Raw genomic sequence first — 72089 nt, 5'->3', positions numbered from 1 at the left:
GTAAACTCAGGTAAGTACATCCAGGCATCACTTCCCGGCTACAGCGTAAGTATTTATAACGACCCCCTCAACTGAGGCCCAAAGAACACCCTGAAGTTCCTAAAAACCAGGCCCGCCAGCAAGGCAACATCTTGTCCCCTCGCTGCGGCGACTCGTCGGTACACTTCTCCGATGTGCCCGGGGCCCATCGGCGCTTCAACTCCACAAGGAAACTCAGGACTATCCGACTCGACTAGCAGTCGGTCGGTAGGAATAGCTCCGACTCCCGACAACTGAGTCGCGGACATATCCGCGATCTGACCTCCGATTCCAAAGAATACGGGCCTGCCAGACTCCACCCAGAGCTTCACCTGCTCTGGTCCTCCAGTGAAACCACGGATAAAGATGGGTACTAGGATAGGAACAAACATCCCGTCCATAAGGGTAAGGCAATCTTGGGTAGGGACGCGGCCCAAAGGGTCGTCCGCTGTCCCCCTCACAACCAATATCATCCCGGTACTGAACGTGGCCTGGCGGAAGAACTCCGCCAGCACAAACCTCTGGCACCTCTGAGTGGCTGGACTGGAGTAATCCAGTCCAATCTCCCCTATCACAAAGTTCCTGCTCCTACACTGTCCCACAACACGGGCTACATCTGACTGCAGAACGAAGTCCGCAGACCCAGGGGAAATCCCCTGAGCTACCACCCACTGCGGATTGCCTGAGTCCGAGAGGGGCTCCTCTCGGAAACCATACGCTACGCAACCACCCACCAGCTCCACTCGTACATCGAAGGGGCGGTGGTCTGCGCACAACAACTCCCCCACCGACTGTCCCTCACCACCCGGGATCCTCCGGGGGAACCACAAACAGTCAACAACCTGTATCAGAGGGATCTGGGGGTCCGCTGACCAAGAAGGCCGCGGCGCTCCGCCGCTGGCGCCTTCCTCCGGCGGAACCACAACAACAACTGGTGGTTGCGGGCTCTCCGCTACCACAGTCGTGGTCACCAAGCTCTCCCTGGAGCTCGGAAGACTGTCCGGTACAAGGACCACCTCGCTGCTGACCATGGCCTCCGGCAAGAGTTCGTCTTCCCAGGATTCCGCTATATTAGAGCGGGATCGTTCCATACAGTTCCAAGTCCCCATAATATCAGCACCGTTTAACATAATAGCTATCACTCGAGGGTGTATGAGCATAGCAACGTGGGGTAACTCCCCCATCCGCGCCCTGCGGATCTCCGACTCTAGGGGCGGCACAATACCTAGATGAGCAGAGAAACGGATCATCAGATCTCTGACACTACCGGAAAACCCCCATTCGACTTTTCCCATTCGCCGAACCGCCCACTGGCGGAGATGACCCAGCATCCCAAAGTCGCTGGTACCCTCAGGGGACACCCTGAGCAAACGAGCTAACTGCAGGAGAAAATCCATGAACACCTGGGGGTCATCCACCCCCCTAGTGTGGTACTCCCAAATATGAGCCAACATCGGGGTTGCCCCCGAAAACTTCATTCCGCAAGCGTGGACCGCACACCTGCGGGTACCTCTGGCTCTGATACGGCGGGCTCCCGCCCCCTCCGCACCTGCGGGTAATAACCTTAACCTGGCATAACTGGTCAACCCCGCACGCCCAACTCCCAGGGGTCGGGGTGCGCTGGGTTCCTGCTCTCCTGCAGGCTCCTGATTCCCAAGACTCATCTCAACCATTTCCGACCAAGAGGACTCTGGTCGGACAGGCGCTCCGCGTCCAGCCGGCGGCAAGGTGGGCGGCACATCCGGAATTCCAGTGATAATTCCTCGACCTCTGGGCATCCCGAGGTCTCCCTCCGGCGTCTCTGCGTCGCTCGCCGGTGCGGCCACTTCGGAATCCGCGTCACTGCGGTCCCGCATCTCTTCCTCGGCGGAGCTTCCGCCCTCGAAGACAAGCTCATCAACTTCCTTAGACATCACTTACGAACCTACAAAGACATGTAAGTTTATCAATCCTATGTCTACTTACTAACTAATTCGTATACAAGTCTACCTAAACCTGATGTTAACCTACTAAAACTTGCACACGCTTCCGCACCCCTGCGGAAACCTAACCACTCTAACTAACCAGTGTCGACTCCGACGGGACTACATTCTGGGCAGATATATTGAGGTACAGATTTGGCATAATCCTCACTTATACCCACACACCCTGGGTGAAACCAGTCCCGACAGTTGTCGCACTGCACCATCATTCCCTTGGGATTAGACTGTAGGCAAACACAATACTTTTTAGTCTTAGTTCCCCTAGTGGCTCTAGGTCTCTTGGGCGATTGGGATTGTTTATTCTGGTCTAATCTTTCCCTAACCCGCTTACGAGTACCCATATATGGACCTAATGACTCCGCTGGTTTGGGGCTAACTGTTGATTGACCCCCACTCCCCGGGCTCTCAGGACTAATTCCTGAGTCTGCGGTCCCCAGCGGTGCTACCACATCATGTGTAGGAGAACTATCCCCATCTCGGGCTACTGACTGTCCGGGCAACTTATTTTTATAGTTTACTAACCATTTGGGGAGTTGCCTGGACTCGCACCTTTTAAGTTTGTCATGGTGCATAACCTTGACCTCGCGCCGAGATTTAACAACAAATATTGTGTCCGATTTGGCTTCTATTATTATCCCAGGACCCCTCCATACTGACTCTACCTTTTTCCCCGCATTGCGGCGCCAGTAGACCAAGTCTCCGACCTTGAACTTACTGGTACGGACCTTAATGTCATGAGACCTTTTCATTGCCTTTTGCGCGACTTTAAGTTTTCCGCGGGCAATGTCGTGCGCTCTCTGAACATTATCTTCTAGATCACGTACATACTTGTCTACCTCACCCTCCTCCCCATTTTGAAAAGACGTGGAAGGCGGTGGGGCGAACATCAAGGTTGCTGGTATATTTACTTCTCTACCCAGCATGAGACGATTTGGAGTGTATCCAGTATGGCGGTTTACCGCGGACCGCAACGCTCCAGCCAATGGGCCTAAGTACTTATCCCATGACTTGGGCTGGCCATCTACGTAGCAACGAACCGCGTCCATGAGAGTGCGGTTGTAGCGCTCTACCTGGCCATTCCCTGACGGACGGTAGGGTGTGGTCCTGGCTTTATGGATCCCTAACATGGCGCAAATCTTACAGAACAGCTCGCTCTCGAAGTTACGGCCCTGATCTGTAAAGATTTCGTAAGGATAGCCAAATCGAGAAAAGAAGTCATTGATAGCGGAACGGGCGGTAACTTCCGCTGTCTGAGACGGAAGCGGAATACACTCTACCCACTTGGTAAAGTTATCTACCATCATGAGTATGTATTCGTTCCCGCTATCAGTTCGGGGAAGCGGCCCGAGAAAGTCTAAATGTACCCTCTCCATCGGGCTTCCCGCTTGGTAGCTCTTGAGCTCTGACCTGTTTGGCAACGAACCACGCTTACTCCTGGCACATACGTCGCAGGTCTTGACATATAATTTAATGTCTTTTGTCATCCGCCACCAGTAGAACTGTTGTTTAAGGCGTTCTTTAGTTCTCTGGATTCCCTGGTGACCAGAGGACGGTATGTCATGACATAAGTGCATGATCTCGGATCTGAGACTCCGCGGCACTAGGAGCCGACGGGGCGCATCCGAGTCATCCGGTTCTCGCCAAACAACCCCTGTCTCGTCGAGATAAAAACAGTCTCTCTCCAGAAGATAGCACTTTTCTTCCGGACTGCAGATAATTAAGTCACTTTCGGTAGGTAGGTCCCCAGACTCTAAGTACTGTCTTAGGTAAACTATAGCTTTGTCATTCTTCTGTTTCTGGGCTAGGTCTGCGGGACTGTATGAAGATAAGGAAATTCCCGCAGTGTCACCTGTTACCTGACAGACTTGAGGACTAACTGTCTCAATCTTGGGATCTAAACTCGACACCCCACTGACATTAATCTGGAAACTGGGGAGTGCAGACGCACTCACAGTCGAGGGAGTGTCTTCCCAAGGACTGGAAACAATGGCCTGACGAAGGGTAGGATCTAATGAACCACAACTACCCCCCTCAGCGGACGGACATTCCGCTGGCACAGGCGTCTCGTCAAAGAGTTGGGACAAAGGAATTACATCGTCTATTTCGGTGTTAAAGTCATGCCAGCGCTCGTGGGCTCGGCGGCAATAACGGCATCCGCCGCAGGGCAAGTCTTCGACCCTAATTCTCGTCGAGTACCCCTGGCATGAATCAGGTATGTCCCGGGACAGAGCGTCAGCATTTACATGCTTCTTTCCCGGGCGGTGTACGATCCGCATGTTGTACTGGCTCAGTTCCTCGAGCCATCGAGCAATCTGGTTCTGCGGATGCTTGAAGTTCATCAGCCAGACCAGGCTATGATGATCGGTCCTGACTGTGAACTCTCGACCCAGCAGGTAATGGCGGAATTGTCTGGTGAACTTAATCACCGCCAATAGCTCTTTACGAGTTGTACAATATCTGCGCTGTTCTGCGGATAGCACAGCACTCCCATACCCAATGGTTCTTTCTTTGCCATCCTGGACTTGGCTTAATTCTCCGCCTACGGCATAGTCCGAGGCGTCAGTGTCCAGGATGAAATGACCTGTACTGTTCGGTATGGCTAGAACTGGAGGATTGGTCATTAACTGAATGAGTTCCTCGAAAGCACTCTGCTGCTCTTCACTCCACCGGAAACCACTTTTTCCGGTAACCGCATACAGCGGAGCCGCAATTCCGGAGAAGTGAGGGATGAAACTACGGTGGTAATTGGCGAAGCCAAGAAAGCGCTCTACGCCCTTAACATCACGTGGAACTGGCCAGTCACGCACTGACTCGAGGTACTGGTCCCCCATCTCAACTCCGTGCTCGCTCACGGTTCTACCAAGGAACTCAACCTTAGTCTTAAATAGCTCGCATTTCCGAGGCTTAAATTTAAGGCCATATGCTCGGAACCGCTCAAACACTTGTCTTAGGTTATCAAGGTGAGCGTGTGCGGTAGATCCTAGGACTAAAACATCATCTAGGAAGGCTAAGGCTATCTTCCAGTTGAGTCTGTGTAACACCAAATTTATGGCCCTGGCGAAGGTGGCAGGGGCGTTACACAAACCAAACCCCATTCTAGTAAATTCAAATAACCCATATTTTGTGATAAAGTCTTTTTCCGGTCTTCCGGAGCTATCTTAACCTGCCAGTAAGCCGCATTAGCGTCCAACTTGGAAAACCAGCGGTTTCCCGCTAGCGTATCCATGCACTCCTCGATGAGTGGCAGAGGGTACGTGTCCTTGACTGTCACCTTATTCAGGGCTCTGTAGTCCACGCACCAGCGGACGCTGCCATCCTTCTTCCGGACCAGCACTGGGGCAGACGCCCAGTCTGAGGAAGATGGCTGGATGACTCCGGCTTTCAACATCTTATCGAGATGACCCTCTTCCTCCCCTTGAAAAACAGCGGGGGTGCGTCGCATCCGCTGCTTAACAGGAGACGCATTTCCGGTGTCTATTCGGTGTTCGATCTCGGAAAAACTTCCGAGATCAAGGTCATCAGTGGCAAAGACGTCGGCAAACTTTTTGACTAGCTCCGCTGCCTCGGATCTGACTTCCACAGGCGCGGTCTTATTTAACTGCTCTAAGAGTGGGGCAATATGGTCATAAGTCTTATCCCCCTCAAAGCTTACACGACGCACTGTGGGCTTAGTGTCATTGACTAGATCGGCAGGGACTGCTTTCCCCACCTTAGTACCTGTCTTAACAATATGACTTCGGTCTGTCATGTTTAAAATACACAGCTTGGCTCTGTTTCCTGCGGTGTTGTATGTCCGCGAAGCTACTACACCAGGCGGAAATATACTGGCTGGCTCCAGCATAAACTCTGGCATATCGGAACTAAGGGTACTCTCGATGATCTGAGCAGTGTGCGGGGGGATCCGCACCCTGCGGACTGAAACCGCATCGAGTACTGGTACTGACTCATCAACACTCATAGCAAATATAGTGTCGATGCCCTTAACCCTTAAAGTACCGGCTTCACATGAAATCTCTACACCATGCTTACGCAGGAAATCTATGCCTAAGAGCATCTCGTCCTGCAGAGAACCAACATAGATCGGGTGTACAAAGTCATAATCCCCGATGCGTATATTAAGACAACCGAGGTACTGAGCGGTCATACCAGCTCCCTCGCCAGCCAACCTAACATTAGTGTCACTTAAAACTTCGGGCTGCGGCCTCAAAGACTTATAAACGTCACTAGATATTATTGATATGTCAGCTGCGGTATCGATTGTCGCTCGCACCTGTTGGCCTCCAAGCTGTATCGGAATCCGCCAAGCCCCTGAACCAATGACTTGACTACCAGATCTGACAGACGGAATAACATAAGTCGCTTTGACATTCGGTTCAGTGAACTTAACTTTAGTCTCATGTTTCGATGCGCGACGTCTGTCCTCGTCCTCGCTATTTACTGACTTAAGGCAAGGCTTAGGGGACCCCGATCTACGCCGTCGCTGGCGGATCGGGCAATCGCGTAAGAAGTGTCCTGGCTCCTGACACTCAAAGCACACAATGGGCTTCGTCGCGCTAGAGCGGCCCCTACTCGGTGACGGATCCCTCGAGGATCCTCGCTCGGGACTGGATCTTCGGGTGCGGTCCTCCGAGTCACTGGAGTAATGACCCTTACCTTCATCCCAATCCGGTGACTCGGAGCGGTCCCTATTAACGCGGCGATGAGAACGGTCTCTGCTGGCACGGCGAGGACGGTCCTCGCTGGCACGATGAAGACGGGCCCTGCTGGCACGATCTGGGGAACGGTCCTCGCTGGCACGATAAGGACGGTCCCTGCTGGCACGATCTGGGGAACGGTCCTCGCTGGCACGATAAGGACGGTCCCTGCTGGCACGATTGGTGCGGTCCCGCGATTCTGAGCGCTCTCTGCGTGCCACGTAAAAGTCTTCACACTCAGAGTCTGACCTGGCGCGATAAAAGCCTGAACTTGGCGACTGACTCCGGTCTCTAGAAAGCGATCTTACTGCCCTCGGACGGCGGGCTAAAGCCCTACGGCTAAGTTGATACGTCTTTACCCTCTTAATTGCCTCCTCGAGAGTCCCGGGGGATTATTGATCAACTGTTGCCCCGCCTCGCCGTCATTACATCCAAGAGCAAAACGAACGATGATCTGCTCCTGGAATACCTCTGGCGAAGTACCGCCACCGAACGCTTTCTGGGCAGTGTCCATCACTCTGTCCCCCCATTGCTCGATAGCTTCGTCCGCTCGCTGGCAGATCGAATTAAATTCCAGCTGTGAGGCGGCTCTAAGGGAAGTCTTACCGAATCGCTCTTCCATCCGGAGAACGACCTCACGGAAACTTAACAGCGCGCCTCGTCGCCTGAGGATGTCAACGTACTTAAGGGCTGCCCCCTCTAACGTAAGACTGAGGGCAAACAGAGAGTCGGGATCGCTCCACTGATGGTACTCGGCAATGGTAGAAAACTTCGAGTAAAACGGACCCCATTCTACGTCCCCGTTATATCTAACCCCTTTGACCTCTGCTGGAATATTTCGACTAATGCAGCTACGGGTACCCGCGGGAAGTAAGCTAGGCAATAGGCTCTGGTACGCGGTGGTCATCAGGGAATGTCCCTGTCCTGCATTATGCAGACCCCCTGACTGGGCATAAACGACGGACTACCCCCTAATGCTACTGACTCCCCAACCAACCTACCATAGTGGCCAGCGCCCTGACCACTCGAGTTAGCAACACTAGGATGCGCGGACGCTAAGGGCAATGTCGCGGAAATACCCGCTCGGGTGCACCATGCAGCCTGACCCGGAACCGGTGGGCCCGTGCTAGGAGGCACTGGGCAATCGGTCTCCCCTGACGCGAATGAACCCAAAGTAATAGTGCTCGGCAATCCCGAGACTAAACTGTCATTGCCAAGTGAGGATAGGGACTGGCCTTGATACATGTGTACACTAGGGCCCCCCACAGAGACAGGCATATACCCCCCGCTATGTGCGGTCACTACAGGATTACTAATAGGCACCTGCTGTCCGGGTAGTGCGCTAGGGACCCAAGGACTCCCCTGGCTACTAGTCACTACAGGGCTGCTAACAGGTATCTGATGTCCGGGTAGTGCGCTAGGGACCCAAGGACTCCCCTGGCTACTAGTCACTACTGGCTGACTGACCCTATTATCCTGCGTGGGTGGGGGTGACTGGGGCTGACTGGTCTTCATTAACCCAGCCAACATCTGAGTAATGTTACCTAACTGGCCCCCCATACTTGTCTCCAAAGACCCCACCTGTTTCGACATACTGGACCCCAGGGCATCTATCTCGGACCCCATAGTCCCCAGTTGTTTTGACACACTGTTCCCCAGGGTATCTATGTCCCCTCTCAGGGCCCCTACATCCTGACCCAGGGTATCCACCCTCTTATTAACATTGTCAATGTCACCGTGGATCTGACCCATTTCCCCCTGTATCCTGTCAACCGCTCCCTCTAATATCTGTTGACGCTCCTGGATAAGGGAATAGAAAGCGGACCATCCGGGTGTTTCCCCTGGACCCTCCGAAATAGCTCCCTGTGTGAGTGACATGTCCCCCTCCCCATACTGAGTGACATTATCCGGGGCACTCCCCCCCTGGGGCAAAGGTGTACTCGCCACACCCGGGACAAACTTCACACTCTTAGTAGGCGGGACTTTCCCTGGGCTGCACTCTAACGGGGCACCTAATAGACCACTCCGGTCTCCCCCCAGCGAACGAGCGTACCAACCCCCCTCGGGTCTCAAAGCCCCCCTACCAAGACCGAACGAGCTAACCTCCCGGTCCATAACACCGGTCCTCAGATCACACAAAAATACAGTAAACTTTATTCAAAATACATAAAAACCTCTCGCGGCTAATCCGCTAAGAGTATACTAAACAATAGACTAAAAACACAAAGACTCTTATAAGGTTTAAGCCTATAAACTTACATGATAAAATACAAAGTCACAAAAATTCAAGATGGCGACGGCACTAACAACACGTGGTTAGGCCGGCACCCCGCTGCCCAGACAAAGAACCCTGGAACGCAGCGTCAATATAGCATTTCACCTGCAGCTACATAACTAAACTGTGATGGCGGATAAAGCAGAGAAATACTATGGATAAATTCCGCACGTTTATTAGTGGTCGCCAAATAATATGTGACAATAATACAATGACTTACAGAGGATTGGTAAACACGTCTGAACGGGTCGACAATCAGCAATCAGAGAGAGTGACGATTACGTCACAGCCCGCATCACTGCCGGGCACGTGGTCTGGAGGTTACTAGAGAAATCGTTCCCAGCCCCTCCGAGACCACTACACCCCCAAACGCTTTTCCCTAATTATATTCTACCTGTATTAAACGACCACCTGTCTAACGCGACCAACGACCGTGATTTTTCTGACCATTTTATGAAATGTCAAGCAATTTTACCTGGATTTAACGACTACATAATTTGCGATTCCTACTTTCAATTTCGGTCGAGCATGCTACGTTTTTGGTTCAAACAACTACATACACGCTTTTATTTCATTTAATAACTATATAATGCACGTTTTATGAATAAAACAACATTAACAAATAAATATTTTTACTTACGCTTTGATATTTATTGAATAAACATTAAAATCTAAAACACAAACATCACGTTTTTCTGTCCAGTGATCGAGCGCCATTTTGAAGATAGACGTTCGAGGTCGAACCCGATGTCATTTCATGCTAAGTTTTAAGGTTCACTTGTTGTGTGGACATACACTGCAGTTAAATCAAACTCTTTTTTTCTGTTTACGTTATCAATTAAAGATGGACCCCTGCGAGACGATTATGAATAATTCATGAATTTCCTTGAATTTTTCATGAATTTTGTTCATGAAATGTTCATGAAATATTCATGTAGATCCTATGAACTTATTATTGGACATTTTCAAATCATGAATTTTTATTCATGAAAGAAAATTGATGAATATTCATGAATATTTTTTTTTCATGAATAATTCATAAAGAGTCATATTCATGAAGATTCATCATTTCAAGAATGTCCAATAATAAGTTCATTGGATCTTCATGAACTGTTCATGAACAATTTGATGAATTTTTTCAGGAATGTTCATGAATGAATAAAATTCATGAGCCATTAGAATTCATGAATATTCTTGCTTATTTGTAAACAAAAAATGCAATATTATTATTCATGTTTATTCATGAAAATGCATTAAGTCATGCTAAAAAAGTAACAGTATGTTTTATAATACAGCATCTTGAAAGATTTCACAGAAATGTTGTTTGTTTTCCAACCATGGCAACAAAATCTTTGTTAAAAAACTTAAAATAATTTTTACAGTTCTGACATATTAAACCATAGTAAATGAGTAATGTAGTTCATTCCTGGTAAAAGTATAAAAAATTTCAATTCAAACGCAACTCTTTGCAGAATGTTTAACCTTACTTGGAGAGAGTCAAGAGGAGAGGGGGGTCCTTCCTCAGCATGTTTCAAAGTGTGTTTTAATGCCAGAAATTGAACAGTTTTTAATTCCAGTCTAGGAGAAAAGTTTGTTCAGCACCAGGGTAACAGTTTTAAGTGCTTTCAAGCAGTTCGAGCAGAGACGGTCAATTCAAAAATCCTTATTGTCTCTCCATGTGGATTTTCCAGAATTTATTCATTTGGATCCTTTGATTGAATATCATTCATATTTTCAATTCTTTTTTTCTTTCTTTTTCAAGAGCTCAGATTTTTTTTGCAGCCAGAGTTTCTTGTCTTCTGCTCATCAACATTTGTGAACTGCTTCTCTTTTTCCTTCAAAAAGAAAGATTTTCTGAAATTACCCATGATTGTAAAACATAAGTTAGACTTTTTTGTGTATTTTCTTGCATTTTAGTTTCATTTAATTTTGCATCAGAGGCACTTCCAAATTAAAAAATTCTGAATGGAATGTATTTAAGCCTATTTTCATGGACCGCCATTTTGTAGATCAATCAGGCCTATGAATGTTTTGAGTCTCAGTCTATAATTAATGTATGTTATATGGTTGGATCCAAACTCAAAGCAAAGTTAGACAAAACTTTCATTTAAAAAAAAGACATATTAATTTATTTTACAAATAGACAGTTACATTTACAGACATTTTTCTGACTCAGTGATTGCCTCCATTTTTGTCACTCACCAGTTATGAAGTAGATCAATCCTATATATAGTCATCCTTCTTCATATTCTGTTATTTTCTTTAAAAGTTGACAAAGATCAGTTACTATGCAAATTATAGATCACAAAAACCGATCCTTCCACTCTCCAAATTCCCACTTCCAACGTCTCGCGCGTTTTCAAGTTTGTGTTTTTTCAAAAATGTACGGTAGAGCTAAGAAATACGTTAGTTTCGAATTCCAAGATTTCTGTTTTAAAAAAATAAAAAATACTATCTGAATAATTTTTCACTGAAAATACAATTTTTTTTATATCAAAATAAGTTTCATCAATGAAGAATTCGAACTTTTTACGTCATCAATGAAATTGAACTTAGATTACAATAACATCGGGATCGAAGTCGGGCTCGATGAACAATTAATTTTACCACAGGAGTTCGAAATTTTATCAATAAAGTCAATAGAAACCACTCGATTGACCAAGCCATGAGCTATGCGTAAGCATAGCGAACAGGAATGCAACGTGTTTTTGGAGAAATCGAGTATTTCGCGTTTACCCACCGCTTTTTCAGCACCGCTCGTCAGCATTCATAATAAACAACAATTCTATACTATAATTTGCTTTCTATCCCTTCTCGAATGCTGTCAATACACACTTTCTTCGAGTTCAAGTAAACATTCGTTTTTCCGAGAAGCCATTGCGTGACGTCACATCAACTGCGGACCTGACAGAATATTATAAAAGACGTGTCGTAGCGGATTGAAAATTCCGGAAAAGAAGAAAATGGAAGACGCCAGAGCAGACGCATTTTTTAGAGCAGTTCAGGGCCACAGCTTTTTATTGACTGGCCAATGTGGCACAGGAAAAACACATTTGCTTAGGTATATACTATTCAAAGGTCTTTGGGTGAGAATGAAGTCCATAAATGTCAAAGCAACAATTAAATTCTGTAATGATGAAACTATATATTTTTGACATTTCCCGCGAAAATGCGTCTCTGTAATTTGACATGTTAAATGGTGCATGTAATTGAAAGCCATGTATAATTAGCCGTTTAGCATTTAAAAGTATAACTATAGCAATAGATAATGAAAAATTCATACAGACAGATAAATAAATATCGGGAAAAAAAAGACAAAACTGTGTTTTTCAGATGACACCTTCAGTAATTTGAATTCTATGGACGGTACCCTATTAAATTAAATTCACTGAAATCATTCTAATGAATTGAATATTTAGGTTGGAAAATCAATATAAAGAAGATAAATTAAGGGCTAAATATAAACATATAACTACCAAAAAAATGGATCAGAACCCATGCTCCATGACTTTAAAGAAAATATGCTTTGATAATAAACTTATGAGTCCATTAAAAGATTTTGTCAAAAGTGTATTTTTTTTAAAGCTTGATCTAGAATAATAGAATGAATGGCTTAGATGTTAAATTTTTATGTAATGTAGAAATCAGTTAATGGTCATGGAGTCAGGTCTGAAAAAATATATTTAATCAACACATACTGAATAGATACATGGCTGCTCACAATCGAATCCCCCTCCTCAGTGCCCGCTGGGATTTATTTCTAGTTGTATTCAGTGGACAGGGTGTAGTAGCAGTAAAAAAGGATGCTTTGTTGGTGGAATTTGATTTATTTGACACAGTACACTGTCCCAAAATAATGGCAGTATTAGATGGTCCATACTGTGCCAAAGTAGGATTATTATTCAATCCATTCCTTACACCACGCTGCTGTCCAAATAAATTTTCCACTATGTCCGAATTTAGATACCCAGGGTTTATGCTGTTTTTTCCATTGAGCACATTCTTGCAGAGGGATATAAATCCCATGAGTGAGGAGTTGAGGTCTGTTCGAGTCTCCAAAGTCATTAGGTTTTTGGATGGAACAAGCATAACAGACTTCTCCACAGCATCCTCCCAGGAACTGAAATAAGTCACAACTTTTCGCAGCATTTCGAATCTTGTATCTTCCTGTGATGAAATAGGTCTGTTTCTGCAACAGAAAATGTCCACCAGCTCTGAGGTCTGTTCCAAAATCTCAATACTACTAGCAAGGTTCTCAGGGTTTTCAAGGGTAGCTTGATACGACCTCATCAAATAAAGCATGTCCTTATTCAGAACCTCAATTGCTAGATTGTTCCTCATTTTTGTCGCTGGAGTTAGGTTAATATGCTCCTCCGTCAGTTTCCTATGAATGGAGAATCCGCTTTGGAAATTGAAGCGGTAGCAAGCTTCCCAGTGGTCCCATGTGATGCATTTTCCACTGTGTACCAAATATCGTCCAGTACTAGTCTTATTTTCGATCTTGCTGGATTCTAGATTGTTGCGGATTTTCTTTAAGACGTGCATGATATCTTGTATGAAGCATATCCCATGTTCCCTAAAGTAGATGTCTCTGAATATCCAGTTAGTTTGTTGTGGATTCTGTGGGAATAGCATGGTAGCAAATGATCGATTTGTGGAAGCGCCGTCGGTCATGACATAGTCAACTGTGATATTCATGTCATCTAGTACCTCAACGCATTTCCAAAATGTTGTGTAGAGTTGATGGGCTGTGGCTGGATTTGCACCAAAGTACACAACTGGCCACCTATGATAAAGAATAAATATTTTACATTTTACATTTTAAATATTGTTTATTTAAACACATTTTCATCTAAAATAAAGGATTAAGACTTACAGAAAGTGAAAGAAATTGAAATTTCTCTTTTAATCAGTTCTCTACATTACGGGTAGTTTTCATACTTCATGAATTCATTTCTATAATTCTGCCAAATTTATATTTAAATCAGATACCAGTATAGTGTTTAATTTCAGAACTACAAACGATTAATTTGAAATAATCAATAGAACAGTTAACTTATTCTTTCAAGGCATATAAATGGTTTTTGTGAATTAATTAATGGCAAATTTAAAATATCTTTCAATTTCAAAGTACATTTACCTGAATCCAGTAAATCCATGAAAAATGAACTGGAGAGCATGAGTTGCAAGTTCGACTTTCTTCTGACCATTCGAAATGATGCTGATATTATTGTTGGTGGTGTCCATATCAACGTATCCAACCAACTTCCATGTATCGCCAGACTTTGTAATTATCAGGTCGTCTTGAATTGTCATCTCATCAATCACTATGCCCCCATGACAACCGAATTCTGGGATGTTTTGTTTCTCCATTTCTTTCTTCATCCAGGTCAGGTTAGCTTCATTGAATCCTGGAATCTGCCTCACAGAGTTTTTATAGTATTGCAGTAATCTTCTGGAGGGAAGTTGAAGAAAGTTTGACTTTTTTAGATCTTCGTATGCTTGAGGAGAGCGTACGTAAAGGGTTAGACACAGGCTGATGATTTTAGGGTCCCAGCGCCTTTGATGAATATCTAAGTCCTTCTTGCAGTTTTGTAGCTGTGACTTCAATAAGACGACAAATTCTTCAGGAAGGTCAAACTTGGACACACAATGTAAGATTTTCTCCATGTCGTCATGGTCCTCTTCGTCAAGGGTAATACTGGTACTTGTAACAGTGTCCTGTTCACCTTGTTTCACAACTTCCACTGTGGTTGAGTTTTGCTCTGTGTCCCTCACTGGCTCGGTGTTAAAACAGGGTTGTTTATTCTCCTTATTGTCTTCCTCACCGCTCTCTTCAAGTTTCCTCTTTTTTTGCCTCTTCTTCCTAGTATGAATTACATCATGACAAGTTGCACAATCATCGTTCCTTGCTAGCCAGTCCAGTATTTGTTTGCAGGACTTGGACCTCATCACTACCTTATAGGTTCTGTCATATGTAGTGGACACTTTTTCCTGGTGATAAGACTTCGGGAAGTATTGTTCATCTGCAGGAACCCCCCCACACAATTTGATATTGGAAACAAGGTATAGGATCCCTTCAACATTGGACTGTACTATGGGGATGGGAAAACCTGATGACAGTTTCACACTATTAATTTCAATTGTCACATCATTCTTTTCAAATGCCACCAAACAATACTGCTGAACATTGTCAATTATAACAGGTATGGGACACTTAAATTTGAGGTGAGGTTCTATAGACTGAATCTGGCACACAGATGGTAAATTGATTGTAGTGTCACAGATCTTTGATTGTGCACGAGGACCAAGATTTTTGAATAGAATTTTCTTTTCTCCTCCAGTGCTAATAAGGGTTGCTTGTATGTCGAATAGTCGAGTTATCATTTTACTGAGAACATCCATACTTAAAGGATTTACGCCATTTGCTTTCCTCATAAACTCGGTGCAGGCTTTATAAACATCGTGCAATGTAACAAATAATTTCCCATCAGATTTCGATTCTAGATTAAGTGATAACCTGTAAGATTTAAAGACAGAATATTCAGATATAGATACTAAAAAGATGAATTTTTTCCCCATAAGGGATTAGACACAATGAAAATGAAGTCATATTTTACTTTTATTTCTTATAATAATTTTAGGATATATCAGTAAAGCATAATTTTTATGCATTTAATTTTTATAGAGTTATATGCACCATAACATTATACATGTACCTAAATATCTAAAACTAGTTATGCCAAAAAAATCAAACCATTTTAAACAACATTCAAACTTAATATATAATTTTGGTAAAATGGCTACCTGAGAAGTGTAAATTATTTTTAAAAGTACTGAAATTATTCATCAGTTTTAATACTTGTATTTTTTCTTGCAGAAAAATTATTCAAGAGATCAGGCAGAGGAAGATCACGGCAGTTACGGCAAGCACAGGCATGGCTAGCCTGCAGCTAGGAGTGGGAGCCATGTTACAACGCACTTTGAAAAATTACGCACTTTGAAAAAATTTTTCAAAGTGCGTTAATTTTTGGGACCAGGTTAACGCACTTTGAAAAAATTTTTCATAGTGCGTTGAATTTGGGACCAAATCAACGCACTTTGAAAAATTTTTTCAAAGTGCGTTAAGACTGTACATCATAATTTTACACCATGTAAACATTTAACGCACTTTGAAAAAAATTTCATGAAACAAAAGGAATTGGACATATATTTTAGAAATAGACAACAGTATTATCCCCTCGCAACGTATGATGGGATATAGTGATGAACTTTCAAGAATCGCCATATTTTGAAATAATCATAAATATGATAACATGTATCTAATATCTTTTCTCATGTCTTACGCAAATTAATAAAGCATATATAAATTAATAAAATACAATTATTTAGTTTTAAATAGCTTTAAAATTGGTGAAAAATAAGCAATTTTTTTCGTGTTTTGTCTATAAACATATGCCCCCCCCCCCCCCCCCCCCGTTGAAACACAAAAAGCTTTGGCATAAATTTGTAAAATGACAGTCCATATTACCTGTAAATAAGGAATTTTTGTTTCACGGGGGGGGGGGGGGGGAGATGTTTTAAAAATATTTTCAGTTTTCCGTTGATTTCTATATTGAAAAAAACAAGTTTTGCCAAAATTATAGAGTTATCTCTCTTTGGTATCCCAAATAAGTAAAGTTTTATGAAAATTCGTATGAATATCTATAAAAATTTTGAGAATCATTCCAATATGTTACCTTTTGAGAATTGACTTAGAGATAGGCGGAAGAATAATACTATCCTTCGTAGTTCTTTACGCCCTTGAATCTTGACCTTTTGACCCCAAATTCAAAAGGGGTCTTCCTTAGGCCACAAAGATTCTGTTATGTTAAATTTCATTGCAAAAGCTCAAAGGGTTTTAGAGATATCGTGTGGAAACGAAAGCGTTACAGAAAGACGGATGGACGGACAGCTAGACGGACGGACGGACAGATAGACCCAAATTAATGTCCCCCACTTTTCAAGCGGGGGGCAAAAAGTATCAAATCAGGTTCAAATGATAATTTATCATACCTGAGATTTGTAGGAATATTGACTAAGCCATGCAGAATTTTTTTTCAAAGTGCGTTAATATGGTCGATATTAACGCACTTTGAAAAAAAATTTTTTTTTTCAAAGTGCGTTAACATGGTCCCAAAAATTAACGCACTTTGAAAAAATTTTTCAAAGTGCGTAATTTTTTCAAAGTGCGTTGCCACAGAGCCACCACCATACACCACTGGGCTGGAATTATAGACGGTAGACATTCTCACCAAACCCTGGCAGAGCTATTCCAAGGAGATGACAGGTTTGCAGAGGCGAAGAAAAGAATAAGAGAAGCACAGTGCCTAATCATAGACGAAATAAGCATGCTGTCCTCCCGGACATTTGACATGGTAGAGTTTGTGTGTCGCCATGTCCGGGAGTGTGATCAAGTGTTTGGAGGAATGCAGGTTTGTTCATTATCTATGAAAAGTTATACTAATTATTACTAGAGTAATATTTTTAATTGTAAAGATTTAAACTCTCTAGAGTTTGCTTGCTAACAATTAGTAAATGGTTGTGTAAGTTTGTAAATCATATAATATTACATATTATTACCTAACCTACTATATAAATTATAATTAGGCATTTTCAACTGTTTCACGGTTTACTTTATGTTTTTGGGTGATCATGAAACTGTGAACTGTTGACCGGGCCACAAAATGAACTGTTGCCTGTTTATAGCGTCATCGTGATATTCAAGCATTTTGATGATCACGACATCACTATTTACCTGCTCTATAATTAATCAAATTTAAATAAAACACACAAACAATCCATTTATTAAGTATTACTTTAAATTAAAAATATTAATTTAATCTTTATATTATGTGTTCAGCTAATTAATAGACAAGTATGTGAATAAACAGTTGTGAAAACGTTTTATTGAATGTTTGTGTGTTTTTACTCCAATTTAATCAATTATATAGTAGGTTAGGTAATAAAACACTTATTTAATGATACTCAGTGAAACAGTCAAACTATTGTCCCTCGGTAGTGGGGAAGACCTGGGAAACTGTTACCCTCGGTCTTTGGCCTCGGGCAACAGTTATCCAGGTCTTCCCCACTACCTCGGGACAACATTTTGACTGTTTACCTAGTAGTCATTAAATAAGTGTATACTGTAATCTAATACAGAAAATTACAAATAAGGTTAGCATGTACTGTTTTACATTGACAGGTCATAGGCTGTGGGGATTTTAAGCAGCTACCTCCGGTCCCAAACTTACGATACGATGATGATGGAAGTCACTGTTTCCAGAGCAACAAATTCAATTTGACATTTCCTCATCATATAAATTTGTTGGAGGTAAGAAGAAGAACCAGTAATGTATGATGAACGTTATGCTTTATGCAACTGAGGCGCAATCTTGCATCATGCACTGTGCTTATATAGATATGAATGAGAAACTTAATTTTTGTCTATCAAGTTCCCTAAAACTATTGGTAAAATAAAAGAATTACTGTACATGTATTTTTATGAAATGGACTAACATTAAGATCATTAGCAGAGTTATAAATTGTATTTCAGGTTCTCCGTCAGAGTGAATTCCCCCTCATAAAAGCCGTAAACGAATTATGTGATGGAAGACCATCTGAGGAGACGGTCCAATTCTTAAGAAGCTTGGACAGGCCATTAGATGCACCACCTGAAGACATCACTAGATTGTTTGGGACCAATTTTGATGCTTGTGTGGTTAATCAGGATATGCTCGAACAAATGGAGGGAGAAATGTTTTCTTTCAAGGCCAAAGATAAAGGTATATATCTTGTATTGTCTGTCATAGACTCACATATCTCACAGTTTTGAATTCTTCAAATAAATTATAGTTTTTCAGTATTTTTGGGTCATTTACAATTTCTCTCAAGAACAGCTAGTATAACAGCATTTATTCATTATGAACATGAAAGCATCAATTCCTTGGTTAATGCAAATTCACATTTGTTCAGTGTTATGCCCCATGCCGTGTTTAGGACAGCTTCGCAATGTGTTCAAATAGTTTAAGGATAAGAATATAATCAATCAAAGTATTTCATTTGCATTTGTTATTGTATTATGACTAGGATTGACCGAACAATTACATTTTTTTCAATTTTCATGATTCATATAAATGTGTTAATTTTTTACCAAGTTAACACCCATTGATATCTATACACAATATAACACTAACTTGTATAATTTCAGGGGATGTCAGGAAATTACTGGGATGTGTTGCTCCTAAAACTCTACTGCTGAAGGAAGGAGCAAAAGTCATTCTGATAAAGAACTTAGCAGCAGGGTTGTTCAATGGGATGACGGGAACCGTTCATCATTTGGAGAGGGGGAGTCCTCCTGTAATTAACTTTAGCGGTAACCTAGTCACAGTATCTGAGACTACGTTTGATGTTTATGACAGTAGAGAAAGAAAAAATCTAGCAAGTCGTACTCAGATTCCTCTTATTCTTGCATTTGCCTTGACCGTTCATCGTGCACAAGGACAGACATTACACAATGTTGAAGTGGACTCGTATTCATTCTTCGCTCCTGGACAAATGGGCGTTGCTATTGGACGAGCTGTGTCAACAAGTGGATTACGTGTTGTGAATTTTAATCCAAAAGCGGCAAGTGCTAAACATCCAGATTTTGTGTACGAGTTTTATGAGAGAGACTTTTGTGTTTTCAGAGACGACTTACTTTGCTGCAAACAAAGGTCATTGGAAATGGAAGACCAAAATATTGAAGAGGATATTTATCCATCTAACATGCAGTCTGACACACGTAAAGACCGAAATATTGAAGAGGATTTACCGGGTCCTTCAAAGCAGAGTAATACTGTAACAGTTGAATTTCCCCAACTTGAAGCCCCTTGGAGCATTGATGACTTTGTAAGTGAATTGGGCCATGCTCCTTACATTGTTAACTTACCCAAAGAGTTGTTTACTTCTACTTTAATGTCAGAGCATATCAACTTCTTATATTTCAAGATCAAGGGAATCATGAATGATCAACCGAAATCACCTCAGCAATGGACTCAATCATTCACCAAGTTAAATAATTTTGTGGTAAGTGATCAGCATATTATGTCTGTTGAGAAACTTTTCCAACATGAACATGTCAGTAAAATGGAAAATAAACTGTCTACCAAACTAGCTTTTTGGCTAATGGAGAAAGAGATTGAAAAGAGAGCAAGTGTTACAGTACAGAAACAAGCAGAAGAAGCAGAGAAATTAGAAATAAGTTCTACATTATCCTCTGTTGCCAAGGGAAAAATTCGATATCTTGCTGGTGCGTGCATTCAGAGAGTCAACAAGCGGATTAAAGAATCAGTGCTTAGAGCAGTGGGCAAATGTAGCAAAAAGAGTAGAACACTTCGTAAACTGGAGTACAGGAAACAGGCCATGTTAAAGAACTTTCGTGTAAAAGAGGAAGACATTGATACAAGCAAAGACACTATGACTGAAATTGAGTTCAAACAGGGCCCTACGCATGGACTTACCATTGTGAGTGAGCCAGTGTACAATTTTTTTGTAATGTTAAACCAGGTCACCCAAAAAAGTCTGAGTGCAAAACATTTCCTTAGTGATGATTCAGAAATAGAGGATGAACTCTTTTTAACACTTATCATGCAACTTTTTAGAGATGTCACAGAACATTTTATACGAATTGCATTTGTTGATGCACTGCATCATTTTAAAACATCTGTGCCTCGGAAAAAGAAACAAGCTTTACGAACAAAAGTTCAAGCTCTGGGTGATAGAGAGGAATCCTCCTCAAAAGGAAAGAAAGCAAAAGTTGATGAAGCAGGGCAAGAAGACGTCTACATATGCAAGACGTGTAAGTCTGAATGTGAATGGGAACCAGCAGAGACTAAGAACGAAAGCATTGCATGTGACAAATGTAACGGCTGGTTCCATTACAAGTGTGTAAATCTAAAAGGAACTGAGGCATTTCTTAAAAAATCTGCATCATCGTGGTTTTGCACTGGCTGCAGTAAAAAAGGGAAAGGGAGAGGCAAAGGCAAATCAAAATCATCAAAGTAAAACGGGTAAGGACTGATAATAAATATTTGAACATTTTCATTGTCACAAAGTCCTTACAGTGAAAGTTGTTTACTGACAGAACACATTTGAATGCATATATACATATTTAGTTCCAAAAAAAATAATAATCTTGTTTCCTGCTACCAGTCAGAAAAAAATAGGGTAGGTAGGGAATTTATTTATTTTTTTTTATTTTATTTTTTAACAGTATTTTTTGGATATATGAACTACTACAAAACCAATTGAACATGTCATAGCTTAGATAGCTAAGGTCAATATCATCATTCCAAGTGAAAATCCATGTCTCAAATGGAATTTTATGAAAGTTCATATTTTAAACATACATGTATATTTCATGAAATACAACTTGAGTATAATTTTTTTCACTTTTGAAACATGAAATTTCTAAAATTTACAATTTTTTCCCCATAAGATAAAAAAAAACATAAGGGTTGGTGCACAAAATAGGGTAGGTCGGGTAGCAGGAAACAAGACTATTTTTTATTTTGGCCTTACTCTGACAACTCAAGCTCAGCAGTCATAAAGGGGGGGGGGTTGTTGTGATTAATATTTGTTGTTTTCAAGGTATGAAAAGAGTCATGAATTCTTGTCCACCATGAAATGTTAATTTTAATATGCACATTCAACTACTAAACATTTGGATTTATTTATCCACGAAATCAAATCCCCACGAACCAACGTTTTTCCTCAAACCACACAAATTTGACCCCATGAAAATGTGATTTTACAGTAAAGCTAACTAAAGATAATTTTTGATTTCACAGTACTTTACTTTTGAAGATACATGTATATGGAGCCAGAATCAAGTGATTTTTTTTTTCATTGTGTTTGTTTTCATTTAGATATTATGTGAAATTTGAATTTATCCCTGTCTATATCACTATGGCTATACCCTTTTCCATTTTTGACATGCATTTTATACAGCTACAAACTGCCTAAATTAGATCTCCTTACCTGCTATAAATTCACATTATACCTATATTCATCAATGTAGTTAGGCTATCCATTACATTTCTGTATTTTAAATGCTAACATTGTGTGATAATTTATAACTGTCATGGTGCACATAATTACTATATATATAAATCTAGAGAATTTTTAAATTATTTCCTGTTGCTTTACACTATCACCAACTTACCAAAGTGCAACAGAAAAGTTGCTAGACATCGTGAATTTCTTCACAGGATTTCTTTTACTTTCTCAACTTTCAAATTTCGCGCACATGCAACTAGAGTTATCGCCCTTTAATTTTCAAAAAAAATCTCGACATGGTTTTTCGCCATTAAAAATATTAGAAGGTTTAAAGTAGTATAATTTATTCCATTAATATATAAAATGTATGTATATACAACAATTAAGAACCACTTATTTTTTTTTATTAGAAACGATCGAAATAATAATCTGTCAGGTCCGCAGTTGATGTGACGTCACGCAATGGCTTCTCGGAAAAACGAATGTTTACTTGAACTCGAAGAAAGTGTGTATATTGACAGCATTCGAGAAGGGATAGAAAGCAAATTTTAGTATAGAATTGTTGTTTATTATGAATGCTGACGAGCGGTGCTGAAAAAGCGGTGGGTAAACGCGAAATACTCGATTTCTCCAAAAACACGTTGCATTCCTGTTCGCTATGCTTACGCATAGCTCATGGCTTGGTCAATCGAGTGGTTTCTATTGACTTTATTGATAAAATTTCGAACTCCTGTGATTTTACCGAACTTCAAAAATATCGAATGCCATGTTGTTGATCATGATGTTCCACAGAAGAAAAGTTGGAACGAGTGCCACGAACAGGGGGATCATGGTCAGCTTGAGATGGAAGAAGATGACGACATTTTTAAGACCGGTAGGTACAATATTGTACAGAATTTTATGTGTCCTCGAACGAAGAATGTCTCTGCTACATTTGATTAATCCGTAGACATCCGGGCACCATACATAAATGCCCGACGGTGAAATCGTTAGGACAAGCACTATTTCTGTAATAATTATTTAACAAATCTATACATATCATTAAGATCATTGATTTTAACCCGAATTTCCTTGCTTGGAATCGAACTGATGTCAAGAATTTTACCTGTACCTTTATCGAGTATGATGTACATGTAATTAATTATATATTTTGTAATGCATGTTCATGACCATTTTCAGCTCTTATCTTGCATGTTTCGATTGTTTTAATAGTTGCTGCATTGCCTGAGATGATTTTCACAGCCCTGGCCTTTGATAAAGTGCATATACATGTAGATGCTTAACCAATCAGTCACTAGGCTTGTGAATATATGGTGAGAATCAGCTCAAATTATCATTCAAAACAAAGAAACTAACTTTGATTTTATTAATCTATGTCTTTTAGCATAAGATTAAAAAAAATATTGCAACTATGCCAAGTAAACAACATTTAAAGATTTATATTCTTAACATGCCTAATTTCCATTTCCTTATTATTTTTAACAATGAATTCTGAAAGGTAATCTAAACATGCTAACTGCATGGGTATGTATAATTATTTTAGATCAAATATTAATATAATCAAAGATATCATCTTCTATGAAGTATACATGCATTTTACAGGAATCTGGATGCTTACAAGATTTAGGACAAGAACTGTATAAAAAAAATGGTAAGATTTCTTCATTATTTTCTTAATCAATAAAATCACATGAATTAAAATTAATTTTTTTCAATGTTAGTCAAGCATTGAGCTTCAGCTCTAGCCTTTTCATTTAAGCTCACCTGAGCCATTTTAAGGCCTAAGTCAGTTTTTTGATCAGAGTCACAGTCTTGTGTTTGTCTGTTGTCTATAAACTTTTCACATTTTTACATTTATCAGAATTAATCCTAATTTGAACAAAAAATTGCAAGATAGTGAATTCATATTCTACAGTATTTAACTGATCTGCCAGGTAGAAAAGAACAATTGTTTTGTAGAGCTTTAGTTTATTATTTGTCATACATTTATACAGATATCAATAATGATACATCTTAAATGGTCATCTCCTCTTTCAGAAATTGTGCAAAGAAAGTTTGAAGTGTCTGTTGGAATGATCAACATCGAACTTGCTGAGCTTTCGTACTAAAAGAGAATCCATTGGTGACACCAATTATCTGTCAACCCTCTATTGCAAATTTCATGGGATATTTGAGGATGTGATTCTAGCAACATGTCAGAAATGTTGTATCTTCCATAATTGGGATCTTTGGCACGAACATTCTGTTCATTTTATGGGATCTTTGTATCAATGTAGTTGTGTACTACATATATTTTTGCATTTAATACATGTGTTTGTCACTCTAGTCACTAACTTTGTACAGTAAATGTACAAGGGCCACTAGCACTTTATTGTAATTGTATATCCTGTTGAGGTTTCAATGACCTCTCCCAATCCTTGGCCAATGTCATTTAATGAATCTAACCTCTTATTTAAAAAAAATGCATACTTTAGTTTACTACATACATGTATATCATAACTTGGTTATCATTAATTTAACCAAGGCGATCCCCCAGTAATCTTATATTTTCTTGGATATTTCTGTTAATAACCTTTGATGTAAAATGCTTTGCAGTTTCATTTAGAATACACACATTTAAAAAAAGTGTGCTTATATTGTACATCTGAGTGGTATATGCTATTATATTTGTCTCAAAAAACATTGTAAAAGAAACTGTGAATTTTTTATTTTGCAACTTGTTTAAAGTTTGATGTTAGAGAAAATTCGGTCGAACAAAGTTGTGTGATGAAAAACGACATTATTTAAAGCACATTATGATGAATATAACCGTTTAATTTAAATTATGAAGAAACACAAATAATCAATTTGAAAAAAAAATGCTGTCAAGGGTGATGCAGTGTTTGTTTGATTAAAATCAAATAAAAACACAAAATGTTTAGAGATTTCATGATTTATTTTTTCAGATAGTTGGTGAAAGAATGTTATTAAATATAAATTATGCCAGGGGCTTGTTCAACAATTGCATCTGCATGCAAAAGTTGCATTATGAGAGTAATGAGTGTTTTCTGTAATTCATTTTTGTCAATTATTTTAGTCTTCATGAAAATTCATGAACATTCATAATACCTTGAACTCTACATTTTTTCTGTCTTTAAAATGTCAAAATTGCCAATATTCATATAAATTCATCATTTGTTCATGAACTACATTTTATGAATATATTCATGAATAAAGTTCATGAACCATCTTTATGAACCAATCATGAACCGTTCATGAACACATCATGAATGTTCATGAACGATTCATAAAAGTTCCTGAAATTATGAATTTCACCTCGCAGGGGTACACACAAGGCACTGCATTACAGTTTTTCACTGACTGTGATATGATGTGAAATGAACATGAGCACACTTGGTTTTTTTATGTTAACAAAAGCATGTCTACATATTGTAGATCTACACATGTACCTACATATGCGTATACATCTGAACATACCTGGCCTTGAATTTCAGTGCAGTGATCGATCTACGGAGCTGGTGCATATCGTCTCAGTTTTCTGCTATTTTCCGAAATAATGTCCTCATATTCTCGTAAAAGGAAGAAGCAATGCCATGTCTCTTATTTTATCCCTATTTTCTTTTAAGATTGTGTGGTTATTGCATTTAAATCCACTGCAAATCTCAGCTGATGTCGTCACGTTTTTAGATCTATGTAAACAACATTCCGTGTCACCGAGTGCAAGCGCTTGGCTGAAGCCGAATGCAGACAAACGACACATTAAAAAGAGAATTTTTTTACAGACATGATATTATACATACGAGAAAATCACTAAGTATTTTCTATTTCAACATGAAGATATTGCTGTTTATTAAAAATTTTTGAAAATATCGGTAAATTGTTATTTTGAGCACCATTTCCTTATATGGATCAATCAGGGCGGAGCAACTGTCATGACGTCAGACCTCATTATGTCTTCATTACCATATTTTTTTCATGTGTTGCCTTAACTGTACTGCGAACGGCGAGCCTGTTTAACCCTTGGATGGGTGACCGCTTCACGTTACAACTGTTTATTAATGTAATTTTTTTTTCAATTTTAATTAAGTTATGAAAACAATTTTTATTGATACCCAGAGATGATCTCTTTTCAAAAACGTTAAAAACTTATTATACATATATGCAAATTTAGATAAGACCAAATGCACATATCTCAAATATACTTTCAAATATCTTCATTTTTTTTCGTGAAGAAAAAAATCAGACGTGTATTTAAACTTTTTTCAAAATTTTTTCTTGTTATCTATGCTTCCACTTAGTAAAAAAAGATGAATTAATGCAGCAGTAAGTAAAATGTATTAAAAAATGTATCAAATATAACAGTTACCACTGAGAGCAGATGATTGCGTCGACTGTTTGAAAAATTAAGGAAGCTCTACACACTAACAAAACTTTTTGGGGACTTGGAAAAAGTAAATCTTAACAAGGTTTGCATATGAGACTATTTAGTTCATTTCAACATAGGCTACCTGAATTATTTACGCAGTAAAATGTTATTAGACTAACACTGGGTAATTTAATGGAAATAACTCAATTACATGTACTCATTCTTGGTCTAACATAAAGTTTTGAATATCTGTTAAAATCAGCTTAAATTATGTAATTAATTGTAAATACTAGTCATTTTTTCTATGCTACTTCTAAAGGAAGATAAGTCTAATGGCATAAAACTACCATACAAATATAGCTCTTTGGTGTGCTGTGTTTAGAGCTTCCTTAGATCTAAAGAAAAATACCTACCTTCATTATTAGCAATTTATATAAATGAGTGGTGAGTTTATGTCAGTTAAAGCCCCACAGGTACCGAAAGAATCCCCCATGTCAGTCCTAAAGTGAAATTTATTTTAATGTACGATTGTTGTGGATAAATTATAATACCTTCACAGTCTTCACCAACGTTTTGGTAGTTTTCACAGCATATCAAGGGTTCTCTTTTCAATAACAAGGTTTTATGTATCATTTAATTTCAATGTAAAAAAATCAAAAAATATAAATATTGCATGTCCCATAAAATCGTGGACAAGTTGTCTAGTTTGAAAAGAAATCGTAGATGTGTATTTTAACTATATAGTATCCCTGACAAAAATACTACATAATGATAGTTAACTTTAATGATAACGTTGACACTTTGATTTCCTATTACAATTCCTACATGTACATGTATGTCGATAGGACAAATCCGGCTTTGAATAAAATAAGCTTAAAATAGAAGATACCATAGACTCTGTCAAATCTTTTTCATATTTGGATATTTCACTTGAAAGAGGCCTTTATGGTAATCTAACAACGAAGCTTTATGATATTCTTGATGACAATAATCTTTCAATCGTTAACTTCTGTACTAAGACAGCGATAAACATTGCATAATGTGGTTTATATCGCTCAAATGATTCCATATGCAAGATATTGCTATAAATATTTACATATCTAAGATCATACTTTACATATTTACAATATCTAAAACGGGGTAAATCATTGACAACTAAGTTGGTGAAACGGGAATATCAGCAGCCATGTCTAAAGTCATCATTTCGTCAATACATTGACCTCATTTTGTCATCATTACAATTACATCATTTGTAAGTTTTATGGTCACTAAATTGGCCTTGTCAGCAAATACAATTTATCATGAAGTCTAATGGCCAATGACGTTTTTCATACTTATCGTAAGGCCATTTTTTACAAACTGAATTTTCGACGGACTTTTCCGGTAGTTTCTGATCATGACAAGACGCACACAGCGTACCTGTAAGTGACCGGTCGGCAGGGGATTCTCTCTCCTCCATTGCACCTGATCCTCCCGCTGATATTTTGTATGTGTTTGTGTGTCAGCTCTGCTCCAAATTTAAATATTGGTTAAGGGACTTTTGGGCTTGAATACTGTTTGTTATCTCCACATATTCAGGGAATAACTATCTTCTAATTTTTTATTTGCGACAGTTTATGCTGATTTATCGGTCGCAAACTGAGTTTTACCGGCGACGCGTAATCGGAGACGGTAAAACGGATGTTTGCGACCGTTAAATCAGCATTAACTGTCGCAAATAACAAATAAGTAGATCAGTTATTCCCATTCTTATGCATTTCATGCATTGTATTTGTTGTTTACGTCTTATTTTGTTGAGTTTCGTTATATAAAATACGTCACGGAGCATTGTGTTTTTGCATCGCTCTATTATGACGTCACAATGAAAAGCTTTCACTCATGTTAATGCTCGTTTTACTGCTTCAAACATCAGTGCATTAGCCAATCAAAAGGTGTTTTACAAAATAATTGCATTAGAATTCATATTCTTATACAATTGTTTTATTGAAGTTGAACATATTTAATTTTTGATCAAGATATTAACGTAACAAAATGCATTTCTTCACAATTTCTTACCCGAATTTTGAACAAATTCCACCACTCAAAATTTGTTGTATTGCATTTGGTAACAAAACCAGAATAAAGTTATATTTCATTATCAAATGAATTATTAGGGTGCTCGGTTTAAAATGCAAGTACCCTGTACATTGTGAACTCTTATTAAAAACAAGGAAATATTGCTTCTATTTCCTTGAACGCCTTAAAACCTTTTTCATGTGCTTGAATATATAATTAATATTGATGCAATGTTTGAAGAGAAAACGGCACAAACTTTTTACAGATATCCTGAGTCATTTCCCTATATATATATTTGTAAGGTATTTTAATTGAATCAATCCTAACATTTTATTAACGACAAATATATTTTATGTTCCTTAGTTCTCCTGCCAGACAACTGAGCTTGTTTTTTGGCTAAAGCAGGCAAAAACAAACAACATCATTGAAGTGAAAAATGTCATATTTTAAATGATACTCTCTTATGTGTAACCTTGATAAAGACTTTTGAACTTTGAATATCAGTTAGAATACAGTCCAATTAGACTGTTTACACACGGGAACTAATGATTAACAAATAAAGCAAATAATAAAAAAAATAAATAATTTTTGTAATTACACATGCCTTTAAAATGTGAACCAAATAAAATTTTTGGTAACTTTTCAGCAATTAAACAACATTATCAAAATATTATTGCACTGGTGTAGCTTTTGGATTTACAGACAAACTTTGACAGCCCTTGTTGCTCTCATAGCTTCTTCTAAAAACGTCCCTATTAAATATCATTTTAAGTACGTAGAATAATCTAAAGTTTATATACTCTATATGGTATAGAGTTGGCTACATAAAGTAATTTAGATATGAAGAAATAAGGATATAGATTCCTTAAAATTTTCACTTAAAGCAAACATTTTGTTAATAAAAATATAAAATATATGAAGATGATGTCTCTGAATCCATGGGACACAAGAAACACAGAGAGAATATAAATTGAAATAATTAAAGAAAAAATAAAGTGAATATCGAATGCAATTGATATTTTTTCATTTTAAAACGTATTTTGTCTTTCAAATGCTCATTTCGCCAACTGGATTTAATAATTCTTTCAAATAAATGTTATTTTTATTATTTGTAATTAATTAAGATAAAATAACCATTTTGAATAGTAAGAGACAAAAAAACGGAATATGGAAATGTACATCATTGCTAGATTAACATTAGATAAGCTAATGCTGCATGAGCTAACAAGTTGCTCTAAAGCCCTCTCTTATATCAGAAGAGTAAAAATGTCAATAAGACAAAATAAAAAAAACAAATAATTTATTGTCTTTTAATAAAAAAAAAAGGAGTAAACAACATATATATTTACAAGTTCTGTATATTAACAATTCACTCACTTCTAAATAATTTTAAAATGACTAGAAATTACATCATTGTGATCATAGAAAAGTTAAAAATATAATATGTTTTCTTGTGGTACATGTACATATATCAACCAGGCCAGTGATACCTCAGGTGCGCTTCAATCTCACTAAAAGTTTTTGAAGACGGGATGTTTATTTTTCTGAGGAAAACAAAATAGTTTAACTTATATACGCAAATTATAAATATGTATGATGTACCTGTACATATCATGTTTCCCTAAAGTTAACTAAATGTTTATTTTTGTTTTATAACTTTTAAGGACTATATCTTATTTGAGGAGGGTGTATTGGGGGTGGGGTTTACATTTAACACTGTCATCTTAAATACTTATATATTTCCATGTCTTTATCTAAATCAAAATTACAAAAACACTTGATTTTTACATAAATCTACTGATTCATCGATAGGGACAGTGTGAAACAAAATAACATTAGGGGTGAGACAAACAGAGACAGAAGCCGTGCTTGTAACATTTTGATTCGCGGAATGGAGAGCATGTAAGAAATGACTGTCAGATATTTTGGTTTCATGACGAAAAGTCAGAATTATTTTTTTTAAATAAAACTTCTCCATCGACTGAAAACCAATTTAAAATCTTTATGTCTCTTTTTTTTTCTTCGTATCACTTTATTGCACTTAATTTATAGTCTTATCTTTAATTACATCTAGCATTATTCAGAATCATTCTTAAATAAGTAAACGTTATTTTGCCTACTCTACTTTATAACTGTTCTTTTCATATACATGTATTACTCACGCTTCTGATTTATAGAGCTTTACACTAACCTGTTGAGGTCTTCTTATTCCCATGTCTGACAGCGGATCATGGTGGGAATCCTGAACATTCCTTAATGCTTGAAATGCCTAGAAATGCATTTATTTTAATATAACAGTTTCAAAGATATTTTACTTCCGTTGAATTGCATTGTATAAAAAGAAGAATGCTTCGAAAGGAGTAACACAAGAAACATTAGATACATTATATTTTTTTTTCAACTTCAGATTTCTTTATTTAAAGTCTAGTTTCTTTTTCTATTATGAAGATGATTCTGATTTCTTACCTCGCGTGTTACTTTTATTGGACATTTATGAACTATCCATTCACAGTTTCAAAACATGGGGGTGTGGTTAAAGATCCTTTATATGTATAAAATCTACGGTCGTAGGGAAGGACGTCTAGAGGTAAAATTCCACATACTGAGACTTCCCGATGTGAAGAACCATGTTTCATTATGCAGTGTTCTTTAATGAAACTTTGTTGAAGTTTTTCTGGATGACATGGCGGTTCTACAAAAGATTTTGGTTTTTTTTTTTGTTTTCACACACTGTCAGACATTCCATGCAAATAGAACCTTTAAACTGTTTGAAAAAATAAAAATAATCTATATAACATTTTAATATTAGTAAACATTTTTATGAAACAGACAACCTACACTGATGATAAAGAAAGAGTAGTATTAACTGGGTAATTAACATTCTCTTCAGATGATTTTTTTAATCATAATAATTAATCAATAATATTTATTTTTTTTACATGAACATGTATATAACATGACTTACGTGTTTCCCGTGTCTCTGTTGTATATCCTTTACCATTATACATCCTTATTTTACCGTAGTATGTAGTCATTATTTCACTCAGTGTTTTAGCAAACCTCACTTTACAACGACGATACTGAATAAAAAAAAAATGTTTTAGCATATTATAAATCTGTATATGCAAAAATAAAGAAAGATTTCCGATTTAACAATTACTTTTACAATAAATGCATGTAAACATATGTACAAGTGAAAGGTTTACAATACCCCTTTGTAGCGTCTCCTTTTGTAATAACGTGCATAGTTCTTGACGTGCACTTTGTCACAAATCTTTAAAAGAAACAGTTTCTGATGAATTGATGTGTGAAGACAAAGAATATTAAAAAGCTAAATGCATCCAGCTCACCTGATCATGAGCTGAAGTCTCAATTGTGCTTTAAAATAAAATTTATCCATTGTCGTTATAACTTTAGTACTTATATTTTTCCAGAACCACTTGGTCAATTTTCGACTTAACTACCCAAATGCATTCCTGGATAAAAGAATTCAAAATTAATTTTTTTAATGAAGCAGCAAACACTCACTTGAGGAGGGAGGACCTTGATTATAAATAACCAGTGGAAAGGACAAGATAGGGTAAGAGCAGTATTTGGCCCCCAAGTTTGGCTGTCTTTCAGAATGATCCAACAGTTTATCCATAAAAACCTGTTGTCACCCCTGCTACAAAATGAGTATTGGTTTTAAGATTTGGAATGTACAGGGGCTAAAGTGAGGTCAGGAAATAGGTCAATTTCCGTCATTTCTCATTTTTATGCAAATTTTCAGCAATTTTACAGCACATTTTCTTTCGGAAAACATAGAGCACACGCTTGCCTATCTACCGAACTTATATATTTTATACACTAATATCAGATGCAATTTCTGTGTAAAAATCTCAGATAGGCAAGCTTGTGCTCTATGTTTTCCGAAGAGAAATTGCATCCCAAATATGACGAAATTCCACCAGAATTGAGGAAATTCTAGAAAATGCCCTATTACTGCGCCCTCTAGTGGCTTCCATAAAAGCTTTGAATCAAAATTAGTGCTTTTATTAAAGTGAGGATCATTTTAACTTCTGAACTACAAACTATCACAATTCTACCGTTGTTCTGATTTTTATATCAAATAAGGGGCCAGATTCGGCTGTTACCCTATCTTGTCCTTTGATGGGAAGTTTTTAACCTCTTCTCTATATCAACTTGGAAAGATCAAAATAAAAAAAAGATGGGAAGAAAGCTTTATTACAATTGTTTACGAAACTATTTCTCCGGCTGGGTTAGAGCGCAACTATAACAGTCGATGAAAGTCTTACATTAGACTATAGAGGAAAACTTCTTTTAAAAAAATCTCCGTGTCAAGAATAAAAATTTAATATCAAGTCATTTTGTAAGGACTATCCTCTTGCACAATTTGGATTCAAATTGGTTAACCTTAAGATAAGAAAAGACTGCATAGGGAAATCAAAAACTCTATAAATGAAAAGAAAGGACAGACCTTGACACATTTTGTTTTAAGATTCATATTCATATGGAAGAGTTCTCACGTAGAATAGATTCAACTTTATTCAAATCATAATACTTGAGGGTATAAAGAGCCACATCAGGCAACTACATGACTGTATAATTTTAAATTTAATTTTATCGTTAAAAGTGGACGCCCCATGACATTATAGTTTTAAAAAACAGAGTCGCGGTGTAGGGTGTTGATTCTTAAATTAAATTGAACATTTCAGACGCAATCCCTAAACAAGAATGTGAAGATAGGTCCTTCGGATGAGACCGTATGTATAAACAGAGGTCCCATATAAAAGTAAGTGCAACAACAAACGAATAAATCTCTTACTGCTCACTGGCCCTAAGGTCTTAGTTCAAATCTAAATTCGAAGCTCTCCACCATATGTATATGCATGTATATATACGTAGATGCATCTAATTATGAGTGATAAATTTTCGATGAGTTTTTAAACTAATAATCAGCAAACATGTGGATGCTTCCTCAGATTGTTCCTCATTAGATTTTTTCAAATGTAGCAAAATCATAATTAGTCATTTAAATACTGTAGAAGTACATTTAGTATCAATTAACACTATGTACGCGGTCACAAACTTTCCGCGGAAATTTGTCCAAGCATACTTAATGTAAATGTAAGGCATATAGTGACAGCTTAAGAAATCCGCGTAATTTTCTACCAGCGGATTAAACAGAAATTTAGAGTAATAAACAATCTTGACATATCTTCTAAAAAGAGAAAAGCAAAAAGAGAAGACCTATATAAATACTTCTCTTCTTTTTACCTGGTATATATTTCAAACCAATAATTGGACCAAACATATTTTCTACAAATTCTCTAAATATTGTGTTTTAATGGATTACTAATCTAATAAAATTATTTTACAAACGTCTTCATGGTCTCTTTTATGCCCTTGTTTATCATCTTCTTCCTCTTTATCGTTGTCATTATCACGTTGTACCTTGAAACATGATAGATGATATATTATTTCAATTGAAATTTAATTTAGATTTTTTTTACAACTGTATTGTAAACCAGAATAACATTTACCAAAATATTTTCTTAATTTTATCTTTATATTTTGACGTACTGTATTTCCACATTTTTAATGCTAAATGCCAGAAATCTTTAGATGAATGTACTTACCTTGATCATTACCGATAGCACAACCAATCCTTCTGGACTGAATTTAGCGTATGTTATGTTTTTGTACCTCCTGTCATAAAACACCAAATGAGCCTGCAAGGATAATAAATACCATATCTTATAAAATCCATTTCATGCATAAGAAGAGAAATCACTACCAATATTACCCGTGCAATATACAGAAACACTCTAGATCTGTTTACAGGTAATTTTTATACATCTTACGTTTTAACCTTTATTTCTCTGATTTGAATGAAGAATTTAAGATTTTTTTCTTACATTCAACTGCCAAAGCAAGTAAAAGAAATTTTAAATCTTATATTTTGTATTTAGGACTTAAGTAGACTCTTCCTTGCCATACCTCCATGGGATAAAATTTGTTGTTTATAGAATGTTCTGAACCTTTCCTCCTCGTTTTGCCTACATGAATGTGCAATTGTGCGAAGTTATATTTTCTCTTTCTTCTATAAGGAACATTGGTAAGAGTTATTTTCCCTTGTTCCTCTTTATTCACTTCGAAGTGCGGTGCATGTCCTTTTGAATTCAGAAAACAGAAGGATAGTTTGCTTATTAGTGATACGTACACGTGATGTTTTAATTGCAAGTAGATTTTTTATTTCATACTTTTATTATGGACCATTTGAACAAATACATTAATCATGTGAAATAAAGAACTAAATACATGTAAACAGGTTTCATAGAATCTTTCCTGTCAATATCGGATGAAAATTATAAATACGAACGGGGTGTTTTCTTCACAATTTATCTAGAATTATCAAATTAACATAATTTAATGGTTATATATATATTTTGAATTTACCATGCTGTGTGATCATCATGAATTTTTTTTACCTTGTATCAGTTGCTCAAATGAGAAATGCAATGCAGACGACAATAAATATAATTATTAATTTTGTTTTGTGCAACACGTATTTAATCATTAATTAAACTTCATGATAAATATTTTAATGTTAATCAAAATTGTCAGTAGACGATACCATTATTATAAATTTTGGCTTTCACTCTTGTATCACAGCCCTGCAGCACAATATCTCCACGGTAACGTTTTAAAGACCTTGTCTTTCTTGTTTTTATGTTGATGGGCGACTGCCTTTCTTTGGAGCCACAAGTTGTCCAACATCTGTTTACATTGCACCATTCAAAAGGACCTAAAACAAAATAAAAATATCTGGGAGATGAAATTCTTTAGTTGATCACATAATCAAATCATGTGAAACCCGAACAATTGAATACATGTACATGTATCTGAATTTATGTTCAGTCGTCCTTTACAGAAATTCTCTGTTTATGATATATAACAATGATCACAATTGTGAATAATCTTCATATTCTATGAGCTTTTAATATACATGTATGTTTGAATTCAAAAGCGCTGGACTCGCCCGTTTTAGCTTTCCCTAACCATTTTTTTCCAATCATTTCATCTTTAGACTTAAACTATTAACTTAAATTCAGAAGCCAGTTGCACCATGACAGAAAACAGAGGCATCTGAGCTTTTTTTATTTATATATGTATTTCTACTCCTAATATATTATTTTTTGATATTTGGCTTTTTAGTGACTGGTTGATGAAAATCCAGGTGTCTGTGGAGAATTATATATAGACAAAATATCATCTCGTTCTGTTACTCGGTCACGCTATAACCTCTGACTCCCTAATAAGATATTTGGGAGTTGAACTTTTATCCCCAATTAACAGAATTAACAGAGGGTTCTATCCTGGAACGACTATAGCTGACGGCACAAGATATGCAAAAGTGAAATTGCCCGAAAAATATAAAAGTAAAAGATATATAATACAACATTACACCTCGAAAGTATCTCGGGAAAAACAGTTCTAAATATTTTAAAGACCTTAAGTCATAGCTGCTAGCTTGTTTTTTTTTTAAGATTTTCTAAAACTTTTGTTTAGAATAAGAGTATTGAACTAGTAAAATGATTGTCATGTATAACAAACTTGCAGCTATGAAAATATGATACTGGTCAACAAATGATTGCATACATTTTCCTAAATCAATTTAACATTTCAGTACATTCGAATTAATCCAAATCTTACCCTCACAGAAATCCTTTCTGTCGTAACTAAAATGAGCGTCCTTTATATTTTCGTAATAGCATTTGTTACGTGAAGAAGGCCTGACACCAGCATAGCCTACCCCGTCTACTGTATTAAAATACAGTATACAAAGGCAAACTAACACTAACATTGCAAATTTGATCGAGTGAGACGAAAACGAAATTGTTGCTGCTTTTATGAAGAAATAAATGTGTTAATCCACGTGATTTTGTGCTAACCTTTGGATGGAAATATACACGTTAAGGTTCCTGCCATAATTTTGAAAGTCATTCATTATGTGAAAATTTCTCTAGAAGGCTTTTGATTACATGCAATAGATAAATTCAAAAGTTTTGAAATATAGTGTGAGGTACCATTTGTATCAATTTCATTTTGTCAACGCTAACACATGTAAAGAATTTCTTAAATTAATGGACACTTTATTTAGCTTAATTATAATTAAGGCGCTTGCTCTTGTCAAGACTTTTAAATGAATACATAGGATAAAAAAAGTCATATCGTATAAAAGAAACGGAGAGTCAAGCATGAATTACTACATTGTATTAAGGTATTGATTGGAAAGCAGATAAAAACTACCGACATACATGTAAGTATTGTTTGTTTCTTCGCTGTTTACTGTCCATCTTGATTTTTTTCACTCATATGGAGACACCGTCACTTTCCGATAGGTGGGTGGGGGTTATGATGGGGCGCTACAACTTTTGTCCTATACTCGGCACTGTCTCAGGGCCATTGAGCAGGGAGGGGTTCTCTTAGTGCCAACACCTTCTGTGATACGGGACATCGGTTTATACGGACTAGAACCAAGGGAATGGTCTCCAGTCAAGCAATGGGATTCAATCCCGCGGCTTAAGGACCTAAATCTTTACTCTGCGACGATTGCGGCAACGTGCAGGTTTTATGTAAAATTCCATGCATCTTCGCTAGCCAAGTGTCCGATTCAGAGACGAGGGAAACGAATCGGACACTTGGCTAGCGAAGATGTGGGAAATGTATCTACAGAAACATTTTTGGAGTTTATTGTAAGTTTATATCTTGGCGAGCATACTTTGTAAAAGGATAAACTAGTAAAAAGTGTTGACAAATAGCAATATTGGCTTCAGTGTTTAAAATGCAAATGTTAATTATTATCATAGAATTGAAATAAAAAAATAATTGGGTAAAAAACAAATAATCGTGTAATTTAAAATATATATATATATATATATGTATAAAGATACACTTTCTAAAGATAAACATAAATAGCATGTAAAGAATGAAAATAAAACAATTTAAGATTAAGTCATTTTCAATTATCTTTACCTATAAATTTTTTTGAGATTTAATGCACATTTCATAAGCATGGTTATAGAAACCTATTAAATTTTTTTTCTCACGTACAAAATACTTTTAAAACAGAGGGAAAAAGAAACAATTAAAATGGCAGCTTAATATAATCTATACGTATAAAGATATAACTTGATTTTATGTTGGTCTTGTTAAGGTCACTTTCTGTCTTACAAAAATGTAAACCAACATCTTAACAGAGAACTACATTGCTTTCATTAAGGTACATGTACATTATCCATTATAAGATTGTTGAAATATGAAAAATGCAATATTATTTAAAATTCATGACGTTAAAGTCTTAAAAGCCTCACGCAATTTGCTGATGGGTTATGTTCATGTTTAAGTATATAAATAATTAAAAGTGACATAACATATTAAGCAAAGTAAACATAAACTAACGATTACAGAGGAACAATAAAAAAAACATATTAACGAAAATAATTTTAAATGCATTGAAGTAAAAGAGAAACTTTCATTCAGAAAGAAATGAACACCATGCACGTGATAGTGCAAATATAACTATTATCACTTCTTATTTTTAAGATAACTTTGCTTTAAGTCTATTCTAGAACGGTTCAAATAAGGAGACGCCACCAATATCTAACGAAATTATGTAAACTCAACGCTGTATTAATGGTAAGTGCAAAAACTTTTATTCTTATTGAAAAAGAACACACACTGGGGTTTCATTATTTATTCAGCTTTTCCTTTTAATTTTGCATTTACAGTGAAATTACATTATGTTATAAAGATATCATTTATTTACGTAGCAAACGTTTTTAATGAAAATGATGATTAATAACAATCATTACTGTTATATATTAACACTTTTTGTCACTGACTACTTAAAGAGAATAATAAATCTGTTATTATAATACTTAATACATGTAATGCGGCTTTGAATGCATCATATTAATCTCTCCCGTAAACAGTGACATTCAGAGTTTATAATAATAAGCAATGAATACACCAAATAGTTTTTATACGTCCTTTCATCATTTAAAGGATATTCAAAAAAATAATTTGGTGATACAATGTAAGCGTGGGAAAAAGATTATGCTAATCTGGCTATGAATCCGTATCAGATCTTAATCGGTTATGAATAATTGATGTCGAGATTTTCACCTATTTGACATAATTATCTTTAGTGTATAATTTTGGGGGGAGCTATTTTTTTTTACCAAATATTGAAACAAGCGGAGATAAAAACTTAGGTAAAAGGGTTGTTCGAAAGTTCGAGATCGATGTCAATCTTCGTTCTATTACAACTAGAATTTTAAAATAAGCACAAATATGATATGTAAAAATATTTGTTTTGTTGATGTTTAAAGTTGCATTCCATTCAGTTTAACAGAAATTAATTTACTTATTTTTAAAATAATTAGCATGTTTTGTACCCATGGAACACACTTAACGGCAATTTACGTCAAACATATTGTCAAGAATTATTTCTAAAAAAATATTATCCCTATAGATGGTACTTATCTAATACAGAGTATTTGTCATTAAAATACTGCCTGTACTATTTGTACACACATGCACAACTCGCGTGTGAGATATTTGTTATTCTTCCAACATTTTTAGGGTTTATTCAGGATTTTTGCTAAGTAAAACACGAAATTGCAGCGTTATCCTCGGCTCCGTGACATTTTAAAATGTCATCGTTTTTGTGTTTTTTTCATCGAGGACTATCTATCTTCTCAAGTAAATGTCTTTTCAACAAAGCAAAATATTAAGAAATAATTTTGAAATCGAATCTGTGTAACAATTCTTTATTTGAACCTCTCAATCTTTCAAATAAAGGTCATTTGACCTGCTCCGCGATCCGATTTTCGCGTTTCTAAAATCTGGATAAGTTACATGTATAAATAAATTATGATATTTTTTAAAAATCAATAAAATCATTGAGATTTATTGTTTACATATGTCTATTAAATTTTTATTACATATGACGTCAAATTAAAAAGATATGACAAAAGACCACAACTTTTTTCGAGCAACCGTAGTTCTATATAAAAGTAAAAAAATATATATATTCATTTGTTCTTCGTCATTAAATCAAGTCTTAAATATTCACATAAATTAATGAATTTGACAAATATTGACAAAGGATTGAACGTGTGCGTTAAGTCAACAAATATTCTTTTAAATGATATGAGATTTGAATTAGAAATTGAAATAAATTACGTATATGTACTCTGAACTTTTTAAAAAAAAAAGCCGGGGGGGGGGGTGTCAACAAATAAACCGTTAGATACCAAATTGATTTTGTACGTATGATATCTTTTGCTGTCAATTATCATATGAAAAAGAAAGAAAATCATACATTTTAGTTTTGGAATTTAATTTTTTTGTACATCTTTAATATATAAATTAGCTCTTTAAGCTCTTCTTTCAAGGGAACCAATATGAATAAAAATGACCAAAACCACCCAGCCGTCTTATAAAGGAGCTGGATGGAAGCAGTGAAATATCAATGCTAATTCTAGTAATGCCTACCGAACAAACATGATAATTTCATTATCCACCCTTGTAAAACAACCCTTCCCCACTTGAGATCCCAGATCAGTATTTTTGAGCAATCAATTTTATAGAATAATCATAATATCCTTTGTGCAATGAAACATATCTATCAAAATCGAATTGCAACTCGTTATCTCAAAGGAGAATGCATATTTATACGTATTAAGTCAAAGAATAAATGCAAATACACATTTAAGTAGGAGTAAACTCTCAGAATTAAATCACAAATTAATCACATAAACGTTATTGATATATATATTCTTTTCATAAAAAAGTATCGTCTTTAAATTACTTAAATTGTCAATGATAAATATATCAAAATAATGTTATAATTCGTTAGTAACCTTTGCACTGTTTAGGTGGCTTGTTACAAGTATTTCTCTGTAGACATGCAGGAAGTTTTCTTCTGTCAAGAGAGCTACTTAGTAAGTTCGTTGATGGAAAGTGAAAGTGTATCATTAAACTGAAGTAGATGTCATAATGAAGGAAGATGACGTCGTGGTAAAGATCTACAGTGTTAAAGCTTTAAAGCTTCAACCAAACAAGTGCCATCTTGAATTACAAAAGTTTCATATCTTATTTCGATATATAAAAGCCAAGGATAAAAATCTTAACATCATTATCCTAAAGTTAAGATTTTGTTCAACTTCCCCGTGTCATGTTTTTGAATACTGAAAGGGAATTCACTTAGTAAGAGAAAAATCTAATAATTTCTTTTCTTATATATTTCCTAAAGAAGATTTAGAATGGATAGGATTTTATTATCATTTATTGTCATTACTGGTGCAATACCTCGGAGCACACAGCAGTTGCTTTACGATGAAAAATTGGCAGGCACAGATAATAGAATGGACCGTGATTATAGAATTTTCAGTCAATTGAAGGATGTGATGATTGGTAAATTATCTGTTATTGAATCCATAATGGAGGAGAACTGTGAAAAACGTCAACATTCTTTAATTGGGAGTATACAAAATGAAATGTCTCGGATTGATCAAGAAATGTCGAATCTCAAAGAAAATATAAGCAATGAAAAAAGTGGATACATGGATTTTGTAAGGAAAGAAATAAATGTTATCAAAAGCAAAAACGAACGTCTTGAGTCGAATATCAGCGAATTAATGAATTATGAAAGTACAAAAAATGAAGAAAAACTGAAACAATTGAAGAGTATAATGACAACTTTTACCAATGAAAAGATGAACAGCATCAACGAAAAGGTAAACCTTCGCAAAATATTCGAGATTCTAGGTAAGCGGCTGTTAGGTGTCATTACTACATGTAGGGTGGTAGCGTTCACTATTTCATATAATGTTATAGAAAGTCTAAAGTTTTAACCTTATATTTAATAAACTGATACTTTTTAAAACCCTCTTGAAACAATTTATTTTGTATATGCATATAATTGATTTTTTAAAAAAAAAGAAACTGTTATCAAGAACAGATGTAATCTATACTAAAATTTTCAATTATAATAAATCTTCATCCACATAAGTAAACAATAAATAAATTAAAATTTAGAACATTGTCAAAAACAAAATCCTGGCCTTTGAAATATCTGAGATTAAAGCAATATGATCTGCATTTTTCAAAATTTTATTTTGCTGTTAAGTTGTGTTATTATGATAAATTTGTATATAGCTCAAACCTTTATGATCAATTAGACAAAAATAAAGCAGAAGAAAAACTTCTGTATACAATCCAATATCCAAATCATTATAGTACATGGCAACAGTAATGTAACTTTGATTCAATTGAAGCTTTTAAATAGTTCTTCCATCGAAAATATAAACAAGAAGTTTATCAATGTTATTTATCAGTCACGGTAACCTAGTGGTAGAGCGTTCGCTCCGTGATCGGGAGGCCCAGGCTCGATTCTCGTTCGCGGCGCGAAACATAGGTAGTGACAGTTCCTTTGCTAAACTTTTGGCATTAGAAGTGAAAGTCACAGGTCTTTCGGATATGACCTTAAATAGTAGATCCCGTGTCGCGGTAGGCGTTGGCACGTTAAAGAACCCAATGTTCAATGGCACTGAGTATAGGTATATATTTGTAGCCCTTCATCGGTATACGGTGATGTCTCCATATGAGTGAAAAATTTTGTAGAGGGATGTTAAACAAGATAAAATAAATTAATCAATCAGTTTATTTTTTTCTGTCATTTTAATTGTCATTCACAATTTTGAAACAAAAAAGTCCGATATCAATATATATTTAAGAGGTAGCTCAGGTGTGTGTTTAATGTGTTGGTAGAGCTAATATTAAAACAATAGTTACTACATTATCGTATATTTTAAAATATTTCAATAATTTTTATTTTTAGTTAATGTACGAATCACTGCTGGTGGGTCTACCTACGGGAGAGTAGAAGTGTACTATGATGGGTCATGGGGGACTGTTTGTGACGATGGTTGGGGCAATGATGATGCACGAGTTGTTTGTAGGATGCTAGGTCGCAGGTAGATATGTTTAATATAGATATATTTCTTAGAGCTTCTCTGGTACTTGATGAGGTGTTTATATGAGTGAACAATTCTCGAAATGGACATAAAGCATCAATTAAACTTGCATAGTCTGATTCATCCAAAGTGTCGAACCTGATCCTGTGTTTCTTTAATTAATGTTTTCATAGCCAGTATTAGCATTATCACTAAGTACATGTTTACAGAAAAACCCTGTTGACACTTTTAGTTCTTTATAAAATTTTGATAAGTATTTACCGGTTATATGTACAAAAATACCAAATACTGATCAAACTTGGAAAGATTGTGTAATCTATCCTCTTTCAACAAATGCTATGGAATCAAATGGAAATAAAACAGTAGAGGTATATAAAAAACAAATTGACTGTAAGTTTATATATTCAATTGTCATTCAGATTTCATTTTACCCACCTTTAGGAATGCGTGCGTACCATCGGCAGAATGTTGTTTGATTTATATTCAGTCAGTAAACGATGTCGACAGCCTAAGCCAAGTGCTTTGTAAAGTTTCTTGGTTAATATATAGTTTAGAATTAAAAGCATGGATATGACCAAATATGTTTTATAATGAGCAAGATAAACACGGACAGGACAAAGACAGGACAAAGACAAATACGTCTAGATCTAGATTTCAATATAATATTATATATATATATATATATATATATATATATATATATATATATATATATATATATATATATATATATATATATATATAGAAAGCACAAAGAAATTCACTTTTACATGTAAAAGTGAATTTCTTTGTGCTTTCTATATTAATATTTTTTCACTTAGGGCAGTTATATTAGTTTAAGAGTTGTTGTAAATTGTGCTTTCTATATATATATATATATATATATATATATATATATATATATATATATATATATATATATATATATATATATATATATATATATGTATGTATATATAAAGATTCTTTAATGATGTCCAGCGGTATGATTAAAGAATTCAAAAAGATATTTGTTAGAAAATATATATATATTTTTTGAAATTCAAAAATATCCAGGAATTCAAAACATTTTTTATTTTAGCGGGGGAACAGCAGTTGGCTCAGCACAATATGGTGCAGGAAGTGGTCAGATTTGGCTTGATGACGTCAATTGTAGTGGAACAGAATCGTCTCTGATGGAATGTTCTAAACCACCATTTGGTTCCCATAATTGTGGGCATAGTGAAGATGCGGGGGTATCGTGTAATTAACTTCTAATGTCAGATTCTTATACCTCCTAGTGGTGTACGTATCATGGATTTTATAATTCTTATGTGAGTGCACTTGTGAAATGAATTTAATAATAAATGTATTACTTCAAGCTTTTTGTCTTTCTTTCTCATTTTTTGGTTCATTTGAAAAAAAAAGAACATAATGTCGTGACAAAAAACTTACTTGTTATTGTGTATGGGAATATCGTGTAAGATTTATCATTACTGCAATCAAAAATCTTTCAGATATATTTGTCATTAACAATTGATACAAACCATGGAAACATTTTCCTTTAAAACACTTTGTGCATATGAGAAGACTTTTTTGCAGAGAAGCTAAGTTTATTGTGAAGTTGTGAATTTGGGATTTTACCAGGTTTACGTTACTGAAACAAATTACCAAATAATGTCCAATTACTTGTATTATTTATCTGTTTTCGACCTCCTTATTCTTCACTTGTTAATCTTAAGTAGTACTCTTAAAATTCATCATGTACACAAATTTACTTCTCCATTGAATGCATTAGAAACTATCGAAAAACCCAAACTACATGTATTGGTATCTGTTTTCGTTTGTCGTCGTACGTCGGTCGAAAACTTTTGAACATTTTTAGCTTCTTCACTTGAACGACGGAATAAAGTTCAACCAAATTTGGTATACAGCATGTATGGGTAAAGGGGAACCCATAATTGTGAATTTCATGGTCCCTGCACACATGGGGCCTGAGGGGTGGGGCAAAAACCACTAAAATAAATGCAATCTTTAAAAATGTTCTTCTTTACTCCTAAACATCAAGCAGTCATACTAGTACTTTGAATGATTGAAATATAATCAGCATAAAGTCCTTTACAAAAATTTCAAATTCATGGCCCCTGAGTCAGTGGTTCTGGTGTTAGGGTGGGGCTATATAGATAATATAGTAAAAATGCATCATTTATTTGAATCTCCTCTGCTACCGGGTATTAAACAAACTAACCAAGTACATAGTTATGATGACCAAGAGTGCCTCTTCGAAAATTGTTAATATCATTGCCCCTGTGTCGTTGTCGTTGTTGTAAACTTTTCCACATTTTCATCATCTTCTCAAGAACCATTGGGCCAATTTCAACCAAACTTGCTACAAAGTATCCTTGGGTAAAGGGGATTCAAGTTTGTTCAAATGAAGGGTCATGCCCTTTTCCAAGGGGAGATAATAATGAATGAGAGAAAAATTTATGGCATTTTTAAAAAGTCTTCTTCTCCAGAACCACTCGGCCAGGAAAGATGAAACTCATGTGGAATCATCTTCAGGTAGTGTAGATTAAGTTTGTTCAAATCATGACCCCCGGGGATAGGGGGGGGGGCAAAATGGCCGATCAAAATTTTACATAGGAATATATAGGACAAATCTTTAAATATCTTCTTCTCAAGAATCACCAGGCCAGGATTTTATTTTGTTCAAATCATGACCCCCTGGGGTGTTAAAGTTCAAGCCTCCCCAGTAAACTTTCAGTTCTGATCTGATATGTGCTTTTTCCAATTGCTCGGGTGAGCGATGTGGCCCCTGTGCCTCTTTTTGTTTTAGGGCGCGGCTCTATTTGATTATATAGTGAAACTACATAAATTCTTCTCTGCTCCTCGATATTAAATAAACTAACTTAATATATACTTATAATGAGCCAGAGTGCCAGGGGTTCTTAGGTGCTAGGGTAGGGCTATATAGATTATACAGCTTTATATAAACGTGTTTCCAGTAACAATGCGTCTTATTTTAAACCTATGAAAAAATAAATTAAAATCCATTGAATATTATTTAGATAAAATAAAATCCATTGCATGTATGTGATATAAAATTGTTAAAGATTTTAAAATGTGCGTCATTCTTTATGGTCGAGGTCAAAATGTTAAAATTATATATACCCACTGGAATGTCTTGTCACAGTGTATAAAGAAATAAAGTATTAAAGACCTAGCACCAACTTGTCAAAAGTTATGATCAAGTTTAAAGTGTGGTATTTTAAATTTGTAAAGTTAGTCAAACTGCACGGTAAAGCTAGGTCACGAGGTTAAATTTGTTGGTACCCACACGAAGGTCTTTTTCAATGGATTACTCATGTGAAATATGAAAGTCATAGCCCCATCCACTCTAAAGTTTTCAGCAAGGATAACACCTTTGCAGACAAACAGACAAACAGACAGACAGGCAGCTAGGCAGGCATAAATACAGACGGACAGGGCAAAAACCTATTTACATGTACCTCCCAAAACTTTGATTACGGGATCATGACAATAAAGTGACTTTACAGATCATTCAAACTTTCAAAGGAGAAAATAAGATTCTTAATTTGAACCAAAATGCAATGATCTCAAATCAAAACGCCGCGTCAATTATTTGAAATAATAACCATATTAGTTAAAACATTATCCTGCGAGCAACATTTATCGATTAATATTTTGTTTAAAAGCGAACAAAATTTTCCCCCACACTATTGTTGTTCGGATATCTGCGTTTTATCATTCTGAACAATAAAAAAGATGTTTCGGAGTTTTGTAGAACTGCTATGTGCATTAATTGTTCTACGTACGACCTCCACGTTTGAGTTGTTCGAAAGTGAAAGGTTCAATAATGGTAAGTGTCAGTTTTTATTTTTCAATAAAGCAATTCGACGCATTATCTTATGGTCTGATAAAATATTAATAATGTTTCTTCAGTTTGTCCATATACCTCTTGTCTTATACCTCTATATTATAGTGGGAAAAAGTTTAACCTTAAAATTATTGTTTTTCACATTAAATTTATAGAGAACTGCTATTTATGTCGACCAGTCAATTAATTATTATGCAAAACCATATATATATGTGATTTGAAATTTAACGCATAATAAAAAAAATTATTCAGTGTAAGTGTTAAATAATCCCCTGCGAGGTGAAATTCATAATTTCAGGAACTTTTATGAATCGTTCATGAACATTCATGATGTGTTCATGAACGGTTCATGACTGGTTCATAAAGATGGTTCATGAACTTTATTCATGAATATATTCATAAAATGTAGTTCATGAACAAATGATGAATTTATATGAATATTGGTAATTTTCATTTTAAAGACAGAAAAAATGTAGAGTTCAAGGTATTATGAATGTTCATGAATTTTCATGAAGACTAAAATAATTGACAAAAATGATTGACAGAAAACACTCATTACTCTCATAATGCAACTTTTGCATGCAGATGCAATTGTTGAACAAGCCTCTGGCATAATTTATATTTAATAACATTCTTTCACCAACTATCTGAAAAAATAAATCATGAAATCTCTAAACATTTTGTGTTTTTATTTGATTTTAATCAAACAAACACTGCATCACCATTGACAGCATTTTTTTTCAAATTGATTATTTATGTTTCTTCATAATTTAAATTAAACAGTTATATTCATCATAATGTGCTTTAAATAATGTCGTTTTTCATCACACAACTTTGTTTGACCGAATTTTCTCTAACATCAAATTTTTAAACAAGTTGCAAAATAAAAAATTCACAGTTTCTTTTACAATGTTTTTTTTAGACAAATATAATAGCATATACCACTCAGATGTACAATATAAGCACACTTTTTTAAATGTATGTATTCTCAATGAAACTGCAAAGTATTTTACATTAAAGGTTATTGACAGAAATATCCAAGAAAAAAATAAGATTACTGGGGGGATTGCCTTGGTTAAATTAGTGATAGTCAAATTATGATATACATGTATGTAGTAAACTAAAGTATGCATTTTCTTTTAAATAAGAGGTTAGATTCATTAAATGACATTGGCCAAGGATTGGGAGAGGTCATTGAAACCTCAACAGTATATACATTTACAATAAAGTGGCAGTAGCCCATGTACATTTACTGTACAAAGTTAGTGACTAGAGTGACAAACGCATGTATTAAATGCAAAAATATACGTAGTACACAACTACATTGATACAAAGATCCCATAAAATGAACATTTGCTATTTTCCACCAATGTACGTGCCAAAGATCCCAATTATGGAAGATACAAAACTTCTGACATGTTGCTAGAATCACATCCTCAGATATCCCATGAAATTTGCAATAGAGGGTTGACAGATAATTGGCGTCACCAACGGATTCACTTTTAGTATGAAAACTCAGCAAGTTCGATGTTGATCATTCCACCAGACACTTCAAACTTTCTTGCACAATTTCTGAAAGAGGAGATGACCATTTAAGATGCATCATTATTGATATCCGTAGAAATATATGACAAATATTAAACTAAAGCTCTACAAAACAATTGTTCTTTTTTACCTGGCAGATCAGTTTACTGTAGAATATGAATTCACTATCTTGAAATTTTTTGTTCAAATTAGGATTAATTCTGATAAATGTAAAAATGTGAAAAGTTTATAGACAACAGACAAACACAAGACTGTGACACTGATCAAAAAACTCACTTAGGCCTTAAAATGGCTCAGGTGAGCTTAAATGAAAAGGCTAGAGCTGAAGCTCAATGCCTGACTAACATTGAAAAAAATTAATTTTAATTCATGTGATTTTTTTGATTAAGAAAATAATGAAGAAATATTACCATTTTTTTATACAGTTCTTGTCCTAAATCTTGTGAGCATCCGGACTCCTGTAAAATGCATGTATACTTCATAGAAGATGATATCTTTGATTATATTTGATCTAAAATAATTATACATACCCATGCAGTTAGCATGTTTAGATTACCTTTCAGAATTCATTGTTAAAATAAGAAGGATATGGAAATTAGGCATGTTAAGAATATAAATCTTTAAATGTTGTTTTTAATACTTGGCATAGTTAATTGCACTATTTTTTTTAATCTTGTGCTTAAAGACATAGATTAATAAAATCAAAGTTAGTTTCTTTGTTTTGAATGATAATTTGAGCTGGTTCTCACCATATTCACAAGCCTAGTGACTGATTGGTTAAGCATCTACATGTATATGCACTTTATAAAAGGCCAGGGCTGTGAAAATCATCTCAGGCAATGCAGCAACTATTAAAACAATCGAAACATACAAGATAAGAGCTGAAAAATGGTCATGAACATGCATTACAAAATATATAATTAATTACATGTACATCATACTCTGTAAATGTTATCTTGAACAAAGGAAGGTACAGGTAAAATTCTTGACATCAGTTCGATTCCAAGCAAGGAAATTCGGGTTAAAATCAATGATCTTAATGATATGTATAGATTTGTTAAATAATAATTACAGAAATAGTGCTTGTCCTAACGATTTCATCGTCGGGCATTTTATGTATGGTACCCGGATTAGGCCCTAATCAAAAGTAGCAGAAACATTCTTCGTTCGAGACGAGGACACATAAAATATTGTACAATATTGTACCTACCGGTCTTAAAAATGTCGTCATCTTCTTCCATCCCAAGCTGACCATGATCCCCCTGTTCGTGGCACTCGTTCCAACTTTCCTTCTGTGGAACATCAACATGATCATGATGAACTTGGCATTCGATATTTTTGAATTTCGGTGTTGTTAAAATTAATTGTTCATCGAGCCCGACTTCGATCCCGATGTTATTGTAATCTTAGTCCAATTTAATTGATGACGTAAAAAGTTCGAATTCTTCATTGATAAAACTTATTTTGATATAAAAAAAATTGTATTTTTCAGTGAAAAATTATCAGATAGTATTATTTTGTTATTTTTTTTTTAAACAGAAATCTCGGAAATTCGAAACTAACGTATTTCTTAGCTCTACCGTACATTTTTGAAAAGGCGCAAACTTGAAAACGCGCGAGACGTTGGAAGTGGGAAATTGGAGAGTGGAAGGATCGGTATTTGTGATCTATAATTTGCATAGTCACTGATTTTTGTCAACTTTTAAAGAAAATAACAGAATATGAAGAAGGAAGACTATATACATGTATAGGATTGATCTACTTCATAACTGGTGAGTGACAAAAATGGAGGCAATCAATGAGTCAGAAAACTGTCTGTAAATGTTACTGTCTATTTGTAAAATAAATTAATACGTCTTTTGTTTTAAATGAAAGATTTGTCTAACTTTGCTTTGAGTTTGGATCCAACCATATAACATACATTAATTATAGACTGACTGAGACTCGAAACATCCATAGGCCTGATTGATCTACAAAATGGCGGTCCAAGAAAATAGGCTTAAATTCCATTCAGAATGTTTTAATTTGGAAGTGCCTCTGATGCAAAATTAAATGAAACTAAAATGCAAGAAAATACACAAAAAAGTCTTATGTTTTACAATCATGGGTAATTTCAGAAAATCTTTCTTTTTGAAGGAAAAAGAGAAGCAGTTCACAAATGTTGATGAGCAGAAGACAAGAAACTGGCTGCAAAAAAAATCTGAGCTCTTGAAAAAGAAAGAAAAAAAGAATTGAAAATATGAATGATATTCAATCAAAGGATCCAAATGATGAAATTCTGGAAATTCCACAAGGACAGACAATAAGGATTTTTGAATTGACTATCTCTGCTCGAACTGCTTGAAAGCACTTAAAACTGTTACCCTGGTGCTGAACAAACTTTCTCCTAGACTGGAATTAAAAACTGTTCAATGTCTGGCATTAAAACACACTTTGAAACATGCTGAGGAAGGACCCCCCTCTCCTCTTGACCAAGTAAGGTTAAACATTCTGCCAAGAGTTGTGTTTGAATTGAAATTTTTTATACTTTTACCAGGAATGAACTACATTACTCATTTACTATGGTTTAATATGTCAGAACTGTTTATTTTAAGTTTTTTAACAAAGATTTTGTTGCCATGGTTGGAAAACAAACAACATTTCTGTGAAATCTCTCAAGATGCTGTATTATAAAACATCTACTGTTACTTTTTTAGCATGACTTCATGCATTTTCATGAATAAACATGAATAATAACATTGCATTTTTTGTTTACAAATAAGCAAGAATATTCATGAATTTTAATGGTTCATGAATTTTATTCATTCATGAACATTCCTGAAAAATTCATCAAATTATTCATGAACAGTTCATGAAGATCCAATGAACTTATTATTGGACATTCTTGAAATGATGAATCTTCATGAATATGATTTTCATGAATTATTCATGAAAAAAATATTCATGAATATTCATCAATTTTCTTTCATGAATAAAAATTCATGATTTGAAAATGTTCAATAATAAGTTCATAGGATCTTCATGAATATTTCATGAACATTTCATGAACAAAATTCATGAAAAATTCAAGGAAATTCATGAATTATTCATGATCGTCTCGCAGGGGATTAGCCCCCCTACTTAGTTGTAGGGGGTTCAGGTAAAAATTATCGATGAGATATATTCAAATAAATATATTCTAGCACGAACATGGACACATTAAGAAATATAAAAAACTTTACTTGGTGAAAAAATTCCAAGTAGAACAGAAGTTATGAAATTATCAATGTTGTGAGTACCCCTGCGAGGTGAAATTCATAATTTCAGGAACTTTTATGAATCGTTCATGAACATTCATGATGTGTTCATGAACGGTTCATGACCGGTTCATAAAGATGGTTCATGAACTTTATTCATGAATATATTCATAAAATGTAGTTCATGAACAAATGATGAATTTATATGAATAATGGTAATTTTCATTTTAAAGACAGAAAAAATGTAGAGTTCAAGGTATTATGAATGTTCATGAATTTTCATGAAGACTAAAATAATTGACAAAAATGATTGACAGAAAACACTCATTACTCTCATAATGCAACTTTTGCATGCAGATGCAACTGTTGAACAAGCCTCTGGCATAATTTATATTTAATACCATTCTTTCACCAACTATCTGAAAAAATAAATCATGAAATCTCTTAACATTTCGTGTTTTTATTTCATTTTAATCAAACAAACACTGCATCACCATTGACAGCATTTTCTTTTTAAAATTGATTATTTATGTTTCTTCATAATTTAAATTAAACAGTTATAATCATCATACTTTAAATAATGTCGTTTTTCATCACACAACTTTGTTCGACCAAATTTTCTCTAACATCAAATTTTAAACAAGTTGCAAAATAAAAAATTAACAGTTTCTTTTACAATGTTTTTTGAGACAAATATAATAGCATATACCACTCAGATGTACAATATAAGCACACTTTTTTAAATGTATGTATTCTCAATGAAACTTCAAAGTATTTTACATCAAAGGTTATTAACAGAAATATCCAAGAAAAAATAAGATTACTGGGGGATTGCCTTGGTTAAATTAGTGATAATCAAGTTATGATATACATGTATGTAGTAAACTAAATTATGAATTTTTTTTTAAATAAGAGGTTAGATTCATTAAATGACATTGGCCAAGGATTGGGAGAGGTCATTGAAACCTCAACAGTATATACATTTACAATAAAGTGCCAGTAGCCCATGTACATTTACTGTACAAAGTTAGTGACTAGAGTGACAAACACATGTATTAAATGCAAAAATATATGTAGTACACAACTACATTGATACAAAGATCCCATAAAATGAACATTTGCTATTTTCAACCAATGTATGTGCCAAAGATCTCAATTATGGAAGATGCAAAACTTCTGACATGTTGCTAGAATCACATCCTCAGATATCCCATGAAATTTGCAATAGAGGGTTGACAGGTAATTGGCGTCACCAACGGATTCACTTTTAGTACGAAAACTCAGCAAGTTCGATGTTGATCATTCCAACAGACACTTCAAACTTTCCTTGCACAATTTCTGAAAGAGGAGATGACCATTTAAGATGTATCATTATTGATATCCGTATAAATATATGACAAATAATGAACTAAAGCTCTACAAAACAATTGTTCTTTTCTACCGGGCAGATCAGTTTACTGTAGAATATGAATTCACTATCTTGCAATTTTTTGTTCAAATTAGGATTAATTCTGATAAATGTAAAAATGTGAAAAGTTTATAGACAACAGACAAACACAAGACTGTGACACTGATCAAAAAACTCACTTAGGCCTTAAAATGGCTCAGGTGAGCTTAAATGAAAAGGCTAGAGCTGAAGCTCAATGCCTGACTAACATTGAAAAAAATTAATTTTAATTCATGTGATTTTATTGATTAAGAAAATAATGAAGAAATCTTACCATTTTTTTTATACAGCTCTTGTCCTAAATCTTGTGAGCATCAGGATTCCTGTAAAATGCATGTATACTTCATAGAAGATGATATCTTTGATTATATTTGATCTAAAATAATTATACATACCAATGCAGTTAGCATGTTTAGATTACCTTTTAGAATTCATGTTAAAAATAATAAGGATATGGAAATTAGGCATGTTAAGAATATAAATCTTTAAATGTTGTTTACTTGGCATAGTTGCACTATTTTTTTTTAATCTTATGCTTAAAGACATAGATTAATAAAATCAAAGTTAGTTTCTTTGTTTTGAATGATAATTTGAGCTAGTTCTCACCATATTCACAAGCCTAGTGACTGATTGGTTAAGCATCTACATGTATATGCACTTTATCAAAGGCCAGGGCTGTGAAAATCATCTCAGGCAATGCAGCAACTATTAAAACAATCGAAACATACAAGATAAGAGCTGAAAAATGGTCATGAACATGCATTACAAAATAGTCCAATCCACACTTTTCAAATGTTATGTCCCTTGGCCGCCATCTTAGGGGATAAACCCATACAATCCACACAATAGCCTTTGTAGTTTTCAGGTTTGTAACTTCGTCATTTGACTTTAAAAAGGCTCTGCCTTTTGTGTACTGATTGCCCCAAAATGGGGCTATCCACACATTGAAGGAAAGAAAATTAAACACAATGGATTTATCACAGCACGCCCAAATATTTGGTAGCATAAAGAGGAGAAATGACGTTTCTTTCCCTTTTGACCTTTTGGTTGACCCCGCAAAGGGAAACAACTTTTGCAAAGTGTGGATTGGACTATATATAATTAATTACATGTACATCATACTCTGTAAATGTTATCTTGAACAAAGGAAGGTACAGGTAAAATTCTTGACATCAGTTCGATTTCCAAGCAAGAAAATTCGGGTTAAATTCGGGTTAAAATCAATGATCTTAATGATATGTATAGATTTGTTAAATAATTATTACAGAAATAGTGCTTGTCCTAACGATTTCACCGTCGGGCATTTTATGCATTTTATCAAAAGTAGCAGAAACATTCTTCGTTCGAGGACACATAAAATACTGTACAATATTGTACCTACCGGTCTTAAAAATATCGTCATCTTCTTCCATCCCAAGCTGACCATGATCCCCCTGTTCGTGGCACTCGTTCCAACTTTCCTTCTGTGGAACATCAACATGATGAACACGGCATTCGATATTTTTGAATTTCGGTGTTGTTAAAATTAATTGTTCATTGAGCCCGACTTCGATCCCGATGTTATTGTAATCTTAGTCCAATTTAATTGATGACGTAAAAAGTTCGAATTCTTCATTGATAAAACTTATTTTGATATAAAAAAAAAAGTATTTTCAGTGAAAAATTATTCAGATAGTATTTTAAATTTTTTTAAACAGAAATCTTGGAAATTCGAAACTAACGTATTTCTTAGCTCTACCTTACATTTTTGAAAAGGCGCAAACTTGAAAACGCGCGAGACGTTGGAAGTGGGAATTTGGAGAGTGGAAGGATCGGTATTTGTGATCTATAATTTGCATAGTCACTGATCTTTGTCAACTTTTAAAGAAAATAACAGAATATGAAGAAGGAAGACTATATTATAGGATTGATCTACTTCATAACTGGTGAGTGACAAAAATGGAGGCAATCACTGAGTCAGAAAACTGTCTGTAAATGTTACTGTGAGTGTCTATTTGTAAAATAAATTGATATGTCTTTTTTTTATAAATGAAAGTTTTGTCTAACTTTGCTTTGAGTTTGGATCCAACCATATAACATACATTAATTATAGACTGAGACTCGAAACATTCATAGGCCCGATTGATCTACAAAATGGCGGTCCAAGAAAATAGGCTTAAATTCCATTCAGAATCAATGTTTTAATTTGGAAGTGCCTCTGATGCAAAATTAAATGAAACTAAAATGCAAGAAAATACACAAAAAAGTCTTATGTTTTACATTCATGGGTAATTTCAGAAAATCTTTCTTTTTGAAGGAAAAAGAGAAGCAGTTCACAAATGTTGATGAGCAGAAGACAAGAAACTCTGGCTGCAAAAAAAATCTGAGCGCTTGAAAAAGAAAGAAAAAAAAAGAATTGAAAATATGAATGATATTCAATCAAAGGATCCAAATGACGAAATTCTGGAAATTCCACATGGAGAGACAATAAGGATTTTTGAATTGACCATCTCTGCTCGAACTGCTTAAAAGCACTTAAAACTGTTACCCTTGTGCTGAACAAACTTTTCTCCTAGACTGGAATTAAAAACTGTTCAATTTCTGGCATTAAAACACACTTTGAAACATGCTGAGGATTTAGGACCCCCTCTCCTCTTGACCAAGTAAGGTTAAACATTCTGCCAAGAGTTGCGTTTGAATTGAAATTTTTTTTATACTTTTACCAGGAATGAACTACATTACTCATTTACTATAGTTTAATATGTCAGAACTGTTTATTTTAAGTTTTTTAACAAAGATTTTGTTGCCATGGTTGGAACAAAGATTTTGTTGCCATGGTTGGAAAACAAACAACATTTCTGTGAAATCTTTCAAGATGCTGTATTATAAAACATCTACTGTTACTTTTTTAGCTGATTCATGCATTTTCATGAATAAACATGAATAATATTATTGCATTTTTTGTTTACAAATAAGCAAGAATATTCATGAATTTTAATGGTTCATGAATTTTATTCATTCATGAACATTCCTGAAAAATTCATCAAATTATTCATGAACAGTTCATGAAGATCCAATGAACTTATTATTGGACATTCTTGAAATGATGAATCTTCATGAATATGACTCTTCATGAATTATTCATGAAAAAAAATATTCATGAATATTCATCAATTTTCTTTCATGAATAAAAATTCATGATTTGAAAATGTCCAATAATAAGTTCATAGGATCTTCATGAATATTTCATGAACATTTCATGAACAAAATTCATGAAAAATTCAAGGAAATTCATGAATTATTCATGATCGTCTCGCAGGGGCACTGCTGTTTTATGTAAGAAAATTGAGCTATATAAGGTAACTGAATGATGGCACATAAAAGGAAGAAAAATCCGTTAAATCTGGATAATTTTTTAAAGATAGAGTCTAGTTTTATTTGGAAATATGGCAAACTATATATTTTCGGAAAGGTCTATGCAAGCCCTAATTTTCTGTTTCCACGCCAGATTAAAATAATCCAAGATGGCGGCAAAATATTCAATATGGCCGCCAATAGTAAAAATGGCCAACTCAGACTTATTGATAAAATTCTTTCAAAATCATGTAAGCTAGGAATAAATAATGCAATTTTATTTATTTTTTACAATTTATTTCTTATAAAATATTTATAAAGACAGTAATCTTATCAAAATATGGTCACTTAACGACAGAGTTCTTCTGGACATCGCAAAGAAGAAATGTGTCAATATTATGAAATTGGCAAAGACTGGGGAAAAAGCATTTACTACAGTAAATTCACAGCTTTATTTTGAATTTATATAGATCTTTAAATACATAAAAAAAAAAATTCTGCATCAATTACTAATTGTAAATATTCAGTCTAAATTATCCATGCTTCCTGGACAAGTTGAATGTTAAGTTCCTGCTTAAACTTCCAGCGGGTACCATAATTATGATATGGAAAGATCCTAGCATTTTCCCGAAGTCTGTATATTCTCACTGAAAAAAAAAATTAACCACAAAGTATATCATGTTCATAACAAAATTATAAATATTTTTTACAGTTATCAGTAAAACAATAAATAAACATTTTCTTTTATCACATTAGAACTTCGGGTTATGCTACAGTAGTTAAGAGTTCAGAGGAAATCCTGGTTACAGAATCAAATTTGTACATTTAATGATTTATTTCAGGGACCGTCTGTTATAGGTTCTTTTTTATATGTAGTAGGTAATGACCATAGTTTTCATGGATTTTTTTCCATAAAGTCTAAAATTATTTTATCTCACATTTTCTATTTTCTGTTGTGATCTAACGATACAAACTGCATAAATTTAAAGGTACTTAGAAACTGTTCAAAAGTGCGCGTCGGGTGACGACTTTTGAGTGGAATCCGGGTGAATTATTTTCGGAAATGAATACAGAACCACAAAATTCAGATGCGAAATTTTCTCAGCTTTCTAATAGTGTATGTTGTATAAAAATATTCCGATTACTTACCGTAGTAAAATTGGCCTCTTTCCTTTGAAACGAAAATACATAAACTTCTGCACATTGCATTAAATGCAACAATAACAATGTTAATCTGCAAAATGTAAGCTTTCCTGTGATATGTCAATGTCGTCAATTCCTTAAAAATCGTCTCCCGGAAAGCCAATCAAAATGACGCTATCAACGCCGCGGAGACAAAATTACAGTGCCATGCATCAAAGGGAAAACCCCGCATTTAATTTTAGCACAACTTCGACTCGGTTAATTTTTATTACAAACTTTTCATAATGACATAACACACACATCTTACGAAAGTTCAAACAATGTAGAAAAAATTCATTATACTTAATTTTTAGATAAATATGAATAATTATGCAAAAATTACATTTATAAACACCAATAAATTGCGTTTAAATGGCCCGATTACATAGCTAACTCGGGTTACCTGAACCCCCTATTAGTTGCACACTTTTTAGAATTATTAAAAATTAATTGCACTAAATATGTACTGAGTTCCTGTCAATTAGCTCATTTTCTTTGAAACAATATGTGTAAAAATGGAGGTCATCAGTAACAAAAATTTAAACTAAATTAAATGATGTGTTTTCATTGTTTCAGTCAATGATTCACTAGTGACTAGGCCTATACAAGCTATGATGTCTTTTGACAGACAGATATACACAATTTAAAAAAAAAAATATCAGTATCATTGTGTTGAAAACATAGAAGCCCCACTTCAGTTCAGATCTATGGTTGTAATTTTCTAGAATTTCTAAAGTAATGAAAAAAATATTCATTTTTGTTTAGATTACATGTACATTAAAATATTTATATAATATTTTTATCATTGTAGCTGTCAAGAGTATCAGGCTTAAAGAATGAATAAATGAAAAATGCATCATTTCTCCACAGGGTATGTATACTTCTAAAGCAAGTCACATTTTTAAAGTGTATATGTATTCTATGTGAAATGTTTCAATGCATTTTTCAATTTCATTTTTTATAAAACAAATTTTTTTCAATAATGGTATTTCCTGATTTTCAGAATTCATTTTATCCACAAGAACATGAAGTGATGGAAATAATTTGCACCTGCCCAGCATTCCTAGGCCTACAGTCTATCATTGGATTTGAAAAGAAATGTTTATTTAATAAATTTTCTAGATAAATAAAATAATTAAACTTTTTTATTTATTTACTGTTCATGTGTTGAAAAGGCCATTAAGATTTGAAAATCTTAACTTGCATACTATTTTGTGTGGAGGGTACTAATGTACATAAAGATCTTATGTCCAGCATGTGCATTGTGTTCATTTATCTTTTAATAAAAAAAAACCAGAAGACTAGACATCCCCTTAATTGATTCAAAATAGGATAGGGGACCTCCATTTGATTCTGAGGGAAAGGGGGGGGGGCGAGTTTTTCCAAATCAGATTTTTTTTTAATTTCATGTCAATGAAGGACAGATTAATATTTATTTCCAATTAATGAAGGACAAATTATTTATTTATTTTCCCCTTCATTGAAAAGTCTAACATGAAGAAAAATGTTAAAATCCGGAGATCACTGATCTGCAAGTATTTATTTCTAAAATCCGCTAGCCCCCCCCCCCCCCCCCCCCCCCCCCCCTCGGAATAAAATGGTTGTCTCCTTAACAAATACAGGAGTATAACCCAATCCTTTCTAATTAGTTCCTAAAACTTAAATCCTAGTTAATATCCCTTAATTAACAGTAAGCGGTCTGATTGCAGAAAGAAAAAAAAAATATTAACACAAGTTTGTGTACGATAGGCGTCGGAAGCAAAAAATATTAACACAAGTTTGTGTACGATAGGCGTCGGAAGCAAATGAAAGGGGCTAATTGAAAGGGGGTGGGGGCTTAACCAAAAGAAAAAAAGGTAAATTCCAATGCCTACATTACGTATAAGTATGGAGGCTAATCCCTATCCCCCCACCCCCAACCCGGTTCCGACGCCTATGCGTACAGTAGTGTGAGAGGGGAAAAGATATATAATTAATTAATAATGAAGGCTATATCTTAATTAACCATTTGTGTTCTACATAAATATATCGGCAATATTTAGACCTGTTTGTAATTGTATGTAATACTACATACACATCTTTGAGGAAATGCGGGAGGTTTGAAAGACATTAAATGTATACAATATATGGAGAACGAATACAAAGAAAAGAAAGAACTGTCAACAATTTTTATGCATACCGTTTGATTATGTAAAAAAAAGAGTCCAGCCCTGTCCGCATGTATATTTATTTAAAATTTACGAGGTAAACAAACTATATCAAGTACTCAAGAGTTATCTCCCATGCTGGGTCAATGATGCGTTTGAAAACTAAAATTAGATTGTCTCTTCCAAGATTTCAATTTTTAATCAAAAAGTGCAAGGGCAAGGCGACAATCTAAAAAGTAGGTTTTTATTTTAAATTATTTATTTTATTGTATTGTTTTCAAAAAGTGATGCTCATTTCTTTGTAATCCTTTAGTTAATTTATAATTCGCGATGAAATTAGGAAAATATCCTATTTTTCATACATTACTGACCGTTTAAGCTGAATAACTTAATTATATCGAAAAACTAACTGAATGAACATCTCTTTTGAGAAAGTATAGATACATAGTGCCAACATAAAACATTTTGCAGTTAATTCTTTGATTGCCGTGCCCTTGCACTTTTTGGTTAAATTTGACATCTCATTTCTTGACCTAAAATCGGAGCCCACGTGACTTCAGGGGGTCACATGATGTCAAAAAATACCGATGTGAAAAGCGATGGACATACTCTTCAAGATAAGAAATAGCTATTTTATCTAGAGTGTCTTTCTCAAAAATAAAACTGTTAAACATTATTTGTATCGGATTCCGTGACTTTTTATAGAAAATGTTGCCTTAACTGTACTGCGTTGCTTAACTTGCCTGAAATAGAGGGAGACTCTACCGCATCACCAGAAAAGCTAGCTCACTGGCAAGGCAGTATAAGTTCCCTATATACTTTCCGCTACACTTCCCCCCGCTCAGGGAAGCTTCGACCCGAAGCTTAGCATGAGTTCTCTCTGAGTATCTGGGCCTCTTCAGCTACGGCAACCAATGCCGTTCCCGGACACGAAGTCCGTACCTGGACACAAAGTCCTAGTCTTAGAGCTTCCTGAAGCAGATCAGAACCTGACTTCAGATACGGCAACCCCTGCCGTCCACAGACACGAAGTCTGTATATGGACACTTAGTCCTAACTCAAAGACTTCCTGAAGAAAGACGCCAGACACCAGAGTCACTACGCTGCCACCAATTTTGTAACGTGAAGCGGTCACCCATCCAAGGGTTAAACAGGCTCGCCGTTGCTTAACTTGCCTGAAATAGAGGGAGACTCTACCGCATCACCAGAAAAGCTAGCTCACTGGCAAGGCAGTATAAGTTCCCTATATACTGTCCGCTACACAGTATCTAATTTCTCAGATATGCATTTTAACAACAAGGCATAGAAAGACAACTGTGTTATGTGTACATTACAGATTTTTGTGACAACTGATACACTTATATCTAAATAATATTTGAGTTATACAAGAAAACGAAATTACAGAACTTATTCCCGATTCATATTCAATTTTGCTATTATATTTATAATTTACTTTAAAAAATATAGATAAGCATTAATTAAAAAAATCATTATTCATAAATGTTGATCGAATTTTAAAAAAAATGTTGGCCAGGAACGTTTGTTGATAATTGCAGCAGTCAATGCCCTCCAGACTTTTATGGACAGCTCTGTAGAGAATCATGTAATAACTGTACACCGTGTCATATAATAATCATTATACAGTAAAATATAAGATTTTTAATTGAAAAGCTTCATGTTTTACAAGCACCACTCTAGAAAAGTATACCATGGAACCCTAAAAAAAAGCCTTACAATTTATTTATTGACCATGAAATAAAATTATGCTACAATTCTTCCATAACTCAAACAATTTGAATAATCATCGGGGAATTTTTTAATGAATTACCGGTAGTTTTTGATTTATAAATAAGTTATCAAAAGAGAACATTTACTTTATTTTTTAAAAAAGTTGAAAATACCGGGAATTGTGATTTATTTAATTCTTTTGTCTTTGCTTGTGTTTACATGTACTTGGCCATTTAATGTTTATGACATGGTATCAACACCCGTGGTTTCAATCGCCTTAGGGCAGAAAATCAGTGCATGCTATTTGGGTATACGTATCAGCGTTTCACATCATTGAACATGCTGGTCAACAATGACCCTAATTTCCATCTACCGGTATATAATGCAAAAATAAAATTGATTAATAAAATGTGTATGAATTTGTTTTAGTATTAATTGATTTTGAACATAACCTGATAGTTCCATTCTGGTGATTTAGAGATGTACATTCTAACACTTAAAACTGAGTATTATAGAGAAATTAACAATAACTAAATTGAAATGTCAATAAAAATAATCATGACTGAAAAATAATACTTGGCAAAATTTAGAACATTTTTTTCTAAAAGCCTAATTCCCTTTGAGTATCCCGATAGTATGGAAATTGGCCATATAATGATGAGATCTATTTAAAGCTAATATTTACTGGTGGAAAATAATTAATTCACGTTTAATTTTCTGTTTGAAAAATAATTGGGAACCAGTATAAAATTCAATACACCCGATAATTGTGATTAAATGTTCATGTTCAGTTTATTTCATACATGTACGTGTGAAACTCGTTTTCCTTCAATAAATAATCATTCATTGACAATTTGTTTCTGTGCGTGTACTGTTCATAAACGACCTTCGCATACATGTAAGGAGTCCTTGCATAATACCCAGAATCAATTTCTACTGCCTTTTATAGTTCCATTGTTTATTGTAAAGCTCATTTCTGAGTTAGCCCCGCCCGTTAAATTAATAAAACCCCGCCCACTGGGACTGCTCTCTTGGACCGCTGGGACCGCTCTGGGACTGCTGTGGGACTGCTCTGGGACTGCTGTGGGACTGCTTAGCAGTCCCAGAAAGTAGTCCCCGGGACTACTAGTACTTTGGGACTGCTTTGTGTCAGGTTGGGTCTGATCGGTACTGTACATATACCGTCTGTTGTGAAATATGAAAATATTTCAAAAGAAATAGAAACGTCACAGAGAGAAGGAAGGACGCCTCACTGTTGCGGATCAGGTAAGAACTTGTTTTTTTTTTCTTATGACATCTATAGTCTACGAATAATTATAACTCCAATTAAATATAGTAAATTATAGATTGCTTTATTAGCTCAGCTGAGCCGAAGGCTCAAGTGAGCTTTTCTGATCACATTTTGTCCGTCGTCCGTCCGTCCGCCTGTCTGTCTGTCGATCCGTCTGTCTGTCTGTAAACTTTTCACATTTTCCACTTCTTCTCAAGAACCACTGGGCCAATTTTGACCTCACTTGGCACAAAGCATTCTTGGGTAAAGGGAAATTTAAATTGTTAAAATGAAGGGACATATCCCCTCGCAAGGGGAGATAATCAAGAAAAGACAAAAATAGGGGTGGGTCATTAAAAAATCTTCTTCTCAAGAACCACTGGGCCAGAAAAGCTGAAACTTATGTGAAAGCATCCTAGGGTAGTGTAGATATTAAATTGTTCAAATCATGACCCCCGGGGGAAGGGCGGGGCCACAATGGGTAATCAAAGTTTTACATAGAAATATATAGGAAAAATCTTTGAAAATCTTCTTCTCAAGAACTACTGGGTCAGAAAAGCTGAAACTTATGTGAAAGCATCCTAGGGTAGTGTAGATATTAAATTGTTTAAATCATGACCCCCGGGGGAAGGGCGGGGGCCGCAATGGGGAATCAAAGTTTTACATAAAAATATATAGGAAAAATCTTTGAAAATCTTCTTCTCAAGAACTACTGGGTCAGAAAAGCTGAAACTTATGTGAAAGCATCCTAGGGTAGTGTAGATATTAAATTGTTTAAATCATGACCCCCGGGGGAAGGGCGGGGGCCACAATGGGGAATCAAAGTTTTACATAGAAATATATAAGAAAAATCTTTGAAAATCTTCTTCTCAAGAACCACTGGGCCAGAAAAACTGAAACTTATGTGGAAGCATCCTGGTATAGTGTAGATTCTAAATTAAATCATAACCCCCGGGGGAAGGGTGGGGCCACAATTGGTAATCAAAGTTTTACATAGAAATATATTGGAAAAATCTTTGAAAATCTTCTTCTCAAGAACCACCGGGACAGAAAAGTTGGAACTTATGTGGAAGCATTCTTGGGTAATATAGATTTTAAATTGTTCAAATCATGACCCCCCAGGGGAAGGGTGGAGCCACAATGGGGGGATCAAAGTTTTACATAAAAATATATAGGAAAAATCTTTGAAAATCTTTTCAAGAACCACTGGGCCAGAAAAGCTGAAACTTATTTGCACATGGAAGGATCCTGGCGTAGTTGATTTCAGAATGTCTTAATTATGATCAGTGGGGTTTGGTGGGGATACATAATGAATTACAAGGGGGAAATCTGGTAAAGAACAGAATGGTCAAAGCTTCTCAGGTGAGCGATGTGGCCCATGGGCCTCTTGTTTTAATATTTTGGTTACTTTCATGGCACTTTCATGCACCTTTAATATATGGGAGATCCATCTCCAAGTGTATAAATAAGTTGAAGAAAAACATAGGCTCTCCCAATTTTCTTCTCTTAGCTTTGTGTAATTTATAAATAAACATGTAACTGCATACACTCTTAGTTTTGTATTCTGGCTAGAAAAAAAGAAGCTTCGAGAAACAATATGTTTTAAATTTTTCTTCTCTGGATTCGACGGGAATAACGTACATGTACATGTTAATTTGTGATCACTGTGCTTTGCTGTTAAAATTCTTATTGTTAAATAAGTGTACGAGGGGTGATCAAAAAATTCGCGAACTTTCTCTATGTCTACAAAACCACAATTCAGATTAGAAAACAATTTGGTACACACATAGTCATACACAAGTTCTGTAAATAGCATATGCTGATTCAGAATAAAGTTTTGCTCCTTGTTTGTGACGTCACAATGTGAAAATGACGTCACTGTGTAGGTCACTTGTGACGAAAAATGGCTGTCTTAGTCGTACTCGTTAAAAAAACGACTGTACAAGTTTTTGTATATCTTAAAAATCCCTTGAAAGTAACGTATAATAATATTACACAGTTTATTAAAGGTACTTGGACACAGATTTTAAAGCCACTTGATCCGAAACAGGCACATATTATCTTACAAAATAAAAGTACGTCATTAGATAGATAAGATATAAAAATAAATTTAAAGATTGATTTAATAGTTTATTAGAACAATCCTTGCGTGGAAACCATAGATCAAAAACCTTATTGACAAACAGAAGTTCCTGACAGGAAGTTAAGATCTGTTGTGAAGTCACCTTTAAAAAAAAATAAACTTATCGGATTTATATTATTATGAAGATAATTCAAACCCGACTATTTTTTTTTTCCATAAATAGAAACATAAGTCATAGTATATATAATCCATAGTAATTTTTATACTGGTGTCTCATTATATCGCGGTACTTAAAACTTTTGCATAAAAAATATAATTCCAATTTTTTACTTTAACTTTCATCAAATGATATTCATAAACCAAACTATGGTCTAACTTTTTAGTGTAAAATTATTTCCCAAGCTTGCATCGTTTAACTTGTAGTCTATTTTTAAAACAGGAAGTCTTATTTACCTCCTAAATATTGGAGAGTCTCATAATATCGCAGTATGGGAAAACATACTAACTTGTGGCTGACACGGACTTCAATTCTTATTATAAATTAAACGATGTAATTCTACGTAAAAAATAAACAATTATACAAGCTAAAGACTTTCAAAACATGAACTTTATTACGGATTTTACTAGATTATAAATTCAATGGTCTAAATATAATAAAAATGTGAATGGAACTCTGTAAAATTATGCTTTATTTGAATAAAAACTTTTCCAATGCATGTTCCATTCTTTTTAATCATCACAAAAAATTACATTTAGACGACAGACAGATAGTTATATTCACAACAATGATATGAGCTAAGAATCTGACTTTTTGGAATATACCGCGATACAATGGAACCCGCGATACAATGAGAATCGAGTATATATCAATATGCATATTTAAAGAATAAAGGAAAATCAGATATTTTTAAAGGAATTTTAGTAACGAAGGCTAAAATATTGTCCTTGTACATTTATAAGCACTTTGTTGTGAAAAAAAAAAATACTCGGGTTCGTTCTTCATAAGATATACATGTACGCGATAAATTTAATTTTTAGAAAAGAATTTCACTCGATATCAACATAAGATTATTTTTTATGTGACCTAACAAAAATTGTTTTTTTAACTTTTGAATTTTGATATCTTTCAAAAGAAAAAGACTTTGATGATATAATTTGACAAAAGGTGAAACAATTTATGGACAATTATTTTTCAAGAAGAAAAACGAATATATTTTTTAGCGATTAGAATCGGACCAAGCGGTTTTAAATTAATATTTTCTCTATAATATTACGACTTATATATTTTAAAAGCATTTCACTCAAAAATTAATTTAAAATCTTATTTCATTTAAAAGTTATTAAAACTTAAAATTTTTTGGCGGGTTCGATTGACACATCCTTGCACTTTCACAGATCTGAACTTTATTATTAATTCTTATGAAAAGTGCCAATCCTGATGTGTACCATTAATATAATTACTGAATGCGCCTATCAATTGCAAGTGGAGTTATCATTATACAGTTTATCAACGACTTGTAACTTAAATTAAAAAAAATAACATTTCTGAGGTGGGGTTGGTTTGTATATTTGTGTGCTTTATTAAAAGATATTTTTAACAAGCTTTAATCTTCTAACAGTCTATGAAACCCTCTGCTGCGAGTTTTAAGTGGCGCATCATTTCAGTGTATTTTCTTAATTTTTGAAGGCTTTCCTTTAAAAAAGTATGTTTTATTTGAAAAAAATACTGAAGTAAAAAAAAACTATCCTTTATTTGGTATAATATCAGAAAAATCGTTGAATATCTTTAAGAACATGTTATAAAATTTTGACCTCGTTTAGTTAAAAGAAAAGCGAACTTGTAGTGGGGAGTTTCTTCGTAAAAATTAGTTTCCTACCTTTGCACATCCTCTTTAGTTCATCTGGCCCCAGGATCATGAAACATCTTAAGCTTAAATCAGAATGTTCAATTTTTACTTAAATGTTATGGACTTAAGAAGATACAAATTAAAAGAAAATTGTCCAAAATCTTCTGCGTGAAGAGAAAACGTTTCCTGTGGCCTTCAACTCGACTTTTAGATATATCGGCGACGTATTGTACTTTTACAATGGTAATGTCTATTCCAACGTCGATACGAAATATCCTAATGACTTGAGATAAAAGATATCACAGAGTCTGACACATCTGTTTCATACTTGGATATTACCATTGAAAAAGTTGTCAATGGTAATCTGACAACTAAGCTATATAATAAACGTGATGACTTTAACTTTTCTATACATGTAGTCAACTTCCCTTACTTAATAAGCAGCAATATAATACCTTCATCACCTGCATAGAGTATATATATATCTCAATTGATTCGATATGCAAGAGCGTATGAACAATTCCTAAAACGAGGTAATATCCTGACAAGCAAGTTGATTAAACAAGAATATCAGCAGTCTCGTTTAAAGTTATCATTTCGTATGATTTACGGTCGATACAATGACCTTGTCAGCAAATACAATTTATCATTGAGTCAAATGCTGACTGACGTTTTTAATACTAATTGTTAGTACATAATTCACACTGATTTGACAACGAATTTTTTTCCGTTATAACCTGATCATGACAAGGAACACACGGCGGGTGTGACCTGTCGGCAGGGGATGCTCACTATTCCATGGCACCTGATCCTACCACTGATGTTTCAGGGGTCTGTGTTTGCCCTGCTCCTATTTTGTTTTGTTTTATGGACTTTAATATTGAATACTGTTCGTTATCTTCATATCATTCTTCAATATTGATTCACAAAAGTTTTGTTATTTGCAAATTTTGAGGTTAATTCAATAATCAGTTAACATATAACTGGTGATTAAAAACTTGAGGTAAGTCTGCGTTTGTTTCATGATCTTGGGGCCGGTTTGATGATATCAGATGATATTTTTATATTTTACAATTTTGTAAAAAGAACGAACTGATTGAAAGCTCATCAAAAGTCTATTTAACAATACACTGTTTTGAGCATTTTTTGAGCGAAGCTGACACGGACCTCTTTGTAACACGTACCGGAATTCTTTGTATAGTTTTCATAAATCATACCACACATGCTCAAAAATAATACACAAAACCATAAAATCAAAATATAATACATAATAATATCTCCTGCATGTTTCCATTCTATTATAGCCCATTTGAGGCTCCGATTTATGAAGATGATACTCTACTTCAATTTTTTTGATATTATCCATTTATTTGCAGTACTATGAGGTTAGGATTCTTAATTTTAATACAGGTTATAAATAAAAGACATTTTGTGAGTGCAGAAAGATCAAGTAATTGATTATTAATAGTAATTTTTTCATGATTATTTAAAGCAATATGAGCTTCATTTTTAAGAATTTCATTTTTGCTGGTCAAATGTGTTATTCTGATTAATTTGTGTGTCATTTTATGCCTCGTGAAGAATAAGACAAAAATAAAGCTTTAAAATGTTTCAGATAAAGTATGTCTGTACAATAGAATATATATCCGTATTATATTAGAAAACATTATTGTGCAGTTCTTTTATTCTGTCATTGAAATAGTTCATTAAACATTTGCCACAAAATTTTCCTATGTTGCAAACATGCAACAAATATTGCTTTAGAGTTTTTTAGGTCACCTGAGTTAACTCAGGTGACCTATTGCTATCCGTTTTTGTCTGTCGTCGTGCGCCGTCCGTCGTCCGTCGTGTGTTAACATTTAACATTTTCAGCTTCTTCTCTGAAACCACTGAACAAATTTCAACCAAATTTGATATACAGCATTTATGGGTGAAGGGAAACAGTTTGAATTTCATGGTCCCCCCGGGGGGGGGGGGGCTGAGGGGCGTGACCAAAACGACTAAAATTATTGCAATCTTTAAAAAATCTTCTTCTTTACTCATGAACATCAAGCAGGCAAACTGTTGGCATGACTGTAATCAGCTTTGAGTCCTCTTTCAAAATTATGAAATTCATGGCCCCTGGGTCAGGGGTTCAAGTCCTAGGGCGGAGCTAATTAGAATATATATAGTGAAAATGCATTTATTCTTTGAAAATCTTCTTCTCTGCTCCTGGATATTAAATAAACTTACTAAGTACATAGTTATGATGAGCAAGAGTGCCTCTTGCAGATGTGAATTGTATGGCCCCAGGGTCAGGGGTTCTGCTGTTAGGGCGGGGCTCTATTGATGTTATTGTGAAAATGCATTTATTCTTTGAAAATCTTCTTCTTTACTCCTGTATATTTAATAAACTAACTAAGTACATAGTTATGATGAGAAAGAGTGCTTCTTGCAGATTCGTGAATTTTATGGCCCTAGGGTCAGGGGTTCTGGTGTTAGGGTTGGGCTCTATTGATGATATAATGAAAATGCATTTATACTTTGAAAATCTTCTCTGCTTCAGAGTATTAAATAAACTAACTAAGCATACAGTTATGATGAGCAAGAGTGCTACTTCTAAAATTGTGAATTTTATGACCCCTGGGCTAGGGTTCTGGTGTTAGGGCGGCGCTTTATTGATTATATAGTAAAAATACATTAATTCTTTGAAAATATTTTCCTTTGCGCCTGTGTTTTATTTCAATGATCCAAGTAAATATATTAATAATGATGAAATGAACATCTAGCAAAGTGTTTTTTAAGCCCCCTGTGTCAGAGGGGGCGGGGGGGGGGGTACTGACTCTGAAAATAAATTAATGCTTTGAAATCTGCTCTTTGATGTTTATCAGCCATTTCATTTTAAAATTTGCAAAATTTTGAAATAAGTGGTCCCAGGGTCAGTGGTTCCTTTGGGGTGGGTTCCATAACTGGTTAAAAAGTGGAAGTGAATTTTCTCTTTATTAATCTGATCTACCCCTGGATATTAAGTAACTAGAGTAAACATGCTAATTGTTTAATTGTGATAAGCAATGGTGCCTCTTTTAAAATTCCTAATTTCAAGGCCTCTGGTTTAAAACATGAACCAAATTCAATCGTTTAAAAGTTGTTACATGATACTCAGGTGACCTATAAGGCCCGTGGGCCTCTTGTTAACCTTGACCGTGGATGTAGACAGGGAGACCCTTTGGCACAATACATTTTTATCATTACTGTAGGACTACTTGTAATCTCAGTGAAGAATAATGAAAGCATAAAAGTCTTATTGGTGAATAGAAAAAAAAAAATAAAGTAGTACAATATGTAGATGACATTAATTAGATGGAAGTGAAAAATCTTTGAGAAGGATATGGAAATAACGAACAGTATTCAATCTCAACGTCCATTAAACAATATACAAAATAAGAACAGAACAAACACGGACCTCCGAAACATCAGAGGTGGGATCAGGTGCCATGGAGGAGTGACATCCCCTGCCGACCGGTCACACCCGCCGTGTGCTCGTTGTCATAATCAGGAAATAACGGAAAAAAATCGGTCGTCAATTCAGTGTATAAATAATGGACTAATTAACAATTGGTATGAAAAAGGTCAGTCAGCATTTCATTCAATGATAAATTGTATTTGCTGACAAGGTCATTGTATCGACCATAGAATTTACGAAATGATGACTTTAAACGAGACTGTTGATATTCTTGTTTCATCAACTTGCTCGTCAATAATTTACCTCGTTTAAGAAATTGTTCATACGTAGAGCATGCTCTTGCGTATCGAATCAACTGAGATATATATACTCTATGCAGGTGATGAAGGTATATTACTGCATAAGTACGGGAAGTTGACGATAGAAAAGTTAAAGTCATCACGTTTATCATATAGCTTGGTTGTTAGATTACCATTAGTGTCTTTTTCAAGTAAAATATGCAAGTATGAAGCAGAAGTGTCGGACTCTGTGGTATCTCAAGCTCACCAGGATATATCGTGTCGACGTAGGAATGGAAATTATCATTATTGATTGACAATACGTCGTCGATATATCTAAATGTCGAGTTGAAGGCCACAACAAGTGTCTTCTTCTTTTCACGCATAAATTTTTGCATAAATTCTGCTTCATATGAATATAAAAATAAGTCTGCTAATAACGGAGCGCAATTTGTACCCATGGGAATTCCAATAGATTGTTGAAATACCTGGTCTCCAGAAACCACATAGATATTGTCAGTCAGAAACTCAAACATCTTCTTGATGTCAACTTCAGAGTACTTATATGTGCAATCAGAATCTGTTTTAACAAAATAATTTTTCAAATGACCAATGACGAGGCAGGTAAATTTAGGAGTTCCATTTTTGTTGAGAATCAATGAAAATAATAAAAAAAAATTGAAAATGCTTCTGGTTTAAATTTCAAATTTCAAGCAGTGTGGTGAAAATCAAGACAACATCAAAACAAACTACATGACTGTGATGACTTAAGTTTAATTGGAGTGCTGATACCTTTAAGCTATTAGAAATAGTTTTTACAAAATACTATTGTGTCTATTAATTATCGATCCAAATAAATGCTATCAAAACAGTGTTTGCATTATGGGCTAAAGGGATTTGACCCAATAGGAAAGATTACAGTCATTTAAACGATTGTTATACCAAAATTTGTACACTTATTCTCAGCAATCTCAAATCCATCGAAGTAACTACTTGATGAGATCAATCAAATTTTATTTTTAAAAAAAGTAAAAAGAAATACATTATTATTGATAGGAAAAATTGAAGAAGGTGGACTAAACATGATCCATTTATCCTCCTTCATTTCATATATAAAACATAAATGGGTCACGAGAGTCCTTAAAGACATGCGTACAACAGTGGAGCATGGCAGCGATTATTATCCTGTATTTTTAATCAAAAAGATTTTTACTTTGTGTTTTATTTAACTTAAGAAAAATTCTCAGAATTTTCGCATTATATTGGTAATGGTTTTTGGAAAGATCTTAAAAAAAGCTCTTAGAATTGTTAAAAAAGATTCTTTAAGTTCTACAGATTATTTATAAATAATTAAGTTATTTAATGTTGTTAGAAATATATATGGTACTAATATTTTTAAAACTATTTTAATATTGTTTGAAAAGTATCAGCAAGAGTCAAAAGGGAAGTAAATGTGTATATGACAGAAAGCGGCAGTCAATTTGCAGAACAATAGAAATTTGTTTTACAAAAAATGATGGCTATGATTTATAATTATAATTATAAATTTTCGGTATAATATTATATAAGATGAGAAATTTCTGGATCCAGAATCTAAAAAGTTTACAATGGGAAATTTTTTTAAAGAGGCTGGGGGGTAGCAGCCATTTTTAGACTATTTCAATTCCTTTAAAAAGAGAGCTCTATATAAAGATATACAAAATGATCAAATTTTAATACTAAAATGTCTGAATTTTATCTTTGTAAAATGATAGTTGACAGCTAAAGATACCGTATCTAAGAAAAACTAGAAAAATGACCAGTCAGCAAGGGCCCCGCCATGGGGTAGAATTATAAGGGTGCAGCTTATGGAATGATTCAAAAATATATGAAAAATAAGAAACAGCAACTGTATCTTTAAAATTTCAAGATAATTCCTGAATATCCAAAAACCTCTTAATAATTAATATCCTTGTATTTACATAAGGCAGTAAAGAACAACTCAACACTGAATGTATATCTGAACAATAATGAAGCTTGTGTTATATAATATGCCAGCCTTCAATGAATGCAAATACATATCATGAAGGCTTGACCTTACTTCAAAACAAACAGCAGTTGCAGACAAAGGTTTTCATTAATCTTAAAGTGACAGATAAGCCTTCTAAATTTTCTGCAGC

At 34.9% G+C, this 72089-nt stretch overlaps 2 protein-coding genes and 2 long non-coding RNA genes across 5 annotated transcripts; 1 reads left to right on the top strand and 3 right to left on the bottom strand.

Annotated features, from left to right (window-relative positions):
- Positions 1-17229: 17229 nt before the first annotated feature.
- LOC134260789 (uncharacterized) lies at positions 17230-21147 on the top strand. The gene is made up of 4 exons (XM_062743334.1): positions 17230-17443; positions 18214-18342; positions 18565-18793; positions 19219-21147. Exons 1-4 carry the CDS (start codon positions 17360-17362, stop codon positions 21051-21053), a joined length of 2277 nt encoding a protein of 758 aa, XP_062599318.1. The 5' UTR covers positions 17230-17359; the 3' UTR covers positions 21054-21147.
- A 9511-nt stretch (positions 21148-30658) lies between these two features.
- On the bottom strand, positions 30659-36340 carry LOC134260788 (nacrein-like protein). 2 transcript variants are annotated; one of them, XM_062743332.1, is made up of 9 exons: positions 36184-36340; positions 35105-35275; positions 34468-34640; positions 34107-34199; positions 33850-33921; positions 31679-31741; positions 31433-31547; positions 30934-31159; positions 30659-30736 (listed from the first exon to the last, which is right to left on the bottom strand). In XM_062743332.1, the coding sequence occupies exons 1-8, from the start codon at positions 36332-36334 to the stop codon at positions 30966-30968; spliced, it is 1032 nt and encodes a 343-aa protein (XP_062599316.1). In that variant the 5' UTR covers positions 36335-36340; the 3' UTR covers positions 30659-30736; positions 30934-30965. The 2 variants fall into 2 exon arrangements, with proteins under 2 accessions (XP_062599316.1, XP_062599317.1); XM_062743333.1 differs by lacking the exon at positions 31679-31741.
- Positions 36341-47458: 11118 nt separating this feature from the next.
- LOC134260787 (uncharacterized) lies at positions 47459-49445 on the bottom strand. Its single transcript, XR_009990631.1, has 4 exons — positions 49148-49445; positions 48687-48785; positions 48348-48395; positions 47459-47964 (listed from the first exon to the last, which is right to left on the bottom strand). It is a non-coding gene; the product is annotated as an uncharacterized LOC134260787 (long non-coding RNA).
- A 2329-nt stretch (positions 49446-51774) lies between these two features.
- Positions 51775-54221, bottom strand: LOC134260786 (uncharacterized). The gene is made up of 4 exons (XR_009990630.1): positions 54002-54221; positions 53227-53325; positions 52895-52943; positions 51775-52511 (listed from the first exon to the last, which is right to left on the bottom strand). It is a non-coding gene; the product is annotated as an uncharacterized LOC134260786 (long non-coding RNA).
- Between the last annotated feature and the right edge of the window lie 17868 nt (positions 54222-72089).

Source organism: Saccostrea cucullata, unplaced genomic scaffold (genome assembly GCF_032062105.1).
Source record: "Saccostrea cucullata isolate Sc308-1 unplaced genomic scaffold, CSIRO_AGI_Scuc_v1 ctg1244, whole genome shotgun sequence".
Lineage (NCBI taxonomy): Eukaryota > Metazoa > Mollusca > Bivalvia > Ostreida > Ostreidae > Saccostrea > Saccostrea cuccullata.
The sequence above is the reverse complement of the archived record's forward strand: the minus strand, read 5'-3'. Positions and strand labels throughout refer to the sequence as shown.

Bases quoted from the DNA above. Each gene is read 5' to 3' on its own strand.
- LOC134260788 (XM_062743332.1), bottom strand. From the start codon at position 36,334: ATGTTAGTGTTAGTTTGCCTTTGTATACTGTATTTTAATACAGTAGAC. The intron at 34,641-35,104 runs GTATCGTCTACT...TGAATTCAAAAG, and splicing joins AGCCAAAATTTATAATAATG to GACATGCACCGCACTTCGAA. The intron at 31,548-31,678 runs GTATTGTAAACC...TTTTTTATTCAG, and splicing joins AAAGGAGACGCTACAAAGGG to TATCGTCGTTGTAAAGTGAG.
- LOC134260789 (XM_062743334.1), top strand. From the start codon at position 17,360: ATGCTGTCCTCCCGGACATTTGACATGGTAGAGTTTGTGTGTCGCCAT. The intron at 17,444-18,213 runs GTTTGTTCATTA...TTACATTGACAG, and splicing joins AAGTGTTTGGAGGAATGCAG to GTCATAGGCTGTGGGGATTT. The intron at 18,343-18,564 runs GTAAGAAGAAGA...ATTGTATTTCAG, and splicing joins ATCATATAAATTTGTTGGAG to GTTCTCCGTCAGAGTGAATT.